Source organism: Lactuca sativa, chromosome 8 (genome assembly GCF_002870075.4).
Source record: "Lactuca sativa cultivar Salinas chromosome 8, Lsat_Salinas_v11, whole genome shotgun sequence".
NCBI classification, from domain to species: Eukaryota; Viridiplantae; Streptophyta; class Magnoliopsida; order Asterales; family Asteraceae; genus Lactuca; species Lactuca sativa.
Genome location: NC_056630.2, coordinates 83,235,381 through 83,307,469, shown reverse-complemented (window position 1 = coordinate 83,307,469; position 72,089 = coordinate 83,235,381). Strand labels below are relative to the sequence as shown.

At 36.2% G+C, this 72,089-nt stretch overlaps 4 protein-coding genes across 4 annotated transcripts; 2 read left to right on the top strand and 2 right to left on the bottom strand.

The window, feature by feature from the left end:
• Positions 1-21,180: 21,180 nt before the first annotated feature.
• Positions 21,181-23,072, bottom strand: LOC111897871 (50S ribosomal protein HLP, mitochondrial). The gene is made up of 4 exons (XM_023893814.3): positions 22,940-23,072; positions 21,953-21,998; positions 21,804-21,883; positions 21,181-21,733 (listed from the first exon to the last, which is right to left on the bottom strand). Exons 2-4 carry the CDS (start codon positions 21,984-21,986, stop codon positions 21,359-21,361), a joined length of 489 nt encoding a protein of 162 aa, XP_023749582.1. The 5' UTR covers positions 21,987-21,998; positions 22,940-23,072; the 3' UTR covers positions 21,181-21,358.
• Positions 23,073-42,767: 19,695 nt separating this feature from the next.
• LOC111897872 (piezo-type mechanosensitive ion channel homolog) lies at positions 42,768-52,940 on the top strand. Its single transcript, XM_023893815.3, has 19 exons — positions 42,768-43,262; positions 43,600-43,680; positions 43,785-43,941; positions 44,027-44,184; positions 44,427-44,583; positions 44,666-44,852; positions 44,948-45,063; positions 45,222-45,306; positions 45,400-45,615; positions 45,690-45,867; positions 46,004-46,132; positions 46,218-46,391; positions 46,474-46,704; positions 46,883-51,153; positions 51,251-51,409; positions 51,489-51,992; positions 52,112-52,253; positions 52,340-52,484; positions 52,548-52,940. The coding sequence occupies exons 1-19, from the start codon at positions 43,214-43,216 to the stop codon at positions 52,681-52,683; spliced, it is 7,275 nt and encodes a 2,424-aa protein (XP_023749583.2). The 5' UTR covers positions 42,768-43,213; the 3' UTR covers positions 52,684-52,940.
• A 4,164-nt stretch (positions 52,941-57,104) lies between these two features.
• On the top strand, positions 57,105-58,840 carry LOC111897858 (uncharacterized). Its single transcript, XM_023893798.1, has 4 exons — positions 57,105-57,114; positions 57,915-58,005; positions 58,101-58,206; positions 58,346-58,840. The coding sequence occupies exons 1-4, from the start codon at positions 57,105-57,107 to the stop codon at positions 58,838-58,840; spliced, it is 702 nt and encodes a 233-aa protein (XP_023749566.1).
• A 10,934-nt stretch (positions 58,841-69,774) lies between these two features.
• Positions 69,775-71,338, bottom strand: LOC111897868 (methyl-CpG-binding domain-containing protein 4). The gene is made up of 2 exons (XM_023893808.3): positions 71,166-71,338; positions 69,775-70,556 (listed from the first exon to the last, which is right to left on the bottom strand). Exons 1-2 carry the CDS (start codon positions 71,226-71,228, stop codon positions 70,065-70,067), a joined length of 555 nt encoding a protein of 184 aa, XP_023749576.1. The 5' UTR covers positions 71,229-71,338; the 3' UTR covers positions 69,775-70,064.
• Between the last annotated feature and the right edge of the window lie 751 nt (positions 71,339-72,089).

The window sequence follows — 72,089 nt, the reverse complement described above, 5'->3', positions numbered from 1 at the left end:
TATTTCATAATCCCATGCATATTTATATACGTGAAAGTCTGCTACTGAGTTTTGATGAATAAAAGTGGTGGCAATGTGTTAAATAGAGAAAAATAAATGACCAAATAACCATTGTGTGCAAAGCAGATGAACAGACTTAATGGATTTGAATTCATGGTGTGAGTGAGAGTAATCAAAACTGAATGAAACTTGAAAAAGGACAAAAAAAGGACCAAAACCAAAGAAAATTAAGTAATCACAGGGACCAAAAAATACAGTTTACTCTTCTTCTTTTCTTCTTGCCTTAAGATTAAATTTTAGTTTATCACTCTTAAGTTACTGAAATTGGTCATTTTATAAAATCATAGGCCTCATTATGCTGTAATTTGGGCTATGATCCATTGGAGGTAAATCCTGAAGATATGGTTCGTTTTGCAATGGAAAAACCACATGTATACATTTGTAGAAATAATTTTATTTCTATGGTACATATTTAATTATTTAGAATGATTCTTATATGTTCCATTTTTTGGAAGAAAAAAACTTGGCTTATTTCAGATGATGGCTTCATATTTAGTATCTGATATTGTGTCTACATACTACTTGTATATGACTTATTTTCATCCCTTCATTTTCTCCCTTGCAACTATAATACCAATGCCTCCTGATGAAGTCTTGCGTAAAGGAAGTGGGACCCTCTATGATATGCTTCTTATGGTCGAGTCGTCGAGGTATGTGGTTTAGATGTGTATTATTTAAAGGATAAATTGCAAGAAATATTTTTAATTATGTTTTGTATGATTTAAAATATTTTTGGTATGACTTATGATCGTTATTAAATTGATTTTTAAATTATTTTAGTATATTTGTTAATGTGTAGTATTTATGGTATGATATCAATTTGTTAATGTTAGTATTTCTAGTCTTGTATTATCTTAATTAAAATATTATAATAATGTAATTAATTTTGGTATACCCCCTCATTATCTTCGGTTAAAAACTGGGTGCCCAGTAATACTTTTGCGAAATATCGATCCCTCAAATGGGCTATGTAATGGCACCAGATTGATATGTTGAGCTTTCCAACAAAATGTCATTGATGTAGAGATAGTTGTTGGTCAACATGTTGAAAAAAGAGTGTTTTTACCAAAACTTCCTCTATGTTCGTCTGACGATGAGATGTTCTCATTCAAACTAAAGAGAAATCAATTTCCAATTCAGCTTAGTTTCTCTATGACAATCAAGAAAGCTCAAGGACAAACAATTCCAAACGTAGGTGTTTATCTACCAGAATCGGTATTCTCATATGGCCAACTTTATATGGCGTTGTCCAGAGGAATATCGCATGTAAATACCAAGGTATTAGTAAAGCCGGAAAAAACGTTTGATAATGATGGAATCTACACATTAAACGTTATGTACAAAGAAGTTTTATGTTATTAACAAGGTACAAGCAACAACTTATTATTATTTTATAATTTCTTCAAATATGTATCTTAGATGCTCATTTGATGTTTAATGCATGGCTAGCAGATGAAGTAACATGATTGCAGATTGGTGTAGTTTATATTGGACATGTTATAAATGTACAAAACTAGATGATTGTTGATTGTTGTAATTTATATATTGTAAAATCAAGTATGAACTATTAGATGAAATTCCAAATGTATACTCAACTTCTGCCGTATTGTATGACTATACACCAAGCTAGAAACTATCCGATGAAATGAACTATTCGACACAAAATGGTTTATCAAAAGGCTGCAATGAATAGCTCACGTCTAACACATCACACAATCATCACACTAAACTAACTTCCGAAAGAAACTCTTTGCCGCCCGACGCTTGGCGCGGGTAAACAGCTAATATGTGTGTGTGTGTGTCTATATATATATATATATATATATATATATATATATATATATATATATATATATATATATATATTAAAATCGGACAAAGCTTAGGAACAGTGAACTTACTTGGTTTTTGGCAGTTTTGATCCTTTATTTATGGATGTGCTTACAATTATTTTTGGTTTTTATACGGGAACATTTTCTGTCATCATGTGTATTCTTTTGTGGACACGTGTTATTTTTATTTTGCTTCACCGTTTCTTTGCCCAATCAGCTTTTGATTTATGTATACACACGCCGCATTCGTTTAACATTAGATAACACCTCCATTTTCTTCCTTACTTTAGATCAGCCCATTCGCTTTCGATCAGAAGCCACTGTCACCCTCCAACTTCTACTCTGCTTCTTTGATAAAACCACCACCCCCTTTGTGTCCATGTAATGCCCATCGCCCTTCTCTCTCCACCGCTATATCATAGATTATAGTCTCCGATTCATCTCCACTCTCCGTTGTCTGATATTCCCTATTTTCGTCACTTCAACATCAAACGAACCCACCACCGCCTCCTACCACTCCCCACCAATAGAAGAGGTAAATATCACCACCTCTACCACTCTACCTCATTTTGTTTCATTTATTGTTTCATTTGTAAACCCTTGATTTTCTGTCTCCCCCTCTTTCTACCAGTTTTTTGAACTCGACTTCTCCAATACCGACGGCTCCACCACCATCAGACCATTCTTGTGTTCCAATTATCGACAACCACGTCGATTTTGCATCTTATCCGTGTTTTCCATTGAATCGAGAATGGAAAGGGGGAAAACAAATATTTATGTTTGTCTGTGAGAGAGAGAGAAGGTGAGAGAAGAAATCATGGGAGAGAGAAGGTGAGATCAGAAATCATGGACTTTCGATTCCTCGATTTTACGTCTCCTCGAGCTTCATACGATACGTCTGTCTTCTTCTCTATTCGATTAATTGATTTCCTTTGCTCCATATGGTTTTGTTCACACAAATGCTTTGCTTTTTGCTGATTAAATCCTTGAATTTTCCTCTTTCCCATCTATTCCACACAGAGATGATATCAAGGCATCAAAAAAAATTAACAATCGGGTAAAAAAACTTCTAATCTTTCGAATTTTGAGTGATTAATTTAGGGCTCTTTTTCCTCTTCATCTTCTATTGGTTTCATTTATGTTCATTGTATCCTGATTCTCTAGCTCCGCCATCATCAATCCATCTAAAGTCAAACAAGTTTCATGGAGACCCAGGCCTCTTTGATTTAATTACTTTCACAGTTTCACCCAGTTACTTATACAAATCTTTAAACTTTTTCATTAATTTATAATCACTAGCTTAGTTTATTTGTTTTTTTTTTGTGATTTGATTTGTCTAGGGGTTTCGTGTTGTTCTCATGATCAGGTATGTTTCTATTTTATGACTATAATTGTCACACCCCCAAACTAGAATGGCGGAAACATTCGGGGGTGGATGATGTGACAACCCGAAATTTCCATTATGTACCAACAATATCACTTCAATAGAAGTTATAACAGTCACAGTAAATTTTCAGGCTTTTTCATGTAAGTTTAAGTAATTCAGGGTTACACTTCAGGAAATATCAGGAGAGTGGATGCACTATGGTTTTGTGCAACACTGTTATTCCAACACTCTATTATATTAGAGATCATTTCAGGAATAAAATATTTTCTGCCAAAAATCTCAGGACTATAAATAGAATTCTGAAACAATTTCATTCATTATTTACATTTACAACTAGAGAAAAGCCATTTTCTCTCTCACGGATCTTCGGGTTTTCATCCCAAATCGTGAGTACCTCTCTCTAGTAGTGTTATATAGCTTATAATGTGTTCATAACATAGATTACATAGCTAAACAACTAGATCTAGGAGTTTACTCCCCAAGGTGTTCTTGGGCGGTAAACTCCCGAAACGATGCCTAGCCTTTCCCCCGTGATATGTAACGAACTTAGGCTTGTATATAGGTTTAATTAAGACAAGAAAACATCAAAGAAACACCAAAGTTTAGGTGTTCACGGCCCAAGAAGATCTTGGACCGTGAACTCCAAAAACATGGACCAAAGAGTGCTTTTAACACTCCTAAAGCTTTGGACAATTACCTAGGTTTACTCCTACATAAATTAAGAACTTTAGCACATCAAAAACCCCTCTCAAAGAGAGATTGCGGCCCTAAGAGGGTGCTTGGGCCGTGAACATCAAATTAAGGCACCAAAGTGTGCCTAAGGCCTTCATTTGCTTTAGGTAAAAGTATAGAACCTATCCTACATGTGTATGAGACTTGAATGCATCAAAAACACCCTTCCATAAGAGTTTACGGCAGTAAACTCAAAGGGATTTGGCATTTGGGCCGTAAACTCCTCAAAGGAGTGTATCTATGCCCTAAGCCCTTCCAAGAATTAAACCACCAAGTTGGAATACTTCTAGGGGTCATTTAGAACTTCAAAACACAAAATAACACCAAGTTTAGGAGTTCACGGCCGTAAACACAAGGGTTTACGACCGTAAACTCCTTGTGTGATGGTTATGAGAGAGTAAACTCATGTATAGGGTCCTTTGGAACCCTAAATCCATTTGCCTTGTCCCACAACAACTTAGATGCAATCCTTAGGGCTTATAACACTTATATAAAGTGTTTATTATGCTCTAGGATGTCTTAACATTTACAATTAGTAGTTTAAAACTAATTGGGTGCATATATGTGTGATTATATGTTCTTTAGGATCATAGTGTGTGTACAAATTCTCACTTGACACCTAACAATCCTACACCGTTCAGTTCATCCAAACCACCATCTACAGGTGAGTTCATACCCCTTAATCAATGTTTTAAATGATTTTAAATGCTTTAATGGGGGGGATACAAGTAGAAAACAGTATGTTATTAAATCACTCTTATGTATTTTATAACTGTGTTTTCATCCAGTAGATTTCACATGCTTCAAAATGTGATACATGAAATGGTTTTCTATCTTAAAATACATTGATAACAAAAGTATTAGTTTTGAAATGTTTATTAAAATGATATCAAGTCACTCTTAATTATTATTCAAAACTCTTAGATATCTTGCAAAACCATTACTTTTACCTTCTTGAACAACCAATTACCTTTCAGTTAATTATCATAGGGATAGTTAGAAGAAATAAAACATTATTCCTATTACAAGGAATCACACAATAGTCAGTTCATTCATGAGTCAATACCAGTACATTACCTGATACATGAGTACATTTACATATGATTACATGATACATGAGTACGTTTACATATGCTTACATGATACATGAATACATTACATGAGTACCTTTACGTAGATACATTTACCTGTGTATATTTACATGAATACTTGTATCTCGAATTGCGAGGATGATTTATTAGTACCTTATGTGTAAATCTTCCTGCCTATCCCTAGTACCTCGGGATATCTAGATGGGACCCTATCCCTAGTACCTCGGGATATATGGACGGGACTAACCATTCCGGAACCCAGCTGTTAGCACCAGTGGGTGATGAACATCTACGGATGCCTAAGGTTATTACTTTTATTAGGAGTCAATTACGGGAGTAACCCTTCCTCCGCCCTGCTGCTGCTACAGAGGACAATTGGACAATCTTCGGATGTTCATTAGGTTATATATGTCGTGTTAGCCCTAGTACCTTGGGATAACACTTACTTTAGTATATTTTCCTATTTACTTTATTTTGTGATAAGTTATACATTTCGCTTTACGCGATGGCGTGTTAACGCTAGTACCTCGGGATAACACTTACATTAATACTTTTTCCTATTTACTTTATTTTGTGATATATTCACATGAACGATGAGTTTAGACTAATTACCGTTTGTAATAGTCAGAAAGAAGGAAAAACTATCATTTTACTTACAAAACATTCGGGTCTTGGTAGAAGACTACATTTCATACTAGTAGGAAATAAGGGATTTTCTAGAGTTTTTCATACTTATATCAACCGTTTCCATTTAAAGAGTTACATAGCATACATAACAGATTTCCAAAACAAGACAAAGACATCTAAACACTTATGAATTCACCAGCTTTAGGCTGACACTCTCTTTCAAAATAACTTATATTCTCAGGTTACCAGTAGACAGATACGATGGTCAGGTTTTGAGAAGACGGAGCACAGACAAGTGTCGTCTTTTATTTTGATTATATATATTTTTGGTGTCTTATTACAATTAAAGAACACACATGTATTAAAACTTTACTTATAATGCAATGGATGATGTTGTTGCTTATTGACTACTTTACACTATTGTGATACTGTACATGACGTCCTCCACCCCGGAACGTTTCCGCCGTTCTTGGTTTTGGGGTGTGACAGATGACTTCACGTAGTATCATAACTATTGAATATCGTAAAGAAAGTAACACAACCATCGTATATATAATAAAAACGTACATTGTTGCGTTATACATGTTTCCAAAAGAATATTACAATATGATGATTTAAAATGTTTGATAATATTTGCCTTAGCGTTCCTCCTTCAAAAGCTGGTAGTTACCTGTATTATTGATTCCTTGAGAAATACAAGTGGTTTTGAAAAAGTATCAACAATAAAGTTGGTAAATTCATAAGTGTTTTTGTACTGAAAAAGTATGTCTTTTTGGAAGAAAAATAGATGAACGTAGTTTCCAGAAAATCCAATATTTTCCACATGTAGTTTGAAGAGTTCCCAACGTTGGAGGCGTTAGTATCTTTCGTACTTAAATGATAAAGATGAATTTTGTATTCAAAATAAGGTAAATACTGAATGCATATATGAGTCTCGTAAATCAAGCTTGTTTTTATACTTTCGTGTGAGTCTTATAACCATACTATTGACACAGACTGCCTGTAACAACATTCTTCAGGTGTTGTAGTGTTATGACATTTGTCACCCCAGACCTACCGGTCTAACTGTAGCTAACAGTTTAGGTGCAGAGTTTTCAATCCCGTATAGATCTATACACAAATATCACGCTCTCCATTCAAGAGATTATGGCTTATAGTACAGGACTTGAAATGCATACTTAAGAGTACGTTGAAGTTGAATATCTCACATCACTTAGTATAAATAGATTTACGATAAGAAAGTCTTTATTTCACTTTAGATGAAAGTATTTTGTTTTTCAAGATGTATACGTAAGAATGTATGAAATACTCGCAAACAATACCCATTATGGTCTTTCAGAAAGTATGTTCCATTTGGTGAAAATAACTTGGTGAAATATTAAACTTTATACGTAAAGTAAGATGTGGGTATCGAATAATAATAAGATAGATGTTGTATTTATATAAAACGATATGTTTTCTTGTATTGTACTTGTATCCCCCCCTAAAACACGAAAAGACTCGAAAAGTAGGGGTATGAACTCACCTGTTCGGTTTGAAGAGAGTGAGACTAGAGTCGAGCAGAACTTCAACTGCGGAAAGTTGCGTCTTCGAGCTTCTCGGGGATCTCGGTAGCGTAAAACCTCCATCGGGGGCTCGGGTGTGGAATCGAGGGTGTCGGGATGGCCTCTGGTGCTTGCAAGTGTGTGAAAGTGTAACAACGTAAAATCCCAATTAAATTTTTACTTTTTAAAACCACAAAATGTATATCACATCATAATTTCAAATCCGAAACAACAATGTTTTCAAAACAAATTCCCAAGATCTCTCAAAAGTGAACTCCATCGGTGTGAGTGTGTACGAGTCAAGCCGCCGCCTTCCCACAATCCTTGCTGGTACCTAAGACATCAAACACAACAACTATAAGCATAATGCTTAGTGAGTTCCCCAATATACCACATACCACAAATACGCCTCTCGAGGCTAACCCGACCCTCCGGTCAAGATGTCTCAACAGGACCCTCCAGCCCCGCAGCTCGTTGGACCCTCCGGTCCGGTCATAGCTCATTGGGCCCTCTGGCCTGGTCTGAATCATTGGACCCTCCGATCCGATCTATATAGTCATACAGCATACAAATAACACATAATATAAAATCTCAACTATAACACATATCTCATACATAGCACATAAGACCCTCTGGTCAACACAGAATACCACTCAAAGTACATATAGTGAGAAGACTCACCTCGTGAAAAGTCTAAGATCTCGCGTACTCGCTATCTCCCAAAATCCAACGATGACTCTACCTCGCCTAATCATAAAAATATCATATTAATACTCAAAGACTTTCATAACAACACTTTTACCCCCTTAACACCAATCCTCAGAGGTTAAAAGACCATTTTACCCCTCCTTGACCCAAAGTCCTCATGTTGACCAAAACCCTAAGAAGTCAACAAAATTCAACCCTATGAGTACGCGGGGCGTACTGCTTGATGTACGCGGGGCGTACACCGCCAACCCATGGATCGGGGCCTCCACCCAGTACGCTGCGCGTACTGGAAGTAACGCCCAGCGTAACCATCAGACTTTAGCATTCCTCATTTCTGGTCTTAATCGGTTAAGCCATTACTCCAACTTCTAGATCCGGCTCTGTTTATGCGTCTATACCCATAAAGTCGAGACCTTTAAGCCTTGGCATGGCTGTAAAGGCTCCAACACTTCATAACATCACTTTATTCCAACTCAAGGTCCTAGATCTCATGCATGGTGCAATGTTCACGACCAAGATTGCATTTTTATGAGTCTACAACTCAAAATAGACCAGAAATACGAGGGATCTAAGCTTATGGAGACAATTTGCTCAAAAGTCTCCACCTTTGGGACTAAAACCCTAGAAAATGGTACATGAAGCATATTACAAGAACTATAGGACAAGATCCGAGCTTTTTACCTTGAAATGAAGCCTCAACCTTTGCTAAGCTCAGATCTACACTTGAATACCACTTCTAGCCTTCCCCAATGAGCTCCTCTTCTCCTTTGCTACCTTGAAATGGCACCACCAAGCTTAGAATACTCACAAATGGCCTAAGAACGGTTGCACACTCTCTTTAGGGTTTCTCTCTGAGGGATGGTGGCTGAGAAGTCGAGCCACACATTCCTTTTATAGCCCTCCAAAAGAATTAGGGTTTTAGGTCTGGACCAGTTACGCCCCGCGTAACCTTGGGTACGCCCAGCGTATCTGAGGGTGAACGAGTACGCGCAGCGTACACCTTGTACGCCCAGCGTACTCGCTAATCATGCAAACCTAAAAGAGAACATAATAAGGATGAAGGGATAAATAGAAGGGTGCCTGGTTTTCGGGCTGTTACAGAAAGTGAGTGAGAGTTTGAGGAAAGTGTGTCAAAATCCGGAGTTCATGCCCCCTATTTATAGGGTTGAAGGCGTAAGTATGCTGGGCGTACTTCGGTTACGCTGGGTGTAACTTTGCGTCATGGCTTACGACTCGAGTCTAGCTAGGCATAGAGCTTGCAGCCGATGGGACTTGACTCTGCACCTGAGTACGCTGGGCGTACTCTTGAATTACGTTGGGTGTAATTCCGGCTTCAATCTTCTAAATTCCGTAACTTTCGTGTACGAGCTCCGTTTTTCACGTTCTTTATATCCATGTGTAGGTGAGACTATGCTCTACAACTTTCATTTAGGCTCCGTCGGCTAATTTTGACTTTATTTTTAATACTATGTTTTTAATAGGCCGGTATTGCTAAAGTCCGTTAAAAATTCATAACTTCTTTATCTGACGTCTGTTTTCGTTTGTCTTTTTATCATCTTGCTCATATTGTGGAGACCTTCAACTCTTGTTTAGGTTGCGTTAGCCAAATATCGTTCGATCTTTGATTCGAGTTTTTAACTCTCTACCGCTGTTACGAAACTTAGAAAATTCGTAACTTCTTCATACGAGGTCTAATTCGGGCGATCTTTTATGTATGTTTACGGCTTAACGAACTCTACGACTTTTGTTTAGATACTTAAGGCTAAAATGCATTTTATTGGAATTTCACTTTTTACGTTAAATAATGTTTTACCGGGTGTGTCGTGAATATTTGAGTGGTCATAGTTTTCTTCATTATAATCCAGTTTCGAATGTTCTTTATGTTTTTGGAAACCTTGGCACGATATCTAACATTTGATGTATCCCAATTTAGATTTTTGAACACTTTATTTTTTAGGCTAATTTCGTTGATTCCAAATAGTTTCGTTGTATTTGACTTTTGAGTGTTATATTGCTTTGGAAAAATATAGGGTTGTCACATCATCCCCCCGTTAGAGGAATTTCGTCCTGAAATTTAATCTAGGACAGATTTTACGGTTTAGGAAAAAGATACGGGTACTTTTGTTTCATCTGATCCTCGCGTTCCCAAGTGTATTCAGGTCCTCGCTTGGCGTTCCATCGGACCTTTACAATAGGTATACGGCTTTGCTTAGTTCTTTTAATTTCCCCATCTCTACTGGTTCTTCTACAAATTGGAGATTCTCATTTATTGCAATTTCGTCCAGAAGGACGACAAGGGTCTCATCGGACAAGCACTTATTTAGGTTTGATACGTGAAAGGTAGGGTGTACGTTGTGGAGTTCCTGAGGTAATTGAAGTTTGTAAGCCACCGGACCGATCCTAGCAAGGATCTCGAATGGTCCAATGTACCTTGGGTTCAGTTTCCCACGTTTTCCAAAACGTATTAATCCTTTCCAGGGCGAGACTTTTAGTAGGACACGGTCTCCAACCTGGAATTCCAAGGGTTTCCGTCTTTTATCCGCATAACTCTTTTGTCTGTCTCTGGATGCCTTCAGTCGTTCCCGGATCTGAACAATCTTCTTTGTAGTTTCCCTTATGATTTCTGGCCAAGTGAGTGTGTTGTATGTTGCTTGTCCTCTTGCTAGCTGTGTGTCACCCACTTCAGCCCAACACAGAGGTGATCTACACTTACGACCGTAGAGGGCTTCGAACGGGGCAGCCTTGATGCTAGTGTGGTAGCTATTGTTGTACGAAAACTCGACCAATGTTAAATGAGTGTCCCATGCCTTGCCAAAATCGATTACGGAAGCCCTCAGCATATCTTCTAGGGTTTGTGTGGTTCTCTCACTCTGACCGTCAGTTTGTGGGTGATACGCAGTACTCATGTCCAGTCTCGTTCCTAGAGATCTTTGCAGCGACTGCCAGAATCTTGAGGTGAATCTACTATCTCGGTCCGATATAATGGATATTGGCACATCATGCAGCCGTACAATCTCCCTGAGGTATGTTCTAGTTAGCTTCTCCAATTTATCCGTTTCTTTGATTGGTAGGAAGTGCGCGGATTTAGTTAACCTGTCGACAATCACCCAGATGGTGTCGAGTCCGCTTGCCGTCTTGGGTAATTTAGTTATGAAATCCATGGTTATCCGCTCCCACTTCCATTCGGGTATTTCTGGTTGTTGTAACATTCCCGAGGGCTTTTGGTATTCTACCTTGATTTTGGTGCATGTCAGACATTTGCTCACGTATGTAGCAATTTCGGCTTTCATATTCGGCCACCAGTATAATTTCTTGAGGTCCAAATACATCTTATCGGAGCCGGGATGTATGGAGTATCATGTCCTATGGGCTTCGTTCATGACGACTTCTCTGAATCCGCCCAACTTCAGTGTCCAGATTCGATCCATGAAGTAACAAACTCCATCATTCTTGACTTCAAGCTTCGTATCCATTCCCCTTAAGGCTTCCCCTATCACATTTTCATATTTTAAGGTTTCTATTTGGGCTTCCTTGATTTGCGTGAACAGGTGTGAATAGATTGTCATAGTTAGAGACTTCACTCGGCGGCCCGAGTATTCCTTTCGGCTAAGTGCATCAGCCACCACATTAGCCTTTCCGGGATGATATCGAATTTCGCATGCGTAATCATTTAGTAGTTCTACCCACCGTCTTTGTCTCATGTTGAGTTCTTTCTGGTTGAGGATATGCTGGAGGCTTTTATGATCGGTGAAGATTGTACATTTTGTGCCGTAGAGATAGTGTCTCCATATCTTTAGAGTGAAAATGACTGCTCCTAGATCGAGATCGTGCGTCGTGTAGTTTACTTCGTGCGTCTTTAGTTGTCTTGAGGCGTAGGCGATGACCTTCCCTCGTTGCATCAGAACACACCCAAGTCCTTGGTTTGACGCATCACAATAGACCACGAAGTCCTCCGTTCCTTCTAGTAAGGTTAGGATGGGCGCGCTACATAACGCTCGCTTTAGTGTTTGAAACGCGATGTCTTGTTTTTCTCCCCAGTCGAAGGTCACACTCTTCTGAGTTAAGGTGGTAAGTGGCTTAGCAATCTTTGAAAAGTTTTGTATGAACCTTCGGTAATACCCGGCGAGTCCCAAAAATTGTCGGATTTCTGTTGGGGTTCTCGGAGTCATCCAATTCTCTATTGCTTTGATCTTGGAAGGATCCACGTGTGTCCCTTCTTTGCTTACTACGTGACCTAGGAAATCTACTTTTCGAATCCAAAACTCGCACTTTGAAAATTTTGCGTATAGCTTTTCTGCCCTCAATGTTTCCAAGACTTGGCGGAGGTGTCGGCTGTGTTCTTCCTTGCTTCTTGAATAGATGAGTATATCATCTATGAACACGATCATGAATTTATCCAGGAAGGGATGACATACTCGGTTCATCAAGTCCATGAACACCGCCGGTGCATTTGTCAATCCAAAGGGAATCACTATAAACTTGTAGTGACCATAGTGTGTTCGGAATGTCGTTTTGGGGATGTCTCCTTCCAGCACTCGCAGTTGGTGATAACCAGATCTTAGATCGATCTTTGAGAAGTAGCTTGCTCCCTGTAGTTGGTCGAACAAATCGTTTATGCGCGGTAGGGGATATCGATTCTTGATCATGAGTTTGTTCAGCTCCCGGTAATCGATGCACATGTGAAAAGATCCGTCCTTCTTCTTCACGAATAGGACCGGTGCTCCCCATGGTGAGAAGTTCGGTCTGATGAAGCCTTTGCTCAGTAGTTCGTTCGATTGACTGGACAGTTCCTGCATCTCGGCTGGGGCTAGACGGTAAGGCGATTTTGCTACTGGAGTAGCTCTGGGAATTAAGTCGATTCTGAACTCGACTTGGCATTCTGGTGGGATCCCTGGAAGATCTACTGGGAAGATGTCTGGGAAGTTGCAGACTTCCAGAATGTCCTTAATGTTCTTCGATTCTTGTTTCTTGTCTACTACGTTGGCTAGAAAGGCATGATATTCCCTGCGAAGATATTTTTATGCTTTAACATAGGAGATGATTTGTAAATTTGTACTAGGTTTGTCACCATAAATGACAAGAGTTTCGCCGTTTGGCAGATTGAGGCGAACGGCCCTTTCGTGACAAAGTATATCGGCATGGTGAAGGCTTAACCAGTCCATACCGATGATGACATCAAAAATTCTTATTGAAATGGGCATAAGATCGATTTGAAACAACTGTTCGTTTAAATTTAATGTGCACCCTACGTACATATCGCTTGCGCTTTCCGTTTTACCGTTTGCCATTTCTACAGTGAATATTTTATTGAGTAGTTGGTGTTTTTGATTAAGTAGGTGTTTGAATTTATGACTCACAAAACTTCTCTCCACACTGCAGTCAAAGAGTATGCATGCATAAATGTTGTCGAGGAGAAACGTACCCGTAACCACCGAGGGGTCAGCTATTGCTTCATTTTGTCCTATCGCTAGCACTCTTCCAACACCGCCAGCATTCTTTGCCTTGGGGCAATCCCTCTTGAACTGCCCAGTTTCTCCAAACCCATAACATGCCTGGCTTATTCCAATACCAGGAACTTGAGTGATTGGTCGCGCCGGTGCCTTATAGAAACGGGCAGTGTGCCCTTTCTTGTCGCAGTTTTTACAGTGCATCTCGCGGCAATTACCGTGGTGATAGTAATTGCATTTGTTGCACTTTGGCAGGTTCCCAGCATATTATTTCGTTGGCGCAGGGGTAGCAGGAGTTGTAGTGGGGGCAGTAGCGGCATGGACCGCCACCATTTTTTTCTTTGAAGGTTCTTGCGAAGTTTGTCCTTTTCTCTTGTTCCAGAACTTCTTCTTCTTGTTGTTGTTGGCATTGTTTCCGTTGTTGTTGCTTCCTTTGGTTGGTTCAGCGACGACGGTCGTGATGCTTTGACAGACACCATGATCAACGATAGATTGCACTAGTTCCTTGGCGCTTTCGAACGTCGTGGGTTTGGAGGCTAACACACTCCCTCGAAGTTGGGGTGATAGTCCCCAGATATACCTTTCCACCTTTTGGCTTTCCAGGATCATCATTCCCGGGCAAAGTATTATCAAGTCACTGAATCTGTTGGTATAGCCTGCGATGTCCGAGCCTACCATCGTATGGCCCTACAGTTCCTGTTCGAGTTTCTGAATCTTGCCTCTTGGGCAGTACTCTCGTAGGAGCATTTGTTTCAGGTTTTCCCAACCCATGGAGTTCGCCACTACTAGGTTTAGTGCCTTGACGTGGCCGTTCCACCACGTTAGGGCTCGTTTGGAGAAAGTATAGGCGGTGAATTTCACTTTGCTTTCTTCTGGGCACGCGCAAATTTCGAACACAGCTTCCGTTTTCTCTATCCATTGGGATAGAGCCATCACTCCCTCAGTCCCACTAAAGGGAATAGGTTTGCCATTGGTGAAGTCTTTGTAAGTACATTCCCTGGAACGGCCTTGGCTTTGGCCATTTGTAAAGTTGTTTATTCCGCCTCCTAACCCGTTGTTACTCATTTGTTCCATCGATGCGGTTACAGCGGCTGTTACAGCAGATTGGAACATAGTTGCATCCATAGTTGGAGGGGGTGGTGGAGGTGGTGTTGGAGCTGAGTTTCTGCGTGATGATCTATGAGGAGGCATGTTCTGGTAGAGAAATAATAATGAAGACTATAAGTTTCTAATGATTTGACAATCGTGCACTAGAGGGTTAGTTTCGAGAGGTATGTAAAGAAATACTTCATATATATGTCACACATACGATGCGTTACATTATGCTTCGTGTTTAGGAAAATTTGACCAAACTAGAGGTCTCCAATTACAAGTTCAAAGAAAGTAAGAAAAACTTTATCCGAGGTCCTATTCTATATCAAAATTGTTGGAGTTGGGCAAGTCCTACTTGCTGCGTGTTGTGCGTTTGGAGCTAGACTCGGCATCCGATTGTTTGACTCCCATTAAACGCCTCTCAAGAACCGCTTGTTGTTCTTTCATCTCTCTTATTTCTGCAAGTGTTGTCACCATTTGGCTTTGAAGCGTCCCTGTGTGGAGTTGGGTACCTTCGTGTAGTCCGTCCAGACGACGGATGTCTGCGACGTTACCCTGTGTAGCAGCATTGATCTCACGAATTCTGGCCGCTTGCATGTCTGAATGGTAGTTCTGGGTGGCCATTGTGCCCACAATAATGGGAAGCGCTCGATCAGCTGAGCCTCCCCCACTGACATTGTAAAACTCCCGACACATGCCGAAGGGAGGGCATACACCTAGTTGACGGCTCCAATGGTAGAGATGGCTTCCCCAAATGGGAATGGGTCTTTGGTAACCCATTCTAACTTCGGGAGGACGAGGAGTGGGAGGGTTGATTACTTCCGGCTCGGAGTCTGTTCCATCCATAACTTCCTCTTCCTCCTCTATAGGCTCTTCTTCCTCTTCGATTTCCTCATCGACTTCGAATTCCTCTCCGACTTCCTCTTCGACTTCCTCTTCGATTTCCTCTGGGTCTTCTTCCGGATCTTCTTCTATCCATCCACCGTTACCTTGGTTTGGGTAGTAGGGATCTCCTGGTATGTGGAATCTGGCCATTGTGTCTGTACTAGGATAGAGGTATAAGAATTTTATAAGAAAAGAAATATCTATTTAACGGCATCCTAAGTTTAACTATATCTTGTGGTGTGCAGGTTTTTCATTGTCCTTATATTTTATGACAATACTCCTATAGTATTTCGAATTTGCAAGTCTAGAAATTTTATTTGGTAAGTTTTTGACTTGTTGTCCACTACGACCATTCCTCGATGTACGTTGGTCAAATCCAGGATAAATATAATTGATCAGGCTATATTTATTCTCGATTTGATTACATACCTCGAGGCCCAATCGTAGTGTCGCAACTTGCCTTAATACTTTTTAGAAAACTTTGTTATGATACGAGACCGATGCATGCGTGTAAAAATGTATATTTTTAAAAGAAAATATATTGTTTATGAAAACATTTTGTCAAAGGGTTTTTGGTCCCCTTTGCATTTATAGTTTGTATATCTTATGTGGTTCGATATACTTAGTTCACTATAAACAATGCTCTGATACCAATCTGTCACACCCCCAAACCAGAATGGCGGAAACATTCGGGGGTGGATGACTTCACATAGTATCATAACAATTGAATATCGTAAAGAAAGTAACACAACCATCATATATATAATAAAAACGTACATTGTTGCGTTATACATGTTTCCAAAAGAATATTACAATATGATGATTTAAAATGTTTGATAATATTTGCCTTAGCGTTCCTCCTTCAAAAGCTGGTAGTTACCTGTATTACTGATTCCCTGAGAAATACAAGTGGTTTCGAAAAGGGTCAACAATAAAGTTGGTGAGTTCATAAGTGTTTTTGTCCTGAAAAAGTATGTCTTTTTGGAAGAAAAATAGATGAACGTAGTTTTCAGAAAATCCAATATTTTCCACATATAGTTTGAAAAGTTCCCAAAGTTGGAGGCATTAGTATCTTTCGTACTTAAATGATAAAGATGAATTTTGTATTCAAAATAATGTAAATATTGAATGCATATATGAGTCTCGTAAATCAAGCTTGTTTTTATACTTTCGTGTGAGTCTTATAACCATACTATTGACACAGACTGCCTGTAACAACATTCTTCAGGTGTTGTAGTGTTATGACATTTGTCACCCCAGACCTGCCGGTCTAACTGTAGCTAACAGTTTAGGTGCAGGGTTGTCAATCCCGTATAGATCTATACACAAGAGATTATGGCTTATAATACAGGACTTGAAATGCATACTTAAGAGTACGTTGAAGTTGAATATCTCACATCACTTAGTATAAATAGATTTACGATAAGAAAGTCTTTATTTCACTTTAGATGAAAGTATTTCGTTTTTCAAGATGTATACGTAAGAATGTATGAAATACTCGCAAACTATACCCATTATGGTCTTTCAAAAAGTATGTTCCATTTGGTGAAAATAACTTGGTGAAATACTAAATTTTATACGTAAAGTAAGATGTTGGTATCGAATAATAATAAGATAGATGTTGTATTTATATAAAATGATACGTTTTCTTGTATTGTACTTGTATTCCCCCCCCCCCCCCCTAAAACATGAAAAGACTTGAAAAGTAGGGGTATGAACTCACTTGTTCGGTTTGAAGAGAGTGAGACTAGAGTCGAGCAGAACTTCAACTGCGGAAAGTTGCGTCTTCGAGCTTCTCGGGGATCTCGGTAGCCTAAAACCTTCGTCGGGGGCTCGGGTGTGGAATAGAGGGTGTTGGGACGGTCTCTGGTGCTTGCAAGTGTGTGAAAGTGAGTGAGAGTTTGAGGAAAGTGTGCCAAAATCCGGAGTTCATGCCCTCTATTTATAAGGTTGAAGGCGTGAGTACGCTGGGCGTACCATCGGAGTACGCTGGGCGTACTTCGGTTACGCTGGGTGTAAATTTGCGTCATAGCTTACGACTCGGGTCTAGCTAAGCGTAGAGCTTGCAGCCTATGGGAGTTGACTCTGCACCTGAGTACGCTGGGCGTACTCTTGAATTACGTTGGGCGTAATTCCGGCTTCAATCTTCTAAATTCCGTAACTTTCGCGTACGAGCTCCGTTTTTCGCGTTCTTTATATCCACGCGTAGGTGAGACTATGCTCTACAACTTTCATTTAGGCTCCGTCGGCTAGTTTTGACTTTATTTTTAATACTATGTTTTTAATAGGTCGGGACTTCTAAAGTCCGTTAAAAATTCATAACTTCTTTATCCGATGTCTGTTTTCGTTTGTCTTTTTATCATCTTGCTCCTATTGTGGAGACCTTCAACTCTTTTTTAGGTTGCGTTAGCCAAATATCGTTTGATCTTTGATTCGAGTTTTTAGCTCTCTACCGTTGTTACGAAACTTAGAAAATTCGTAACTTCTTCATACGAGGTCCAATTTGAGCGATCTTTTTATGTACGTTTACGGTTTAACAAATTCTACGACTTTTGTTTAGATACTTAAGGCTAAAATTCATTTTATTGGAATTTCACTTTTTACGTTAAATAATGTTTTACCGGGTGTGTCGTGAATATTTGAGTGGTCATAGTTTCTTCAGTATAACCTGGTTTTGAATGTTCTTTATGTTTTTGAAAACCTAGCTTGGCACGATATCTAACATTTGATGTATCCCAATTTAGATTTTTGAACACTTTATTTTTTAGGCTAATTTCGTTGATTCCAAATAATTTCGTTGTATTTGACTTTTGAGTGTTACATTGCTTTGGAAAAATATAGGGTTGTCACAATAATAATGAATCGGTTCTAAATATTTTATGTAACCATTATATTATTCCTTCCATCTTAATGTTAGTTTTTCATTTAATACATGTGACTATTTGACATAACATGCTTTTGATGTTGACTGACATTGATGCAACATGAGTACATGACTACAGGTTAATACATCTGGATGAACAACTCTTTTCATATCTTATATGAGTAAAAGTTAAAGATGAAACCAGATACCAATGACATGTCGGGGGCACAAAGGGAAAGAAAGTTCCAGGGTCAAGCTCCAAACTAGATTCTTATAGTGGGTAGTGCTTTATTATGTACAATATCAGTTCGTCTTGGTTACAGGCTTAAACAGACCCTGGACTCCAAGTAGCCAGAAAATTCTAAAAATGGGCTAAAGGGTAATGTAAGCCATGAATGGATGGAATTGTCCATTGTTGTTTGATTTTCATCATGGAATGGAATGGATAGAATAGAATAAAAAACTATACCTTGTATTTATGTATATTATAAAATAATCCATGGATAAAATAAAATTAATCTATAACATCCATAGAAATTCGCAAAATTTTAAAACTTTTTCAATCATCCCAAAAACCATCAAGTAATACAAAATTGTTTTCAAAATAGTTTTAAACATCAGAGTATCCCAGAAAATCAAAATCATAACATGTGAGGAAGTGTACGGTTACACCTTCGCCTTCCCGTGATCATCTGAAGTACCCGAAACAATAATCGATAAATGTAAGCTCGAAGGCTTAGCGAGTTACCCCCAATATACCCATACATAACGCATAGCACATATACAATAATAACAGTAACAGCATGTAATGGGTCCATAGCTCTACAGACTGGATTACCCCTAAGCCTACAGTATGTGTCTGGCATGCCCTCCTCGGCCCTCAGCACATATCTGGATTGCTCTTAAGCCCACAACATAAGTCTAGATTGTCCTTGGCCCACAACTTATGTATGACTTGCTCCTTCGGTCCTCGGACTAGAATATAAATGATTGGCCCTCAGTACGAGTCTGACATGCTCTGCCCGGCCCTCAGCTCGTATCTGGAATGCATATGAGTCCTCAGTATGAGTCTGGCATGCCCTCCCTGGCCATTCAACTAATATCTGGCATACTTTAGGGTTTGTTGGCCACCGTACGGAGTAGTGCAACATCAACCCAACCACACAACATGTCGAATCGAATACAATTGATTAGCCCTCAGTATGAGTCTGGCATGCTCTGTCTGGCCCTCAGCTCGTATCTGGAATGCATATGAGTCCTTAGTATGAGTCTGGTATGCCCTCCTGGCCCTCAGCTCATATATGGAATACTCCAGGATTTGTTGGCCACCGCACAGAGCAGTGCAACCTCAACCCAACCACACAACATGTCAACATGTAACAGATAAAATGTGCATACAGATAATTAGATAATATCATAGGTAGTCCTACAAACCTACCAGACTAGCATATCAAAACTAACATGTATATCTAACTCATACTCAGCATAACAACAACTACTAGGATATCAATCCACTGGGGAGACCTAGGTGCCTTAGACCCCTTAGTATAGTGAGGAGAACTCACCTCACACTGTTGAAGTCCCGCAGATAAACTCTAGCCGCTAGATGACATATTCTCGAACTGTCAACATCAAAACGATACCCAGTTAATAATTGGGTTCCAACACATAACCATAAATCCATGCTTGGGGTAAAAGACTATTTTACCCCCAACCTAGTTTGATTCAAGCCCAAGGCCCAAGCTCACACTCCAAAGGCCCAAAAGTCAAACAATAGACCAAAGCCCAACATATGGCTCAATTTTCCAAATTGGGCCCACCCTTACATGGTCTTACCTTAAGGCCCAACCATTAATTCTAGTCCAAAAACTTGGCATTCCAATGGTCCAATATCTCATAATCATCAAGGCCCAATTATGGCCTAATTTTCCAAATTAGGCCCAAGCCTTTCCAATGGGCCTTATCCTAAAGCTCATCCAAATATTCTAGTCTATATACTTGTTCTTGGATAACCCATCAATAGCCCAATCACCAAAGCCCAACAGAAAGGCCCAAATCAAGGCCCAAACAAAATTAGAGTTTTCACATAAAATGACGATTAGGGTTAATTGTTCTTACTTAACCCATTAAGGACTTAATCTATTAAGTCCATCATTTTACTAGGTAAATCATACGGTGCGATCGAGTGTAATTCATAATTCAATTCCAATGGCCCAAAACACGGGTCCCAATAAGTCCAAACCAACAGATCCAAAAATAGTTGCAATCACCAATGGCAATAGGCATTGTTTCATGTTTGTTTCATGTTTTCCACTGTTACTTTCTCTTCTCTTCCATTTTGTATACCATTATCGCTGACTTTTCACTTGATAGGATTTTGAAGTACTCAGATTAGCACCCTCTTTAATTTTCTTGTATATTCCAAGGTTAATACACTCTTTTCTTACCGATTGATTGTGTCCATATATTTGCAAAATTTATGTGAGTGTAATGCTTATAATGTTTTGACAGGTATGTTTAGTTAATCGTAAGTCATAATACTGATTACTAAACTTTAGAAATTATGGAGTGGAAGAAAATTGCAATGGCACAAGTTTTCTTGTAGGAAAAACTTCCTGTTTTGCTAGAATATTACCTGTTACTTTCTTTATTAGAGAATATTGCATGTGATTTCAGAAATTGTTTTAGAAAACTGTACTTCAAGATCCTTGTCTCTTAGTTGTTGTGTTGCTTTTATGAAACATTGTTACTATAAGAAACATGTCATCAGAAAAAATATGGAGAAGGTATGAAGCATAAAGCTAGTTAAACAATCATAACCTAGATTTGGAAACAGAACTTGCTGCCATTTTATCAATTAAAAAAAGAAACAGATGTTTTAAGTATTCGAGTATGTAAGATTTGAATCGATGTTTAATTTGAAGAGTCTATGATGCATGTTGTTTTAGATAATGTTAAGAAGTAACAAACACAAGAATCATTTTCAAAAAACAGAATACACTGATTAAATCAGATAAATACTAACATCATATAATACCATAACTTTTCGTTCCAAAAAACATAAAATCTTATTCTAAAAAAAACAAAGCTTCAAGCAATATGTTGTGCAAGACTCAATATCTTAACATGCTTTTTCTTCCTCAACTCATGTGGGACAGGTCCAAAGACACGTGTCCCAATAGGCTCACCTTGTTTATTCACAAGCACAACAGCATTATCATCAAACTTCACTTCACTTCCATCACACCTCCCCTTTTGCATAGCTGCCCTAACAACCACACCATAAACAACCTGCCCTTTCTTCACTTTCCCCCCTGGTTGTGCTTCCTTCACTGATGCAACTATCGTGTCCCCTAATCTTGCCCCTTTCTTCCCCTTTAAAGCCTGTATGCACATTACCCGTTTTGCCCCTGAGTTGTCTACAACTTTCAGATTCGTCCTCATCTGTATGAATCTCCTTATTTGCTGTTCGAAAGTACAAAAAGATTCAAGATTTTGTAAAAAGAATCAAACTTTATACATTAAAAGAACAGACCTGAGTCAAGAGATTGTTGCAGGTGGCTTCTTGTGATAATGATGAACTTTGGATACTGGAAGACAACAAAGAATGACCCACTGTACAAAATAGGTCAGAAAGAATCATGAAATGGAAAAGTTTGTTAACAGAAAGGATTCCAAACTTACCACGAAAACATTTGGAAACAGAACTTGCTGCCATTTTTTGAGCTACCTGTTAATGTCAGATGAAACTTTGGGTGTTAGTTTCATGTTTTTTTTTTTGGTTGAGACATTTCATCAAACACCTCATGGGCATAACTTTGTTAGCTAATGTTGATCCTTCCTAGGGCTTTTCACAAGACAGATATACTAATATATTAACGTGTTCAAACAAATTCACAATTTACAAATCCAAAAACTCCAAATCGATTGAAGTTGAGTTAACGAGTTGTGCTCCATTTGATCTCACACCATTATATCAAATTAAAAAGCGATATCAATTAACAGAAAACTATCAAAACGACCAAGAAAATGGATGGTACTTTTGAGGTGGCTGTCTGCTTTTTTTAGGGAGTTTCAATTTTCCGGTGGTTGTTTCTCCTCTTACGCTTTCGATTGCGACCACCGGCCTCTTGAGCCATCGTTCTCTCTTTTTTTACTATATTTACATCCATAATATTTAATAAAAAATCTTTAACATTGTTGGTGTCCATAACCTAAATTGCATTCCATATAAGCATCTAAAGAATTTCATTGATAATTGAAGCACAAACATATACACAATTGGCCTTATAGAGGGTGTTTAGCAAGGTTCATAACAGATACATTCACATTCACATTCAAAGTTCTGATTTCATATCGGATAGAGTAATCAATTATCATTTCAAAGTTCTGATTTCACTTTCACATTCAAAGTTCTGATTTCATATCACATTGAAAGTTCTGATTTCTTAACCAAAAAATCAACAATGCAAATAGACAGCAAATTCATATCAGATGCAGAAGATGGAAAAATCGACAGCTCCAATTCAAATCAAAAAATCGACGCAACACAAATTCGGATAACCAAAAAATCGACACGGTATATGGTTTTGATGCTGGGGAAATCGACAGCAGCACAAACACGAAGGAAAGCAGAAAGAGAGGAACAGATGGCGATTCACGGTAGCTTACCTGTGGCTGCGACAATATCCGTCCGGTGGGAAGGAGAAGACTAACGGCTGCGAGCAGCGATGAACAGATGCGATGGAGAACAGACGAGCGATGTTTTGTCGATGTTAACGTTAGGTTAAAGGGGTATATTAGTCAATTTGTTATAGGGTATCAAATGTAGAACTTCTAGAGTAATGATTATAGAACGAGAGAAAATGAAAAAAATAGCCAAATATACTAAATATTTTGTGGAAAATAATCAAAAAAAAAATAGGAATTACAAATTTGGCCACATAAATCGTAGATGTGAATGGTACATCTGCGATTTTGACACCCCATCTGCGAATATACAAGTAGCTAAAGCACAGTTGTGCTTTAGTCACTTGTATATTCGTAGGTGGGTTTTTCTTTTATATATATATTTTTTGTGTATATATAGGGGTTTACCAGGCTTAAATCGTAGATAGACACAGTTCATCTGCGATTTCCTCTCTATTTCATCTGCGAAATTATGTTTTTTTTAAATATGAAATATGTATGTCCACAGGGAGGTATTTCTGAATTCGCTTTGATATTTTCTGAGTATATTATTTATAGTGAATTTGTATCTTTCGTGAGAAGCAAAATTGGTTTGTTAGACAAATATATAATTAGTCTTCGTTTCCATCATCCTAAATTGAAATATTATATAGCTATAGTTGAAGATACGGATGTTAGAATGTTGACAAATGTAATCAAATGTAGCGGAGGAAAGGCTGTGAAAGTGTTTGTGGTGGTTGATGAAGGAGATGAGGTTAATGAGGCTGGTCATAGTTGAAATCAGCCGGTTGGTAATCTATGCAGCTATAAAGGGAGCAACGATCCGATAGGTACTTTCAATACTCCCAGTATACATCAATTTCACAATGTTGCTGAAAATATTAATGTTAGTTATTCACTTATTCACTGTTTGGATCCAGAGAATTACAAGTATGTTGGTGATGATGATGTTGGTACATATCTTAATGACGTTGGTGATCGTTGTGTTGATGTTCCCGAACAAGAAGTTAAAGTTATGAATAAGCGTGTAGTAGATAAAAGTAAAAAGAAAAAAATATATATACGTCAAAAAGATGAAAAAAACATGTTTACGGGGATTATGTTGATGTTGCTGATGTAGGTTTAGATATAACCGACTTAAAAAGCAATTCAGATGGAGATGAGTTGGGTGATGAAGTTAAAGCTAAGTTTCCCGATAACCTTTTTTACGGTATGTCCCCTCTACCAACATGTCCAATTGATATTAATGAAGGTATCCCAAAACAGATGGTAGACATTAATCTTCAAAAAATTGAATGTGAGAATATATTTAAGAACAAAGAACTTTTAAAGCGGTGTATTGGTAAAAAAATGTCTTCGAGAAGGTTTTCAAACGACGACAAGTAGATCCACCAAATCAAGGTATGAGGTTGTGTGTGTTTCGAAAAATAGTTCTTGGTTACTAAGAGCAAAAACAATTAAAAATTCTTATGGACTTTTCCAAGTGAATAAATTTGTTGATGTACACACATGTTCTTCAACAATTTTGCAACCTAATCATCAACAACAAACAAATATGTTTTTGGTGAATATTTTGCTGATGTTTTGGTTGAAGATCATAATATAGTTTATCGGGGAAAAGATATTATTAATGATATGAATGCTCAATTGAATATCAATATCTCATACCATCAGGCATGGCGTGCGAAACAATATGCATTGTTGTCGTTAAGAGGTACGAAAGAGGATTCTTTTACCAAACTTTCGACTTATTTCCACAATTTGGTCAAACATAATCCGGGTACATTGACACATATTAAAACAAATGGTGATGATCACTTTGAGTTTTTGTACGTCGCACTTGGTTGCTCGGTTAGTATTTTAATATTTTATTATTTTTTTCATTTTTTTGGTGTATTTGAATAGATATACATTGTATTGTAGGTACGCGTTTTTGTCAAATTTTGTAAACCGACCCTTGTAGTAGATGGAGCCCACCTAAAGGGCGAGTTCAAAGGTACCATGTTACTTGCAGTTACTAAGAACAGACAAAACCAAATATTACCGGTTGCATATGGTATATGCAAAAATGAGTGTACAGATTCTTGGACATGGTTTTTTCAAAAACTACGTGATTGCATAGGCAATATGCAGGAGCTTACAATTATATCTGATAGGTCTCCATCTATAGCAACATCCGTTGCCAACATTTTTCTTCACGCTCATTATGGAATATGTGGTGTCCATTTGTATTTCAACATAGTATCTAGATTCGGAAAGAGTAACACAGTTAAAGGAATTTTTTGGGAGGCTTGTAGGGCGTACATAGTTGATACTTTTAACGCTGACATGGATGTTATGAAAAAGACAAAAGAACCAGTATGGGAGTAATTAAAAAGTATAAATCCAGAAAATTGGTCAAGGGCACATTTTAAAGGGAACCGATACAATCTAATGTTGTCCAACAGTGCGGAGTCTATAAATGCATTATCTAGACACGCACGTAAGGTGCCGATACTTATGTTGATCGATTTTTTTCGTGCAACAGTGGTGGTTTCAAAGACGTAACTTTGCAGGTATTAAGTTAAATTTTAATATTAATGTTTTATTAATTAAATGTTATTGATCTTAACTTCTTCATTTTGCCTGTTTTTTTAGCGGAAGCAACAACAACACTCACCCCTTGGGCCAATGATATTGTAAAAGAAAACAAAAAAAAACTTTTAGTAAGTGGGATGTTCGCATGATCTCAAATACGAAATGCAGGTCAAAAAGGGGGCACAAAACGTGATTGTTGATTTCCAACATATGACATGTACATGTAGGGGTCACCATACAAACGTCTTGCCATCCAATTATAAGACTTGTTGATACGTTTTTGAACCTTATTCTCAACATAAAGGGTCACCCCACCAGACAACCTCCCTGCAAAATTTGTTAATTTTAAAATAAAAATAATGTTGATACGTTTTTTAACCTTATTCTCAACATAAGGGGTCACCCCACCAGGCAACCTCCCTGCAAAATTTGTTAATTTTAAAATAATAATACAAGAAAAAACTAAATTTAACAATCTCGTTTACCCGTCACTTCAGCCCGTTCAGCATACTTTGATTGTATCGACGTATTAATTAACTCAATTATCGTTGTTATAGGAAACTCACGTGTGGACGTGGATATAATTTGCAACAGTTCAGGGACATCAATTGATTTAACATCGTAACGTACTTTTGGGAAAAATGCTCGTGTCCATTTTGAAATTGCTATATCGTCAAGCTAGAAAATTGGACTCATAAGCATGGTGCAGAAAGGTGGTTTCCTATAGGCACATTGCAACCTTTCCAGACACATGTAAAAATCATGAACACTATATGCATTGCATGACTTCCAAAACAACGTTTCGACTTCCATATTATTATGTCCGACAGAGTCACTTATTTTTCGAGCTATATCTTTAGGACAATATCCATGATACGTATCCGAGTAGACACTCTGAACAACAAAGTATATTTTATCACATAGGTTGCTTATGAAACCAACCTTTGTATCCTCACCTAAACACTTTTTTAACTTCATCATGAACCATCTCCATGATTCTTCACACTCTAAGGTTCCCTAACCAATTGCTAAAAGTAGGGGTTCATGGTTTCCATCCAAATCCACTACAAAGTACATTGTTGTCAGATAGCTCCCAAGAAGGGGTAAATAACCCACATATAATAACGGTGTCATGCACCTAAGGAAGGTACAAATCTGCATAAAAAAACAAACATAAATTAGTGACAAATAAAGAGTAAATGAGATACATTACCAAGAAATATTAATTAACTCAATAAAACAAATATGTTATATCACGCAACCTAAAGCCACAAAACAAAATTAAAAGCGGTTGGTATCCATTTTCTTGATGGCTATGAAGGTATTAGGATTTTTTCTTTGTAGATTATGCAAGAATATTGGTAGCTGAGAAAAGCTTCTTTCGGTGTAAGTACTCATTCTGAACAGCAATGAAAGTGTTTTACCAAAATCACACACATACAATTATAATTATATACAAAGTGGTGTTTCTCAAAAGTTCATACTTCATAGTTCAAGTTTTTTAATTCATAGTCAAACCAATTCATTTCATAGTCAAACATAACTGACCGACAAGACAAGACAATGTACTTGTATGCAGTTCATAGTTCAACTTTTTTAATTCATAGTCAAACATCATTGGCCGACAAGACGAGACAATGTACTTGTATGCAGTTCATAGTTCAAATTTTTAAATTCATAGTCAAACCAATTCATTTCATAGTCAAACATCACTGACCGACAAGACAAGACAATGTACTTGTATGCAGTTTATAGTTCAACTTTTTAAATTCATAGTCAAACCAATTCATTTCATAGTCAAACATATTTGTCTGTAATTAAATTTCTTCTATAAATGGTTGTAAAGTAACTCCATGAAATTTATCTGTGAAAGTAATTCATATTTGATAGAATAAAAAAGGTGAATGACATACTGTAATTGCGGAGGTGAATGTATCATTAGGATTTCGGGTACATCTAAAATCCTAGGAAGATTATTTTACGCTTGCCCATATATGGTATCATGTTCTTAACTTCATTCATATTTACACCCTCATCATTATATGGCAACAATTCTTATTGTCAACGTTTAAATTTACAAGGACCAAAATGCGGGTTTATCAGTTGGGTTGACGAAGAGATGGACCATTCATCTATGGTAATAGCAAAAATAGCTAATTGTAATAAGCACTTTCAATCAGAAAAATAAGAAGTTAAAGATAACCTTGGTTTGTAGTTGGGTGTTGTTTTTGACAATTATTGTTTACAAGTTGTAAGCTTTTTAATATTGTTTTGATAGTTTTGAAGTTGTTACGTCAATAAATTGTTGTAGTTGTTGTTATGTTTATAGCAGTGTACTTGTTACTTTAAAACAAATGGTGGTGTCGTTGTTATGTTGTAAGTATTGAAGTTATTAGTAAGTCATTAAATCCAACATTCAATTACATATAGAAACATATAATCCAACTACATAGGACCAAGACTCGACCCTTAAATAATTTTTGTCATCCGTTGGCGAAACTCTAAAGTTGCGTTCCTTGGGTCAATAAGTTCACGTATTGGTTGGCATGAAACTAATTGTTCCATAAACATACAAACAAAAACACCGCAAACTCCCAAATGACTACTTTGTTGGGGAACATTTGTTTCGAAAATGAATTGCGTATTTAATGGAATCCTTAGGATGTTCCTTCGGGCCCAATAGTTAATCTTGTCTAAATAATCTGCCACCTGAGCTTCAAATTTGGTAAAGGTTCCATTAGAGTTGAATTTTTCATAAGCCCCTCTACCGAGACTGTCATAAATATGGACTTCCATTGACGCCAATCGTAGTTCCCCAAATAACCAGTGATTATGGGATGAATGAATCGACAATAGAACCTCTATAAGGATCAAAAAATAAAATTATGTTTACATATCAGAATACAAAAACATAACGAAAATATTTTCAAAATAAACAATTCAGTTTACCGTATCGACATCTCACCAAGCAACCATGAAGTTGAGGTACGTTGCAATGTCAGCCATAAACGCCCTCTAATCGTGCCCTTCCTCCAGAGCATGGCAAACAAAAAATTTGGAGGCATTATTGTATGTCGGTCGCTATCAAAACGTCTCTCCATCAGTAGTCTATACCAAATGGTGATATGCTGCACAGAATTATGATACTTTTTTTATTAACTAAAAAACAAAATACTTTTAAAATAACAAATTAACAATTATTTTACCGATGACTCCAACCATCCGTCATGTGTATGCCTAAACAAGGCGCTCCAAAAATCTCTATCTAACTCCAAATTAAACAAACGATGCTGGACATCATATGAATGAAATAAATAATTATGGATCACAACCTCACCGCTTGCTACGTAAGGTTGCAGGCACAACACAGAGAAGTTGTGAACAACAGCAAAAGCTGGAAAAGGAACGGGGCTTGTTGATTTGATATCAACTTTCTTTTTTGGTCTTCTTTTTTGCTTCGGTGTCGTGTGAAACTAAAAAAATATTCAAATGTTTAAATCTCTATCTTTCAAATAACTCACATAAAAATAAAATTCTATTATTACGATATAAGTTTATAAATTAAAGGAATACCTCGGTGTAAGGAGGACACAAATACTTTGATGGATTTCGAGCCCTTGGTCTATCGGGTGTAACTTCTTTGTCATCAAAATCATAAACATCATAATAATTTACAATTTCCGTAATTATTATTTCATCTTCCTCCGACACCTAAATTAATAAGCAATAATCTCTAATTAAAAAAATGTTTCAATCTACTAAAAAAAATTAAAATAAATGTATGTATAACAACCTCTTTAGCTTCATTATAATCATTTACATCAAACACATCATCATCAAATTTGTTCCTACTACAACCCGCATTGTCATTCCTCTCCTCCAACTCCTACATTAAAAATAACACATTATAGTTATTAACGAAAGACACCTTAAAATTTAATTATTAAAATCGTAACTGTAATATATATAATAACCTTGTCGTCTTCAATATTACCAAAAACATTTTCATTTGTATTATTTTTATTCATCCCTTCATCATCTACAATCTACATTTTCAAATATAAAATATGAAAACAAATTTTCAAATATGTTAATAATTTTTTTTTAAAAAATGTAGCATGTAACTAACCGGTTCATCAAAATTTGTTTGGAAGACTGCAGGCTCCTCAAAACTGATGTTATTACATAGATCTTCATTATTCACTTCTTCAACAAACACCTCTGTAGGTTCTCGGTTCATAAACATTTGTTGTTTCAGTACATGTAGTCGTTTCAACACCTCCTCTAAGTTGGGTTTCCCACTACGCCCACCTCTACCGTGAGAGCGACCACTAGACGACATACTAGACGAAGATTCATCTTGTCTCCTAAAATAGTCTCGTACTGGGGATGGAACTGATTTCCGTTCACCATATACATACTCTTGAAATGACATATAATAACAAGATTTCATCTCATCATCACTCGGTGACATTCTATTTCTTGGTGGTTGTCCCTCCTAAAAAATTGAACATATTAAAAATGCATATAAAAGTATAATAATGACTTTTATTAAAAATAAAAAAAAAAATTATAAACCTGTGTCTTTGAAAAAATTTTGTTCACATCAACCCATTTCAATTTTTTTGTGTCACTCCATCGTTTCATTCGAACCATGTCTCTATTTTTTCTCAATACAAATCCACATGCAAGAATAGCCGGAAGCATCTCATATACAACAATTTTTACAATTATAGTAATAAAAGTTAAAATTAAAATGACTAACATAACAATAAAATCATTTAAATATAAATAAATTTTTATACCCTAGCTCTTTCAAAAAAAAAATTATACCCTAAATGGAGCCGTAAATCTTGAGATGGAGTATTTTAAAGTTTGATGACGTTCAGGCAATGATAAATATTTATTTATTTTGTTTATCCTCAATGTCCTCATAGGTAAAATTCCATAAGTAGCTACCCCAAGCAAAACTAATAAAACAAATAAATATTAGTTATAATATAAATTAACATTAATAATATGAAACTTTCAAAGTAAACAAAAAATTAACTGTTCCAGACATCCAAATTCTCAGCAAAAAAAAAACCAATTTTGCAGCACCCAATCATTTATTTCTTTTCCCAAAAAACATTCACATAAAATATATATCAAACATACTCTAATTGCATCAGCGTCGCCAACTTCTAAGAATGGTTGATTTAAAATAAAACTTTTCAGGTCACCGATTTTCACCAAACTATTTGTATAGTTCGGAAATAGTCGTTCACACAATAAACATCTTTTTTTACTACTAACTATTTTTTCTAACACTTTTTTTCCCGATATTTTTTGGATAATCCCCAAAATTCAACCCGGTTATCAAACAAAACTCTTCCGGGTCATATACCATTTTCGTATCACGCACTCTAAAATATAACCGTTTAAACTTCAAGTTTACTAATAAATAATATTAAAACTATCAAGTACAACAAAACTACTCAATCACAAACAATATAATTTCATTTTTTTTACACTAACTAATACAATAAATAATAAAATAATAAAGACATATACTAAATAAATGTTAATTAAAACATAAAAAGAGTTAAAATCTAACCATATTTTCGTGATTGTTGAAAAAATCGTCCATTTTCTTCAAGAAATCGTCACAGGGAATCGCAGGGAATTGCTGAGAGTGAGAGTTTTTCTATCTTGAAGAGTGAAAAATGAAGAAAAAAAATATTTTTGTATTTTTTTCCAGAAAAATTGCAGATAGACTATTCCATCTGCGAATATACAAGTGCCTAAAGCAAAGCTGTGTTTTAGGCGCTTATACATTCGCAGATGGAAGGGGCTAAATCGCAGATTGGTCTTTTCCATCTACGATTTTCGTGGTTATTTTTGCAATTTTCATTTTTTTTGGCTAAATTTGTAAAGTAATTAGTGTATTTGACTAATTTTGAAATTTTCTCTTATACAATGGTAGAACTTCTAGAGTATGAGGTTCTTATGACTAAACTCGTGTTTATGAGTGCTTTTCGATCTTACTTATTAATTTTTTGGAAAAACCAAAAATTTATGATTTTTTTAAAAAAGTCATTTTTTCATTAAAAAGTTAGTATTTACCAAATATTTTTTAGCTTATTAAGTTTTTAGAAAAAACAATAAATTAATAAATCATTTTGAAAAAGCACTTTCAAAGACTCTAATTATAAAAAAAAAAAAAGAGCCATAGATAGAAGAGAATACCTAAAAAAAAAGCACCGAGTACAAATAAAGAGGAGCATCGTACAACACCAACTTTTGGTGGTGTTTGTTTTGCGATGATAGTTTTCAAGTATATAAGAGTAGTATATCTGTCAGGAAGAATAGTTTCTATTTGAAAACATGTTTAAAAGAATACATATTATATATTTATTAATGGAGAGTGGTTAAAAACCATCCCTCCATTCACAACCATTAGATCAACAACTATTTCACATAGCCATTTAAAGTCATTATTTACCGTTCTCTTCTTCAGTTTACATGCACGCCTCCGTCGTTAGCTCTCCCACAACTCCATCTTCCCCTCCTTCTTCTCCGCTTCCATGATGTTTCTTCTCCCCCCCACAAATCCTATCTTTGCCTTTAATTTCCTATTGTTGTCTCTCATGTTCCCTTAACTCCCTGTTCCTTCAAATGATCTTCATCACCAATATTTATACCAACAAGTTACAGAGTGAAAGCGAGATAGAATTAACATTACACTATCGTTGTTGTATCAATTTAGGAACCAAGAAGTAGTAAAATCGGATTATCACACCATTAGAGGAAAATACGAGACAATGACTCTAGATATTGGATAAGACGATGAGATATTAAAGATTGTGGATTTAATTTTTCACATAGTCTCTCTCTCTCTGAATTTCTATCACATTATCTATGAACCTTGGAGAAGACGATGAATATAGATATTGGAGAAGATGATGACTCATGTTTTTTTTTGGGAAAAATCATATGCTCTTATATGATCGATAATAGCTAGGTACAGGGTCATTCTTGATTCTTTTTCCTTGGTTCATACATCATTATGTATGACTTACGAGATAGATTTTTTATTACTCTACTTTCTTAAAAGTTTTGAATTATCATGTACATGAAGCTTGAGCATAAGATGACTTAAAAGTTTACATACATTGTTTTAATTTAAATCTATGCACATCAAAAACAAAATAAGGAGGAAGAGGCAACTAACATTGATCTTTTGTTGTAGAGGTATTTCCAGCCATTCCCTTATTTTTCTTATTACTTTTATTGATAAGTTGGTCCATGACAATTTACCTTCAATTTGCTAAACATATAACAACGCTTGAAATATAGCTTCAATATTATGCTTGTAACGTACCAAAACTCAGAACCAAAATTTTCGTTTTTATATTAATTAAACCATCAACCAAACATATTTGTTGAAAACCATAAAGTAATAATAGTGTATTAAAAAACATCCCAAAGTACATCAGAGTCAAATAAACGGAAAATCATGGTGTGTACAATGCGATCATCCCAAACTCTTCCCCTTCGAACCGGGCGTACCCGAACATTAAATTGAAAACTGTAAGCACAAAGCTTAGTGATTTCCCCAAAATACCACATACCATACATATACGTCAGCTCAAGGCTGTACCGAGTTTATTTCACCCCAAGTCTGTTTCAACTCATATGTCAGCATAAGGCTGTACCTGGTCTATTTCACCCCTAAGTCTATTTCAACTCATATGTCACTATGTCAGTATAAGGTTGTACCAGGTCTATTTCATTCCACATACATATAGAAAACAGACACACATGCATACAACACATACATTAGGAGTCACAAAGACTACGAGCACATACAATCCCTAGTGTCCTACACTATAGTGAGCAAACTCAAATCAGTCTACTGAAAATCAAATAAATGCTCAGGTTGTTGAATCGGAGAATCCCCGCACTAACCAATCAAATTCAACCCTAATTAATAATTGGGTTATAAACCATAATCGAGACTTAATCAACTAATCTCAATTCCCAGGATCAAAGACCATTTTACCCTTCCCTCATTTGGCCCAAAAAGTCATGGCCCAAACCTAATGGCACAAAATCCCAATAGTGGCCCACATCTTATGTAACACTCGGTTTCGGATTTGCTTCTTTTTCGAGCCTGCGGTCCAATCTTCAGTGGTCATGAGGCTTAGGGCCTTTGGAAAGGAAGAATTCGGCCCTTCTCGGGTGTGGGTGTTGTGGTTTAAGTGATCCAAGTGTTCAATAGTGTCTTTGGAGGTCAAGGGTATGATCGTAATTTGATGACACGGTCTTTTATGGATTTTGGGTTTTGATTGGGAGGTTTTAAGGTTTGGGTGTGTTGTTAGAAGCGTAGGGCTTCTCGCCACCTTTCCATGGATTTAAAGTTCGTCGGAAAAGGATCTAAGATGAGGAAGTTATTACATTCTAAAGATATTGACATAATTGGCCCCTAATGGAATTTTTTGGCAAGTTGGTGTTGGTCCTATGCATGCGAGGTGGTATGCGTCTGTCTGGCTGGGTACGCCCAACATAAGTTAGGGTTTAGGCACTATTTATACACCATTATAACCTCGAGACTCTCTCATTTATCAGCCCTCATTGCTCTAAAACCCTAGCTTCCTCCAAGAGTGTTTTGAGCTTATTGTGTGTATCTTTGGTGGGCTTTGGTGATTATTCAAGAGGTGGAAGCTTGGTGCAAGGAAGTGGTTCAAGGGAAGGCTTGCGGATCTCGACTCTCTACTCTATTTTCAGCTCATTAGATGTATAAAGCTCTAACCTTTCTAATTAGAAGCTTAGATCTAGCATTATGTGAGTTTTGGTCCCATTTTGGTCTCATGGGTGAGATCTAGTGATTTGACAACACCCCAGGAGCTTAGAGTTGATATTCTTTGTATTTATGAGGTTATTAGTTCATAAAGGTGCTTGCTTGATGCTTAAGGATGGATCATGCATGTGCTAAGGTGGTTATTGTGGATCTTGAAGGATTATTTTGGAAGTTGGGTCCTATATAGACATGCAAACTAATAAAGTTGGCAACTTTATCAATTAAGAGCTTATTATGAAGGTTCCATGAGGCTTTGGGGCTAAGTGCTTAAGGGATTAAGTCACGGGTTGATTTTTGGGAAGGATCGAGGTTACGCCCAGGGTAACCGCGTATACGGCCCACGTACTGAGGATTTCAGGGGTACGCCTAGAGTAAATGGACCAGTTCCATTTTGGGCTCGTTTGACATCTTTGGACTTTGGGCCTTGGATCTGGGTATTGGGCTTTGAGAGTTAGACTTCTTGGACTATGGAGTTGTCATTGGTATTGGACTCCTTCTTGGACTATGTTTTCAGCTTTCTTTGTTGGGCCTTGTAGGCCCAATGGGCTTGGGCCTCGTGATGTCTTTTGGGCCTTTTGGGCCCATCTGAGATTTATTATTGGATAAGGAGTTATTAGGCTTTAGGATAAGGCCCATATGGGTTGGGCTCAATTTGGAAAATTAGGCCATTAGTGGGATTATGGACTTTGTAGTTTTGGGCCTTTTGGTTTTGGGCTTGGGTCTCAGTTTTGATTCATGTTGGGTCAGGGGTAAAATAGTTATTTCACCCCAAGTATGGTTTATAGATCATAGTTTGGAACCCAATTTCTAATCGGGTGTTAATTTGGTATTGATAGCTCAGGAAGCCGTCAGAGCAGTAGTTAGGGATTTCCTTCAGTGAGCTTCTGCATTCGAGGTGAGTCTCCTCACTGTTTTATGGGTCGAAGGAACTAATGTCGACCCATTTGGTTTATGTATTCTTGAAAACCCGAGGGTTAGCCCTTGGCATTATGTATGAAAGACTATGAGGCAGCTCCTGGAAAACTGTATGCAAGACCAGAGTCTGAACTCTAGCAATTATTGGTCAAGCAGTTGTAGATTGTATGCTAGTTGTCTTTGTGATGCTTGCATGGAAGACCCGGATGTGGCTGCTAGCACTTGTCTCTAAGGCCCAGGGTTTTGGCCTCCGTCCTAGCAAGGAAGACCATAAGGCGGCTCGTGGCATAATGACAAGACTATGGTTGGCACATAACACTTTTATTGACGGATAGGATATGTATGATATGTATGGATCGTTTGATATGTTTGGTATGTGGTATTTGGGGAACTCACTAAGCTTCGTGCTTAGAGTTTGTGGTTTATGGTTTCAGGTACTTCTGGATCGAAAGGGAAGGGCCCGACTTGATCGCAGCGCACACACCCGTGATTTCCGTAATATATGATTTTGGGGATGAACTCTGATAAATTTTTTATTTTGAAATGCTTTTACATGGTTGGATGAAGTTACATTTGTGTTTTGATTCTAATGAAAATGAAATTTTTACCATTGGTTTTCAGGATGTTACAAGTTGGTATCAGAGTATTGGTTTAAGGGATTCAGGTATACTCTCGGGTGTTGCTGGACTCAAACTGAGGTTTTGGTGAAAATTTTATAAAATAAACATTTAAATAAAAAGAAATTTCTAATCAAGAATGGGGTGTGATGCGTGCAATCGGCCGATCTGAAGTAAGTGGTTCCCATAATACCAATACATGTTTATTATGATATAGGCTATGATTATGTGAATTGCATCCGGGATTAGGGCTAAGGATCTGGTCGGTAATATATAATAAGAGAGATGCCTTTATATGTCTGATTGTATGAGCTTTAGAAATACACGCTAGTATGAATTTCTGATAAGTGGATAGAATGGCTTAATTAGTGTATGTGGTTAGATTTTTCGTTTCTTGAATGTTGTTTGCTTTGTGCTTTGTGGGACTCTTAGTGATGTGGATCGGCGACTAAGTAAATATGTTAATTCACATGTGGCACAAGTTAAATAATCTTAGAGTGATGGATTTGACCTTATTGTGCAACTCTTATTTGAGTCTAACTGTTCTAGGGTTGTGTCTTTTACTCAAAGGATTACTTGATCTTTTTTGCATGTGACTATATTCATGAGGGAGCTAGTTGACATCAGTGGGAGTCCTTCAGTAGCTGAGGGTTGGGTGAGATCGGGAACCTAGGATAGCCTAGGATATGTTTTATTTTGGTGCATTGGTTTGAGGAAGTGACTTAGAGGATTTGGGATAATTGCTGAGGAAAGTATGGATATGTGTGGAAGGTAGTATTGGGCCCGTACTACTGAAAGCACAAGATCCATACTCGAATCAATGAAAGTCTTGGAGAATCTAAGAAGCTTATGGGAGGAGGATTCTTGGGAATGTTTTGATATTTGGCATGTCGAATTTCAGTTTGGAGATGAGCACTCAGGGTGGTGGTTTTGGTTTTGGTTCTAGTTTTGGTTCGGGTTTCGGCTCAGGTGCAAGTGCTAAGCCGATTAGCGAGCAAATATGGGAGTTCATCTCATCATAGATTTCTCGCAGCATTTCAGAGATCTTGGATGAACGCTTGGGCGCGTTCCGTGCAGAGATTATGGCTATCATTAGAGCTCGCGCTCTTTCTTTCCGGGAGTTCCGTGTGTAACGTTGTTAGGTGTGTCAAACCCAAAAAATAAAGGGGTATAAATGACTCCAAAAACACTACTACTTTGCACTAAAAATGTAATAGGTAAGTATGGTCGATCCACAGAGACACGAGACAAGTGCTTATACCCTTTTTGCGTAAGGTACAAATAGGATCATAAAAGAAGGGGGTTTATATGCAATGATTCAAATAAAGGACTGAAGTAATGAGTAAGCAATTGATTAAATAAAGTAAATTCAAGATTTGCAAATACTCCAGCTCCATGCAAGACTAATTAGCAATGTGATTCCAAGTATGAAATGATATTTGTTTAATTCTATCTAAGTTGGTATTTACAAATGCTAACAAGTTCTAGCAATTTCCATTCACCACATTGTCAAATTCAAAACAAGCTCTTTGAAAATAACCTAACCTTCTAATTTAAGTCTAAACAAGCTCTTAGATAGAAATTAAAAGGTTTCAATGATATTTATGTGATTGTTCCCAACAACACTCAATACTCCTCATAAGCTCGCGAGCGTAAGAACGTGTGAATAAGATTTACACTAAATTCATTCAATAGAAATCAATTTAGTACTTGTTACCTAGTCCAATTTACAAAACAATTACGGATTTTGCAATTAGATAACTTGAATAACCTAACCCTAATTCAAATGACCAATAAGAATCAAACATTTGATTGAAACAAAATCAAATTCACTAGATTAAAACTGAAAGCAAACATCAAGTCACATGATTGAAATCAAAACAAAGAAGTCAAGACAAAGTTGGAGAAACTAGGTTTCTAGCCACACATGACTAGAACAAAGCACAAACCTAGAAATTGAAATTAAAGTCTTACAAATTGAAATCCAAACGAGATCCAAGTGTTTCCAAGTATTAATTGTCTTCCAATTCCTCCAGAAAATCGCCCTAAGAACTCCTAAAATCGACTTAACTTCTAATGGAACCGGTTGCCCTTTTTAAGAAAGAAAGAAAACTGTTTTTAACTCACGACAACGTTTACATGGCCCTTGTAAACTAACACTATCATTTACACGGCCCGTGTAAATACAAAACTACACAACGTAAATTGGTCAGGCCTTCAAAGTACAATGCTCGAGAGTCTTCGTTTACACAATCCGTGTAACACACAAGGCTTCCATTTACACGGCCGTTTAAATCTCTGAAAAGCCAAAATCTTCATTTCTTTGATATCTTTCTCCTCGTTGCTCTGCGAGTCCCGAAACTTCATCTACATCTCTTATTTATCTCATCAAGCAAGATATTGCCTCCAAAAGTCCCTGAAATATCACAAAAGTGTGTGAATGAAATAGCCTCAGGAAAAATCTCAAAAAACATGCAAAATGCATGAGTTTAAGCCTATATGCAATGCACTTTTATGGAGTAAAACTATAAAATGGATGCATGAAATGTACCTAACAAACGCCCTGTTTCAAATTGTTTCCCATTGTGAGGTGAGGATCAAGGAGTGGGTATTAGCAGACCTAGAACCCTTATAAAATAAATAAAAATAATGGTTATGTTATACCAATTGTGTATTGTTTAATGTATTCAATAAATGTGTACTGTCATCATAACGTTGCACAACCTGGCGATTCCGACGCCGGTCGAGGGTGTGAACCCACTCAACAGTTTTTAAGTCAAAGGTTTTTTAAAAAACAAACAGATGTGAAAGACCAAGCGATGAGCGTGTTCTGCGCGATGCAACCAAAAGTGGTTTAAAAAAAAGCCCTTTAGACATTGAGAAGAAAAATATTGATCATCGTACTTTATGTATTTATCATGTCATTTAGTTGGTAACTATTTTTTTGTGTTTGGTAATTTAAATTAAATAATAATGCAATGCTAAAAGAGCTTGTTAACTATCCCATAACTACATGACTATTAATGATAAAAATTAGACATAAAAAATATAATGTGATTATTATGGATCAAACTATTTTTAACATGTAAAATATTTCTAATGGTGAAAACATGAAAGCTTAAATTATATTCCAAAACATTAGTTGGAGCACGAAAACAATTTTTTTGTTTGATGCTAAAAACAATCTAAGATGAGATCTACACAATTCTTTACTTGATAATATCTCTGGTCATCATATAAATAGATTTCGATATTCATTTTTCTAGCAAGAATTGGACATTACAACCTTATTATTATTTTTTTTTTAAAAACAAATGTTTCCTTTGGATTTTAGTATTGAAAACCATCAGTAACACTAAACAAAAAACAATAAGAAAACGGAGAATAGTTTGTCAAAACGAAAAAAACATATTACAAACGAAAAAGTTTGTTAAATGTAAGGGTTTTTTGGAAAAAAAAAAGTTGAGAGCTTTTCCTATTATTTTTTGTGTAAACTTGAAGATTACCGGTAAATCTATTAAAAGAGTTAACTGAAAAAAATAGAAAAATACAGATGTTTTTTTAATATATTTTTTATTTTAAACAAAAAAAATCAAAAAATATAAAATCTTTTATATAATTAACCTAACATTTAAACCAAAAAGTTAAAAGGCCAATTTCAACAAATAAAAATATAAAACAATAATATTAAAAATAATATAAAAGTAGACATTGAAATGATACAATAAATAATACATTTCGCAAAAAAATGATACATAAAAAAGGATTTAAAGCTATGGAGTATGTAAGGGTCTTCACACGTAGAAGTTGATATGGATAAGGTTTTCCATCGATGAACACCACCCCCGAGCCTAGTAGTCGTATTGTGGAGTGACTTGCATCACAGATGAAGACGGATGCTATTATTGGCTTAGCAAAAGATGGAGTCTCCCTTTGCCTAAGTAAAATGTTTATTGTGGAGTGGCTTGCATCATCGATGAACCACCAAGAGTCTCGACCATCGTTGCTGCCTTCGAACACCGAAACCTCTCTCTCTCTCTCTCTCTCTCTCTCCCTCTCCAATTTGCTTTCTTTCTTTGCCAAATCTGTTTCATTCCAGTGGACCTGTAACGCCCGCAGATTCATGCTAGTTAATTTAGAGACAATGAGCATCAAAAATGAGTTTTTGATGGAATATTATTTAAAAGGAATAATCTTAACCAGGTGATAGTATATATTACAAGGGTTCCTTACATATAAAGAACGTCGGAATCCGAGTTATAACGAAGGAGTTATGACATGTCGAAGTTTCGCGACGGAACCGGCACGACACCGGGAAGCGTAAATAGTGAATCTATGATAGAACGACTTTTAGCCTTAGTGATCTAAACGAAAGTCGTAAAATAAGTTAAACCGAGAGCGTCCATAAAAAAACGCTCAAATCTAACTTCGTATGAGGAAGTTATGATTTTTCGAAGTTTCGGCTTAGCAGTGTACAACCCATAGTTCGAATATTAAGCCGAACGGTTTTTAGCTGACACAACCTAAACAAGAATCGAAGATCTCGTTAATAGCAGCGTAACGATAAAAAGACAGACGGAAATAGATGTCGGATGAAGAAGTTATAAATTTTTTTTAGATAACATCTTCATAACTTATTTCATTAAATTCAAATAAAAAACAACCATGTTTATATGTGGTTAAACGTAAACCACATTTTTCAAATGGAAAACACCAATATTTCGTAGAATGAAATTTAAAAAATAGTTAAGTTAAAATTTATATCTAACTTGTTTGTTAGTTTATCGTTTTGTAAAACAACACAATCAAATCAAACTCTTGAGAATACCGAATACATGAATGACTATGAACATGTTCATCAGTGATGTAACCAATCTTTAGTGAGCCACATATCTCTGCTTGTAGGCTTCTCAAAGTCTATCTAAACTCAATAATTAGAATCGAAATTACTCAAAATTTAGATACATGATTTTTTTATATGAATTTGGATAGTGATTTTCCAAAAAAAGATATTTAAATTATCGAAAATCCATATAGAATATTTTTATATATTTGTTATACAAGTCTTCAATTTTTTGGATGAAACAATTGAAGAAATATAAGGGAGTTCATTCACTACGGTTCTTTATTTATTTATTTATTATTTATTATTTTTTTATTTTTTGTATTCAACTATTAAATAAATGGACATTTGTTATATGATCTTACATGCGATATTAAATAAATAAAGAATAACTATTTAATGAGATTGTTTAAAAGATAATAATATGTAAGTTGAAATTTTGGTATCTATATCAAATTTTTTGAGTATTTGAGATTTCGAATATGAATATGAATCAAAATATCAAAATACAGTATCCAAAATTCAGATATATGGGATTTTGAACCTGTTGCCATTGTCATAAGGATTTTGCATTTTCATGTTCGATGTCATATGTGTGAACAAACACATGGTCCACAAATTTCCTTCTGAATAAAGTAGACAAAGAAACGAAATGTTCCATGATACCTTCGTGGTACTCTAGATATGAAAATGCCCCATGATACCCTCATGGTATTTAAAAAAAAAATAGTTGGTACCAACAATATGAGTCAAGAATTTATGTTTCATGTGAATGAAGTTTAATGTTTTTTTTCTCTGCAATTAGGTACTTAAATACTTGGTCTTGTCATCCAAAAACTTAATGTTGTCGGAATTAATGGGGTTGTTTGCGGCATCACAAAGAGACGAGTCTTCCTGCTTGATAGATCTTTTAATGTAAAATATTTAATAAGAAACAAAAGTTAAAAATGCAATATTATAATTAGGTATATGGCAAAATCAAATGCATTAAAAAATAAATAAATCATAAAGAACAATAAATAAAGAAAACAAATAATAATAGGATACTATGATTTGTTATTAAACAAGTGATATTATTTATTATATATAACATTACCTCTTTATGTGGAAAATACAATAAAAATAGTTTTTTCCACTCTAGATTTTTTACATTTTATATGGACTTGTAAGATTAGAAAGAATGTATTTCCACAGCATTGTTTTATATGCAACTCACTTTTGGGTGTGTTCGGCAAAACTAGTTGGTAGCGGGTAACTTGTAGCGGTTAGCGGGTGGTTTGTAGCTTGTAGCGTTTTGTTAAACGCTACATGAAGTAACATTTAGATTTGGAGCGTTTTGTTTAAACTAAACGCTAGAGGCTTGTAGTGCCAAACGAGACTTTCTGTTCAAAATTAAGTATTTTGTCAAACGCTAGAAGTTAGAAGCTCTCAAACGCTACGTGCCAAACACACCCTTTATCTTCAACTTGCGTTGCAAGTCAAACTCTTATTTGCTATTATTTCAGTTTTTGGTTTTGTTTTTTATACTTTTTTAATAGAAAAAAGAGTTGTAGTTTTTTGCTTTACAACGATAAATGTGGTTTTTGCATTGAACATTATATTCTCATTTCTAGCAAAGTAGAAGTAAAATAAATTCTTTTGAAAAAACAGAAGGTGTTTGAAATTTGTACGAAAGAGTATGGCTTTTGTCGACTACAAAAACGTTAAAAATAAATTTATAACTTATAATTCTTATTTATAAAATCTTTCCTAAAGAGATAATATTTTATCAATTGTTTAATACAAATTACAATAACATCTTTTGAGATATCTACCAAATTTTTTAAAAACAAAAAAATTTAATTAAAAAAAATGGAAACATAATACTACAGTTTAATATATTTTAGAAAATACCCGTACTAAAAAAAATTAAAAATATAATATTCTAATAAAAATGAGATGTTTATATTTCAAAAGAAAACCACAAGAAAATATCTTCCAATCAAAAACCTTTTCCTTCAAATATCAAACAAGCCAGGACTTTGGTCCTACAAGGCTACAACACCCAACAAACCAAGTGCAGCAATCTAACGAATACATGCGTTCAAATCTTGAACCCTATTCTCAATAGATTGCTACATATCCGCTTTCCCTCTTCAAATCTCCACAGATCAACTTAACTCTATCCCTCAACTCTGTACACCCACCAATAAATAATTACCCCACAGTTGAATTCAAGATCCGATAGTATCTTGACTTTCAGTTTCTCACCCGTTACTTCAGGAAAACCCAATCAAATACCCAAAACAAAGCCTTCTTCTCTGTGAGTTTAGTTTGTCGATGAAAATTTCAGCTTACGAAGCTAACCTGATTGGGTTTTCTGTAATTTCATCTGAAAACCAGATTAAGTTTGAAGTCCGGGTGATTTGATTGACCTGAACATGGTATGAACCGATCCTCTTTTGAATCTACCAGCGCGAATTATGGGGAGATTTCTTGGTGGGTTTGTTTTGCCTGTACTGCTCTTAACAGGTATCTTCTTTCATCCCACTTATGATTTAGAGCTTCAAACCTAGATAATTTCTAACATATATTTTGTTTTTAACCCCAAAATATCTGTAAATTTTGGTACTTCAGATAGTTTAATGTAGCTTTGAAGTTTGCTTTTTTTATCCAAAGGAAGTAGTTCTTGTCAATTTTGAAGTTGAAAACGATTCAGTAAACCTTCCTAAATGTTCAATTGTGAACTGCAATGGAGGTCTTCTATTTAGCAGTTGCTATTTGATGATCTTTTTTAGAGCAGGAGCAACGTTCCTAATTATTTTGTAATTTATTGTCTTATACATTTTCATTCTTTATCCTCTTGCAGCCGCTTTACTCAACTGGAGTTTGATCTCTCTTGGAAATTTGCTAGCGGCTCTACTTATTCTCTTCACTCCTCCTAAACGAGGTAAAGAATTTCAACTAGTCTTCTATATTCTCGATTAAACTTTTAACCTAACAAATATCTCTTTCCTTGTGTATTTTGCAAATCATAATCATTATGTTTTGTAGGATTTCAATCCAGAGGGAGAACACTACTATGGATTATCATACTCTTCTCATTTCTTGTAATCCTTTCACAAACAACATTTCTAATCACATGGGCCATTGAGTGTGGAGGCTGCAATGCAGAAGAACCTTGGTGGGCAAAGCTCATAGGATTTATGATGTGAGATTTTGAATCCAATTTTCAGTCATTTATTGTGATTATTATATTATGCAGACTCATGAGGTATGTTTTTTTGTTTTTTCAGAGTTACAACATGGAGATCACCCATAGTGATTTATCTTTTGATTGTTCAACTATTAGTTGCATTCACTGCTTTTATTGAACTCCATGAAAGCAGATTAGGTTTGTTTATACACACCACTTCTTTTTTCGGGAGTTCATCATCAGCTTTTGACCGATTAGGTTAGTAACAACTTGATTTAGCTCTTCAGTTTTAGAATAGGGTTAAATACAAGAAATACTTTCATTTCTTTGCTTATTACTTTCCATTACAACATTGTACTTTGAAATATCTTTCCAATTATAGCAATGCCATCCAAATACAAACTTGGGTAGATTTTTTGAAGTACAAAATATCTTGCTTTTTGCCTGTTTACTTGAAAACTTCAACAACTTATGAAGCTTTGATGATATGGAAATGGAAGGTTCACATTTGAAGGTTGCTTTCTGCTTGCTGTTGCCTGCTGTTCAACTGGTTGTTGGAATCAGCAATTCTTCTTGGATTTCTTTGCCCTTTTTTGTTTGTAGCTGTGTGGGCCTTGTGGATTGGTCCTTAACAAGCAACTTTCATGGCCTCTTTAGGTAATCTTAAGGATAGTTTGGTAATTTTACATGTTACATTAACATTCCTAGTTGTTGACAGTTTGTTTACATGATGATGAAGGTGGTGGAGATATCTCTGGTTTTATGCGGGGTTAAATATTTTGTTGCTATACATCTATCAACTTCCCCTAGACTTCCCAAACTTCATTGCTACAATAGCTGATTTCATAGGCCTCTACAAAATCTCTACAACCTCTGAGTGGACACAGTTTTGTTCTGCTGCTTCACTAATCATATATTGCTTCATGGTATCGTGTGTCTTTTCTTATTATTATGTAACCTTTTACTTCTGTTATTTCTAAAACTCATAGTTAATTTTTCATTCACTTTTGGTGATTTACAGTTATCTTTTGTCAAACATGATTTGGAAGAAATGGATTCCATCATGTCCACAAGTGAAGGCAACATAACTGAGCATCTTCTGCCCTTAAAGGACTCTTTTTTTGTTCGTGAATCAAGGTAATTATTAAGGCCCTTTTTTTGCAAAAGAGATATTTAATTAGAAGTAAATGTAAATCACATTTTTGGTCCCTGAGTATAGCTGATTTTAGCAATGTTGACCCCTGTTCCAAAAAATGTAGTTTACTCTGTGTAATTAAATGTGATGTTATTTGCAGATCTGGTGTAAGACACACAAATCTTTTAGTGAGAGGTGCTGTTTTTAGGACATTCAGTATCAACTTCTTCACATATGGAGTTCCGGTGAATACCCTTGAACTACACTTATGTGTTAGGTTGAAAGCAGTTATATTTGTTTGGGCTTATTTGTTAAATTTTCAGTGATGAAATTGACAGGTGTCCTTGTTTGCACTTTCTTTATGGAGCTTCTATTTTGCAAGTGTATGTGCGTTTGGGTTACTTGTATATGTGGGTTACATTATATTTGCTTTCCCATCATTATTCCAATTGCACCGATTAAATGGGCTGCTTCTTATCTTCATTCTCTTATGGGCTGTTAGCACATATATCTTCAATGTTGCATTTGCATACCTCAACTTTGAACTTGGAAAGGTAAACAATATTTATTATTCATTTTGTTTCTTTTTATTTATTTAATGTTTTTGACTTTAAATTTGGTTAAATAGGATATGGAGATTTGGGAAATGGTGGGATTGTGGCATTATCCGATTCCAGGGTTCTTTATTCTTGCTCAGTTTTGTCTTGGGGTTTTGGTTGCCCTTGGGAATCTTGTCAACAACTCTGTTTTTCTTTACATTTCTGATGAGGATCATGAGGCCTCAAATGGAGATGCAAATCATGAAGGTCAGTAGGTGATTATGTTTGGCTAAATCTACTTGATTTCGCCAATGGATCTTGCAAAATACCTATTTTTCCAAGAACAACTTATTTTTCTTGCAGTTAAAACAAATGAATGAACACAAGTTGCTATTTCTTGCAGTTAAAGAAGAAACAAAAGTGCTGATTGTGGCTACAATTGCTTGGGGACTACGAAAATGCTCGCGTGCTATTATGCTGGTGCTCATATTTCTCATTGCAATGAAACCCGGTTTTATCCATGCTATATACAGTACGTTTTAATTTCGATTTTAATCTTTTTATTAATCCAATTTCACAACAAGGTCTCTAATATAAAACCCTAATTTATGATCCAGTGATATTCTTTTTCCTTTATCTTTTGAGCCACAACATCAGCAACAAAGTACGCCATGTCTTACTTCTTTTATGCGAGCTTCATTTTGCTTTGTTGTATTCTCTTCAAATAACTCTCGTCTCTCAAGCATTGGAGAAAAGTGGCTCAATAACTATGGAAGTTTTATCTCAATTGGGTATGTCTAATGGTTCTTTTAGACTATTTTTTTATAATGTTGCATTTTTCTTTTTTTAAATATCTGACCAAATTTGCCACAGGTCTTCGTGAACATGGTAGCTCATGGGATTTTCTTGAAATAGCTTTGCTTGCGTGCTTTTGTGCCATTGATAAACACGGGTATAAAATGCTGTTTTCATTCTCAGCAATTGTACAGCATACACCATATCCTCCTGTTGGGTTCAGTATCTTGAAAGCTGGTTTGAATAAATCGGTTTTGTTGTCTGTTTATGCATCGGGAACAAGAATCAACGATGATACACCATCTCAAGGTCTTTACTTTTGTCATACATTAAATTTTATCATGTCTTAATGGGTGTTTGGATGCATGTTCAATTCAAACTGATCAGTTTCAAAACACGCATCCAAACACTCCCTTACACCGTATCAAGATTTACTAATAGTGAATATTCACCTGTTTTTTTTTTTTTTTTTTAAATTTTCTTTCAGAGAGAAAAGTGGCTTCATATCTAAGTGCAATCGGGCAGAAATTTCTATCTTTATACAGGTCATTTGGCACATACATTGCGTTCATAACAATACTCGTCACAGTCTACATGGCAAGCCCAAATTTTGTATCATTCGGGTTCATTTTCCTTCTTCTCTTCTGGATTACGGGCCGACAACTTGTTCAGAAAACAAAACGCCGATTATGGTTCCCATTAAAAGCATACGCCATCACCATGTTCATTCTCATCTACAGTTTAAGCATCTTTCCATCTTTCGAGATCTGGGTATCCGAAAACATTGATCTCTACACAATCCTTGGATACAATCCTCAAGCTTCATTGTTGAAAAATGTCTCAGAGCCATTAGCAATCACCATTGTTATGCAACTTTATAGCTATGAGAGAAGACAAAGCAGGTTTCGAACAGTTGAAGATCCGAATCGAATACAGTTTGGTATAATTGGGTTTATCAGAAGGCTTTTGATTTGGCATAGTCAAAAGATTTTATTTGTCGCGATGTTTTATGCTGCTTTATCACCAATAAGCGCGTTTGGGTTCGTGTATCTTCTTGGCATTGTGCTCTGTTCACTTTTACCTAAAGCTTCGCGGGTCCCATCGAAATCGTTTCTGGCATACACGGGGTTTCTTGTTACAATCGAGTATTTGTTTCAAATGTTGGGCAAACGGATCCAGATGTTCCCGGGTCAAAAATATTATGATGTATCTGTTTTTCTTGGGTTGAAAGTGTACGAACCCGGGTTTTGGGGAGTGGAAGCCGGATTGCGGGCTAAAGTTTTAGTGGTTGCAGCTTGTACGCTTCAATACAATGTCTTTCATTGGCTCGAAATGATGCCTAGCTGGCTCTCGGGTGTCGGTCAATGGGAAGAACCCTGCCCGTTGTTTTTTTCAGAAGAAGACGTGCTGCCCGTTGTCTCGGATGTGTCTGCCCGAAATTTAGAAAAAACCAAGATCAAAACGAGTAATTCATGGCCCGGAGTCGATGATTCCGGTAAAAAAACCGGGATTCCGGAAAGTAGCAGCAAACGGAATCTTCTCGGGTATCTTTGGGGGAGTAACGAGAGCCATAAATGGAATAAAAAACGGGTTCTCGCATTGAGAAAAGAAAGATTCGAAATGCAAAAAACTTCATTGAAAGTCTACTTGAAATTCTGGATGGAAAACATGTTTATTCTCTTCGGGCTTGAAATCACAATGATCGTGTTGCTTCTTACAAGTTTTGCACTTTTAAACATCGTGTCCATGCTGTACATCGCATCACTTGCTGCATGTGTGCTTTTAGGTCGCCAGTTTATACGCAAAGCATGGCCATTATTTGTCTTTATGTTTGCCACTGTACTTGTACTCGAATACTTCGCCACCTGGCGCAACACCATCCCGGAAACCGCCACGCGCTGCCACGACTGCTGGCGGAGCTCCGATTTGTACTTCAGCTACTGTCTTGACTGCTGGCTCGGGTTAACCGTGGACGACCCGCGGGTCTTGAGCAGTTACTTTCTGGTGTTCATGTTCGCGTGTTTTAAATTACGGGCGGATCGGTTCGGAAGTTTTTCAGGGTCGTTTACTTATCGACAAATGTTATCGCAAAGGAAAAATGCGTTTGTGTGGCGGGACCTCTCGTTTGAAACAAAGTCAATGTGGACTTTTCTTGACTATCTTCGGTTATACTGTTATTGCCATTTGTTGGATCTTGTTCTCGCGTTGGTTTTAATAACTGGAACACTTGAATACGATATTTTACACCTTGGATATCTTGCGTTCGCGTTGATTTTCTTTCGAATGAGGCTCACGATTTTGAAAAAGAAGAACAAGATCTTTAGATGGTTGCGGATATATAACTTTTTGGTGATCGTGCTTTCATTGACTTATCAATCGCCATTTATCGGTTCTTTTAACGAAGGGAAATGCGATACGGTTGATTATATTTATGAAGTTATCGGGTTTTATAAGTATGATTACGGGTTCAAAATCACGTCACGTTCTGCATTGGTTGAAATCATAATTTTTATATTGGTGTCTTTGCAATCGTATATGTTTGCTTCTGAAGAATTCGATTATGTTTTCCGGTATTTGGAAGCCGAGCAAATTGGTGCGATTGTACGCGAACAGGAGAAAAAGGCGGCTTGGAAAACCGCACAGTTGCAGTACATTCGTGAAGCTGAAGAGAAGAAAAGACAGAGGAATTTGCAAGTTGAAAAGATGAAATCTGAGATGCTCAATTTACAGATTCAGCTTCATAGTACGGAACCACCTTCAGTACCGGTACCGGTGGCGGGTGGTGGTGGTGATGGGTCGCCGCACTGGGAAGGGTTAAGGAGGCGGAGAAGTATTGACCGTGAACATTCCGGTGACCCGATGTTTCCTTTTGAGAGTTTATCGGCGATGCAATCTCCGAGAAAAATATCGCTTTCTGAAATCACTGAAGAGGATATTCCGGAAATCGAAAAGAAAAACAAGGGGAAAAAGGAAAGGTCTTTGATTTCTGCTGTACAGTTGATTGGAGACGGTGTTTCGCAGGTGCAATCGATCGGGAATCAGGCGGTTACGAATCTAGCAAACTACTTCAACATTCCTCCTCAAGATTCCGGTTCCGGTTCTGATTCCGATGTTCCAGTTCCGGTTCCGGTTATACATGAGGCCGAACCCCAAGACGAAGATTTCACGGGTTTCGATCGATCTGGTTCTGTGGAATCGGAGAGAAGTAGAATGAGTTCCGAGTCACCAAGCATCCAAATTGGTCAAATCTTTCGACATATTTGGGCACAAATGCGATCAAACAATGATATTGTCTGCTATTGTTGTTTCCTTCTCGTCTATCTTTGGAACTTTAGCCTGCTTTCAATGGTGTATCTTGCAGCTCTGTTTTTGTACGCACTGTGTGTCAATACGGGACCAAGTTACACTTTCTGGGTGGTAATGCTGATGTACACAGAGTTCTACATCTTGATTCAATACATGTATCAGATCATCATCCAACACTGCGGTTTCACAATCCAATCGGCTTTTCTGACGGAATGGGGTTTTCCGGCGAAAAAAATAACCGCATCTTTTGTAATCAGTTTGTTTCCTCTGTTTCTGGTGTACCTATTCACGCTGATTCAAAGCTCGATAACCGCAAAAGACAGCGGATTGGTTTCATCAACGGAATTCAGCAGTCTTACTACAGGAATCGTAAACCAAAACGAGTTTCTTTCGAGTTCAAATTGGAAAGAGAAGGCTCGAAAGATTGTCCTACCCGCGAAAAACTTGGCAATATTGATAATCAGAAACTGTACTCGATACTGGAAATCTTTAACACAAGAAGCGGAATCGCCACCTTACTTTATCCAGTTATCAATGGATGTTTGTTTGCGTCCGGAAGACGGGATTCAACCCGCGAGAATCGAATCGGGTCTAAACCAAGCTCTTAGAATTGTTCATGATGCAAGATGTAAAGAACCCAACCCGGAAACTTGCCCGTGTCCCAGTGTTCTTCAAGTTCAAAGCATCGAAAGGAGTACAGAAGACTCCAACATTGCCATGGCTGTTTTCGAGGTCGTATACGCATCACCACGTGACGAATGCACGTTGACCGAAAGGTACAAGTCGTTGACTCCCGCAGCAGATGTAGCCAAGGAGATAATCGAAGCACAGAGTAAAGATATTTTCAAACTGGTCGGGTTTCCATACCCAATAATTTCAGTAATCGGTGGAGGAAAAAGAGAAATCGATCTTTACGCGTATACATTCGGTGCAGATTTAGTCGTTTTCTTCTTGATTGCAATCTTCTACCAATCCGTTATCAAAAACAAAAGCGAATTACTCGATGTTTATCAACTCGAAGACCAGTTCCCGAAAGAGTTTGTTTTCATTTTAATGGCAGTCTTCTTCTTGATCGTGCTTGATCGAATCATCTACCTCTGTTCATTCGCCACCGGAAAAGTGATATTTTACATTTGTAACCTCCTTCTTTTCACCATCTGTGTCACAAACTACGCCTGGAACACAAAGCCATCACAGCAAAATGCAGCAGGGTTTGCCCTTCGTGCGATATTTGTAACGAAAGCGATTTCTCTCGCCTTTCAAGCCATGCAAATTCGATCAGGGGTCCCACATAAAAGCACATTGTACAGACAGTTCTTGACCAGCAGTGTAACCAGGGTTAACTATTTAGGGTACAGACTCTATCGGGCCCTACCATTCCTATACGAGTTAAGATGTGTGCTTGATTGGTCATGCACCACCACAACGTTGACCATGTATGACTGGCTCAAGGTTAGTATAGTATCCTGTTCTCTGTCTCCCGCCCTTTTTCATCGTCATTTTCCCGCCCTTTTTGGTCTAATAGTCTTTTGTTACCTGTCCTGTGTAGTTGGAGGACATAAATGCAAGCTTGTACCTCGTGAAATGTGACACTGATTTAAACAGGGCGGGTCATAAACAAGGAGACAAGCAAACAAAAGTGACGAAGTTCTGCAACGGGATATGCTTATTCTTCATATTAATATGCGTCATCTGGGCTCCTATGCTTGTAAGAAATCCATCAAATTTTTTTTTCCCATTTTATTTCAAAGATTTTGAGATTAATTTGAAGTTTATTTACTTGACAGATGTATAGCAGCGGGAACCCGACAAACATTGCGAACCCTATCAACGATGCGAGCATTCAATTCGACATAAAAACAGAGGGCGGAAGGATAATGTTATACCAAACGACTCTATGTGCAATCACTCCATGGACGAATGTCAGTTCTTCTGAAAATCTTGACCCTCATGGTTACTTAGAATCATATAATGAGAATGATATTCAAGTGATTTGCTGTCAAGGAGATGCGACAGATCTATGGCTTGTTCCAGAAGTTGTTCAGACAAGATTCAGTCAATCGCTTGCTAAGGGCATGGATATGAAGTTTAATTGGATATTGAATCGAGAAAGGCCTAAAAATAAAGAAGTTGTCATGTTTGGGCAAACTTTAGATCAATCGGATCTTCCTGACCCATCACAAGTTAAACGGGTTCTTGATGGTTTTAGCAACAGTTTTAGGGTAAACAACACGTATCCGAGGTATTTTCGTGTTACGGGTTCTGGGGACGTCAGACCCTTTGACCAGGAGGTATATAATGACAAAACTACCCTTCCTTTTCTTTTAAATAATGACACGTTCAACTACAGTGGAAGGGTGTAACTGTAAATGTATTTGCTTAGAGCTTTGTGAATGTTGATGTTGTGCAGGCTAATGGTGTGGATGGGATGCTTGTTTTGAACCGTGGGGAGTCTGAATGGTGGTCTTTTTTTGATATAAGTCTGTTGAATTCAAGTGTGTGTGGGGATTTGATGGGTCCCATGGCGATTGTTGTTTCAGAAGAAACGCCACGTAAGTGTCGTTTTGCGGATTTGTTAGTTTTGTGTGATGAATTAATGACACTGATATTTTGATTTTTTTTTTGTTTTAAATTTCAGAGGGATTTCTTGGAGAGACACTGAGTAAATTCAGTATATGGGGTCTGTATATTACATTTGTGCTAGCAGTTGGTAGATTCATAAGGCTTCAGTGCTCTGATCTGAGAATGAGAATCCCATATGAGAATCTTCCTTCTTGTGACAGGTATATTAATATTATGGTACATTTATTGGTGTAATGGTAAATGAACCTTTTTGTTGGATGCAGATTGATTGCGATTTGTGAGGATATTTATGCTGCAAGGGCAGAGGGGGAGCTTGGAGTGGAGGAGGTGCTGTATTGGACATTAGTGAAAATATACAGATCACCCCACATGCTGCTAGAGTACACCAGCCTTGACTAGCTTCATAGGAAGTCAAAGTCAAAGTCAAAGATACACCGGTAGTAGGGGAGAAAACTGGCTAACGATACAGATGCTAACATTAGGGTAAGTGTCAAGCTTCAATTTTTTTGTGGGGAAGAGAGAGTGTATCAATCCATTCATTAATCTTGTAACATTGTTTGTGTATATATGAATTAATAGGGAGATTGCATTGAGTTCCTTCTTTGTAAACATATATACATACAAATACAATATAAACACAATTCTCTTGTTGTTCATACTTTAACTGAAAGGGTATTTTAGACATACACACACACACATCTTGTATTGTAACACTGGTATTTGTGGCTTGGGAATACGTGTTTGGAGTTGCTCATGGGAATTTATATAATTCAGTTAGTTAATTATGAGTTGTGGTTACTGTTGTTATTATACTATCCTTTTAATTTACAGAAAATCGCCTAATTATGCTTTTGGTCCTTAGTTTTTAGTTTAACAATTTACACTTTTGGTCCCTGTAGTTCTAAACTCTAAAAGGAAATTTATTAATTACAGTTCTGCTCCCTGTTGTTTACAATAGATTAACTAACTATTTTTTTTGGTCCCAGTAGTTTTTAATTTAGGAAATTGCACTTTTGGTACCTGTAGTTTTTTAATTCTAAAATTACATAAGGAAATAATGATTCAATTACAGTTTTGATCCCTGTGGCTTGCATTTTTCCGCACTTTAGGTGCAAGTTTTGAAATTTTTACATGTATGATCATTATGGTTGGCAAAAATTGTATGGTTGGTCCTTCACACTATAATTGTCAAGCATCCTCTGTTAAATCTCTCAAAAATGAACATTTTAGCCTATTTTTATTTTAGTTTTTATTATATAATTTATTATTACTTGTTGTGGCCATGGAGGTTCGCCTGCAGTGACTCCAGGGCATGAGGCAAAACCTCATGTTTGCAGTGGGGGATTAGTCGGTGCGCGAAAGCTGGCCCGGAAACCCTCATTAGGGAAGTTCCCTTTCCAAAAAAAAAAAAAAACTTTTAATAAATAAGTACTCTATTCCTTTGGGTTACTTTTTTTAAAATTATTTTTCTATGTATGTAATTCATATATAAAAATTATGTAAGAAAACTTACATATCAACCTTTTGTATTATTTATTTAGTTGAAAATATAGAATTAATAAACATGATACAACATACCCACCATCACCACATTGGATTTAAAAGTTAGGTCTGACAATTCTCGATACGATCTGTGATCCGACACAAAGATATACGAGTTTGGGTTGAGTTTTTCAACCCGTCAATCTGCCAACCCGTTTATTAAACGGGTCATATATGGGTTTGCTAAAAAACATACGAGTTGATCCGCTAACCCGTTTAAGATTTTAATAAAAAAAGTTATACACTTTATAACTATATTAAGTATCATTCTATTAAATATGATCTAATATGTTGTCTTCCTTAAGGTTATTAAACGGTGACCCTTAACCTGTTAACCATTTTCACCACGTTTGTTCTAAATAATCTCATAAAGACAAAATCGAATAAGCTTTTGCCCTTTAGCCTTGTACGCATATGACGATACATTAATGAACGACTTAATTTATCTTTGTTTGTATTAATGTTCTAGTTTGAACATGTTTGCATGAATGTTTTAAATTTTCATTTGGATGTTTAAGACTTAAGTTTTCTAAAATTATGATATGTTCGCATCTTTTTAAATTTATGGAATTTATTTATGTTTAATTATCAATTTTGTTATGGAATTTGACCCACGAACCCGAATCTGACCGATGAACCCACCAACCCAAATCCAAATTCGAATCTGACCCATGAACCTGAATCCGACCCGCCAACCCGTGAACCCGTATAAATAAACGAGTTGATGGGTCGTATATGGATTTATGTCCCAAACCTGCCAACCCGTGACTTGTATAATTAAATGAGTCGTGTTTTGGGTTGGTGTATTTTGACATGCTAACACGCTAACCCAAACACGACACGATTGCTAGACCTATTAAAAATATAGAGGGTTTGATTAAGAGTGACTGTGATTGGTGGTTGATTGATATTATAGTAATACTAACAAAACGACTGAGTATTTCATAGATCGACTTTTATAGAAAAGTGACATTTGTTTTAAGAGATATTGTGTATTTTTGGGTTTAACCAAAACAAAATATTGGGAAATATACTATTATAGAATAAAATGGTCCATTAAAGTCATTAAGTTGGCAGGGTTAAGAAGTTTAGGATCATTGGTGGCAAATTCCCCTCACACACATACACCATTACAATTTGGAAACACACACCGAGTGATATTTGAGAGAAAAACTCAAACTGACAGAGCATGTTTGCCGAGGCCAATCCTCGGAAAGGATATCATCAATCTAAAATGGTGTAAAAATCGAATGTTTCATTTGAGGCAAATGTTGGGGAAATTTGTGATTGGAATTGTTGTATATCAAAACGAATTACTTGAATATTGATTAAATCATGTTTAACATGTATCATTAACTTGTCACTCTTGAATATTTTTTCCACCTCTAAATTCAATAAAAGTTTTGTGGCGTTGCCGCAAAACCCTATGGGTCTAATGCCACATTTGGGGCTAAGGTCGTTTGGAGTACCGACAACTAAGGGGCTCGTGGTCTACATGGCCACAAGCGTTGTCCGTGCACACTAGCCCAAACCTTTGTTGTCGGGCGTGGTTGTGGTGATTTGTGGAAGGGAGGACGAAGGACAACATTAATTGTTTTCTTCTTCTCTCTCATTCTTTTTTTTTCTCTCTCTCTCTCTTCTTTCTTTCTCTTTGTTCTCAATGGAGAATACTTCGGTTGTGGTGGGGTGGTTCGTGGTTGCTCAAGGTGGTTGATCTGGAACCTTTCCACGACCGTTGTTGTGGAGAGTATTGCAGATGGTCTAATGTGTTAAAGTGTTTGTAACGTCCCAAAACTCAGACCCAATTTTTTTGTTTTTATAATAAATAAACCATCAATCAAACATGTTTTTCAAAACCAAAAAGTGTTCATAGTAAATCAAATTCACATCCCAAAAGTACATCAGAGTTAATAAGCAGAAAAGTCATGGTGTGTGCAATGCGATCATCCCAAGCTCTTCCCCTTCGATTCGGAAGTACCTGAAACATAAACTGAAAATCATAAGCACAAAGCTTAGTGAGTTCCCCAAAGTACCTCATACCATACACACAATGGGCCTTGCCCGACAACCATCAGGCCCCACCCGACATCGGGCCCTGCCCGGAACAGATTTGTTAGTAACATGCAATGGGCCCACCCAACACACTCATCAGGCCCCGTCCGGTATATATACAAAAACTTACAACACATGCAAGCGTCACATAGATAGTTAATAGATAAATAACAATAATCCATGGGCCGACATTGGTGCCTTCGACCCGCCAAACACTGGGATGAGATTCACCTCAATCTACTGAAAATAAAGTGTAACTTATATTTATATTCATAGTCGTTATTATGAATCTATAAATAAGGTTTATCAATGCTTCCATGTAATAATATTGATCGATCTACTTATGAGGGTAATGTCTAGACTAGATTTAGTGAGGTGTTTAAAATGAGATTTTCAAACAGTATACTCCGTATACCAAACTGAACCTACCTCCAATATGATCTTACCTGGTTGCCCCTTATCAACTATAGATCAGTAGACATTGGGATTGTTGAGAAATTTAGACTATCATCAGTCATGAAGAATATAAGATAAAGACTTAGTGATAGTTAAACCTAGGTCACATCAAAGGAAAATCCAATGTGTTAGGCAGAGCGCTACCGGAATCACCAGTGATCCACTTTAACAAGTGAGTGCATAATTACTTTCAAACTTGCACATAGATACAAGTATTCTAATTGCTTAAATGCTATGTGTGTTGTTTAGCTATGTTAAATATATTTGTGCAACATGATATAGTTATTATTTGATTAAACTATATATATTTTATCATACTTAAAATATGATTGGATAGTGAAGGGTTGTGTGAGACAAATAAATAAGAGGTTGTGATAGGATAGTGAAGGGTTGTGTGAAATAATAAACGAGGGGTTGTGATAAGCTAGTAAAGGGTTGTACTAAACAATAAGTTGTGACCAAAGTACTATCGTACTGTTGTGCTCATCCAAAGTACTATCGTACTGTTGTGCTCACCCAAAGTACTATTGTATTGATGTGTCTAGTTATCTAGGAAAGTATTAGTTAGTAAAAAGGCTATGAAAAATTATAAGTTGTGACCTGCTGTGATGTGACCAAAGTACTATCGTACTGTTGTGTTGTGCCTAAAGTATTATTGTACTGTTGTGCCTAGATGTTTGAGGAACAATAGATGACAATCGTTTTTGATAAAAGATCCTTTAGGAGAGATCCATTGAGATCATTATTTAAGGATTAGGAAAGTGAGAATAATGAAAATAGGTAAGTGGGTTATTTGTTTGCCATGAAATATATAATTAAAATATTATAATGTTGTGAGTTATGTACTCACCAGGTCTCCCAACCTGGCCCACCTAGTCTCTTTATATCACAGGTAGCGGTATGAAGGAATATGATGTTTGGATCTGATGAGAGATTCGAGGAAATATATGCTATTAGATGTTGTAAGGCCAATAGTGAGTATGTTTATGCTTAATGTTTCTTGTATCAGTTATGACATCCCCTGTTTTTAATAAATCAATGAAAAACATTTCTTTGGAAATACTTTTATGGGACAAATTCTGCAGTTATAAATAAAACCTGGTTTAAAATAAGCATAAATAAAAATGTATTTTCTGACCATGAAAATAGGGATGTCACAATGTATATGATTTAAGTTGGATAGCCTAAAAACTCTTGGTCTGAAGCCTATTTCATGGTTTTTGTTTGATTTATTGCTCTCGGCTAGGAACATATGTTTGACTGTCTATCTGACTCCTGACCACATATGATTATGTATTCATGAGGCGGTTGTCAGTATTAGCACTGGCCCCGATTTGGATATGGAAATGAATGGAATGAAAGACTAGGATGTAGCCTGGAAAGATGTGCAGTGGCAAAAGTGCCAGTGGATGATACATATGATGATTATGTGTGTTGTATGCATGTTGAAAGAAGAGGTGACATATCAGCGTTGTAACCGAGAACTCTGCTTGTATGAATTATATATATGGTGGATTATGTGCTATATTGAGGAGCTCATTAAGATTTACGCATACAATTGTGGATTAAATGTTTTGCAGGTTGTTTATGTGAAGAGCTCGACTGGACTGCACACTCACATCCAAGATTTTGGTTTCTGCTGTTTTGCAAATCAACTCTGTTAATCTTATGGTTTTCAAACAAATAAATCTCACTTAATGATTCTTAGTAAACAGTTTTAATTTGGTTAATCTAATTTAAATGAAAAATCTTTGTTGTTATTTTAGGGACATTACAGTTCTCGCCAATCGGATTGCTTGGGTAATTGGGTCAATTGTTAATACAGAGCAATCCGCTTTTGTAAAGGGTCATCAAATTCTTGACGGGCCATTGGTAAATGAGGTTTAAAAAGAAGAGAAAGAAACTGATGGTGTTTAATATTGATTTTGAAAAGGCTTACGACTCATTAAATTTGGATTATCTGATGCAAATTTTACAGTTTGTGGCTTTTGGTTTTAAATGGAAAGAGTAGATTCAGGCATGCTTGAACTTGGCTAAAGCATCCATGCTAGTTATTGAGAGCCTGTATCAGGAGTTCTGTATCAAGAGAGGTCTTGGACAGTGTGACCCACTCTCATCGTATTTGTTCATTATTGTTATGGAAGGATTACATGTGGCTCTTGAAGATGTAAATTTTGCAGATCTTTTGAGTGGAGTAGTGGTGGGGCCGAATAATCTTATCTTGTCATACCTCTTTTATGTGGATGATGTGTTATTGTTGGGTGAATGGTCTAAGAGAAATACAAAAAACATGATTATGATGCTTAACTATTTTTACCTTGTGTCAAGGTTAAAGATGAACCTTCATAAATCAAATTTGTATGGTGTGGGGGTTCAACCTGACGAAGTGGTCGAGATGGCAACGATTACTGGTTGTGCCTCAGGTAAGCTTCTGTTTCTTTATCTAGGGCTTCTAGTGATTGAAAATATGGCTCGAGTTCGGAGTAGGCAGAGGCTTTTTGATTGATTTAAGAAGAAGATTTCTTCTTAGAAAGTGAAAATGTTCTCTATAGGGGGTCGGTCTATGATGCTTTCATCCTTCCTTGGATCATTGGGAATTTAATTAATGTCCTTGTTTTTTATGCCGAATCAAGTAAAAAAGATGTTGGAATAATTTACACCCCGTTCCCGAGTTCAACTTAACGAGAGAAAGGAAAAGAAATGGGTGGAAATGAGAAGAAAATAACAGAAAATGGTGTTCCCGAGTTTCATTAAAGGAAGGAAGTGGAGGGAAATGTGAGGATCACTGTCCCTCCTAACATTCCTTCCAATTTGGGAGAATTTGGAAAGAAAGAACAAAATGATTCATTTTCCTTCCACTTCTCTCCAACTTGGGAACACAAAAGAAAATTTTATTTTCCTTTCCTTTCTCTTCTTTTCTCTCATGACTTTCTTTTATCTTCTCTTCTTTTCTTTTGTTAAACTCGGAAACGAGGCGTTAGGGCTCACATTTTTGGGGTTCTAAAGATAGTCCGCAAGATACATTGGGTAGCTTGGGATTTAGTGATTGCTTCAAAGGATCAGGGTGGTGTGGGGATCAGAAGTCCAGAATGTTGTAATTACTCCTTGTTACAAAAATGAAGATGGTGATTTCTTACAGAACGTGATGCACTATGGGTAAAAGTTATAAAAGTTTTGCATGTGAGTTGTTTTTTCTTGAATTTGGTGTTACTAACCTCGGGGATGGGGTGGGGAATCGTATTTTGAAGTCTTTGTGTGTTGTGCATGAAAATGGTGATTCATTTTCTATGGATTTTCGAAAAGTGGGAGATGACGTTACTACATGTTTTTGGATGGATACGTGGTATGGTGGAATCCCTTGGCCTTTTGGTTTCAAACTCTCTTCCAACTTGAAAGAAACCCTTTTTTTAGTGAGGGATCAATGTAGTGAAGATCAATGTGCTTGGGATTAGTCTCGTGAGCATGTTGTTGGATTTGAGACTTCTCAATTTAGTATGCTCATTTATCTTATAGCGGGATATCGGTTGGGAATGAGTGTTCATAGATGGTGGTGGGACTTGGTTGATGATGATAAGTTTCCAGTCAAATGTACTAGAAGGCATGTGGAACAATGAATGTTGTTGGATGTTAAGAGTAACATGATTTGGAATGTTTACCTTCCTAGGAAGGTTATAATTTTTACATGGTGTTTACTTATGGTTCGTCTTCCGCTTAGAACGAACCTTCCTACTAGAGGTGTTGAGGTTGGATTAGTGTCTAAGTCCATAACTATTTTGGTATGTACTTGACCCGATGGTGCATGGTCCTTTTGGGTTGCCTTCACCAAAGCAACTTGATAGGATGAATTATGGAGAGAAAGGATTAAATATGATTTATTAATATAAGGAGAAATCATATTGTTTAATTAATATTAGTCAAGAATTAATTGGTAATTAGTTTTGTGACTAAAAGAGATTAATTAAACTTAAGGGACTGGAATTGTAATTATAAGATAATTGCAATTTGGGCCATGGATTGTCTTAAATCAAGAGGTGGACGAATTCTTATGGGAAGCCCATAAGGAAATCGTCCAAGGGCTTGATTAAAGGAGTCTATGGGTTGCTTAGGGCTTAAGCAACCAAATTAGGGTTTCCTTGTTAGATAACCCTAATAGCCTCACTATATATAGAACCCTTAAGGCTCAAAAACGTGGAGAACTTCTTTTCTAGGGTTAGAACACGTTTTGGGCAGCCTCTATCCTCTCTCCTCTTCATCCTCTTGCTTATGGTGTTTGTGAACCATTAGAGGAGTGACACTTGTGACTCTAAGCCTTCCAAAGTCAATCCAAGGAGGAATTGGGATTGTTATTGCTACATAACAATCAAGGTAATATCTTAAACCTAATTATATGTTAATATTGATTTCCATATGCTAGAATTAGGGTTTATAGTCTTGGATTCAAAGCATGTACAATAGAGAAACCTAGATCCAAGCATTAGGGTTTGTATGAGCACATAGGATGTCTTATGACTAAAACCCATCAGTGGTATCAGAGCCTAGCTTGGTTTCAATTGTATTGATGCATTGTATAACTGGAAAATTCGTTTTTTGGGTTTTTGGAGGTTGGACTCGCCGATTCCATGGCTGAACTCGCCGAGTCCATGCAGACTGGCCGAGTCCAAGCCTGACTCGCCGAGTTAGCTCGTCAGATGGAGGGTACTTCGGGATTTCTTGCTGTTTTTGCTTATGGATAGTTACCTTATCATGTTAGATCAACATTAATATGATTATATGATATATTTGACTATATTTTTGATCTAATTGAAGATATTTATCAATTAATAAGATAATTGTTTCCTTATGTGATAATTGTTTAAATTATTTTGATTAAATTGATAAATTGTTTTGCAAGAAATCATTAAATAAATCAAATATGGATAATTATGTGATTAAATGTTAATTTGAATTATTTGTTATTTAATCCTTGTTGTTATGAAAAGTTTCATATTTTGCCCTTAAGGTTTTATAGTTTAAATTTGAACCCAAAAGTTTTGTTGTTTTGAAATTTAAATAGTTGAAACCCTAATATTTTGAAAAAGGTTTCAAAACTTGCCCTCAAGTTTTGGAATTTAAATTTTGATTAAATGGTTTAATTTTGATGTATATTTAAATTCTAAACCCTAATGTGTTGAAATGTTTCAAAACTTGCCCTCAAGTTTTGGAATTTAAAAGTTGATTAAAAGTTTAATTAGGAATGTTAAATTCTAAAACCCTAACATAGTTTTGAAAAAGTTCAAATCACACCCTTATGACTTTATTAATTAATTAAGGTGTATAATTAAAAGAGGTTTAATAAATCCATAAAGTTTTTGGTTTAATTGAATTAAAAGTATAATTGTTAAATTTAACCGCCTAATATTTTAAAAGTGTAAAATACACCCTATACTATATATAACATTAAAAGTCTAACATTATATATATATATATATATATATATATATATATATATATATATATATATATATATATATATATATGTATGAGTAAAAGTCAGTCTTACCGTTAGTAGGTCTCATTCACGAAGCTGGTCTATAAGGGGTGTTTAAGGAAATTGCCTATAAAATGGCGATTGAATGGGTATCCACTCTTACCCACCGCACTCTTGACTAGTGGATGGTCGTTAGCCGAACGGGTAGGATATGACAAAACCTTCCATTATAAGTATAATGAAGTATAAAAGTAACTAAATGTTTTCATAAAATTCCCAATCTTAGTTACTTAGGCAAAAGTGAATTGATGCAATTCCATGAAATTACACTTTGTGCTCTTGCGAAGACGTTAGTGGAGCGTGTGTGGTTTACCGGCACACTAAATGGTTCTAAGCAAAGGTAGCAAAGGATGACTCAATGTTTGTTATAGTTCGGTGGAGCGTGTGTGGTTTACCGGCACATCAAATAGGTGACTGTAACATGTGAGGGCACCATGTAAGTTTGCATGGTTATTCACACCCGCTTTGTGATCCTCGGCATCCCAGTCACAAACTAGAGGGGCATATCGAGATTTAAACATGCCATTGAAAGTTCAATGAATCTCAAAGGATCTAGGAGTTTTCATAGATTTAAAACTTAATTTTTTTTTTTTGTTTTTCATGGTGGAAATTAGTGAATCGTCATTCACTTACCTTCAAATGTTCTGCAATTTGGGTTACGGCATCCCTCTCCCGAGTTGTAGAATATTGTGTTGGGTCCTAGCCTTAGTATCTCATTTGGGTGATTTACTAAGGACTCAATCTATCAACTAACTTGAATTCGTTTTTCTCCCGTCTTGTAGATGTCAAAGTTTGACAACTATGGTCTTCCCGAATCCCGTGGAACAAGCATTCCACATGAAGATGATATTCCACGATTCGATCGAGGAACAAGAAATCATACTTCACTTCCTCCTCCTCCTCCAATTATTCTCCCTAACCCACAAGTTCAAAGGCTTGAAAAGTTCAAGATCACTCAAGCCCTTTTGGCAAGTAAATATAAAGAAGGAAAGCCGGTGTGTGCACACGTCCTAGGGATGAAGTCACACATTGATAGGTTAAGAATGTTGGGATCCGTTGTCTGTGAGGAAATGGATGTTGATTGGGTTCTTCAGTCACTTCCTAACTCGTATAGTGAGTTCGTAAGAGAGTACTATACGATGAATCGCGACGTGACCCTTATAGATCTCACCTATATGCTTATTGTTGCTGAATCAACAATGGTTTGGCGCAATAGAAAAGCAAAGTTGATTGGTGAATCTGCCTTCAAGACCTCTATGGATATAGACAATGGCAACGAAAGACATGATATGATCGAAAAGTTTGATCATAAGAGAAAGGCAATGTCTGAAGTAGTTCCATGTTCTATTCCAAAAGAGTCAATTTGCTTTTATTGCCAAGAGAAGGGGCATTGGAGACGAAGCTGCCCTATTTACCTAAGAGATCTAAGAGATGGGAGAGTCAAAACGTATGGCTTTGCTTTAGGTAAAATCCATTGACTAACTCTTTTAAGCTTCTATTCTAGATTCTTAATACATAATGTGATAAGATTACAATTGATGTTTTGTAGGATCGAAGAAAAGAAAGGAAGCTTAAGGGAAGAAGTGAGCAAAATCTAACCGTGAAGGAATGGATTTCGATCGCATTTCTCGAAGATTAGATTCTTGAGCTACTACTTAGAGTTAGAATTAGATTGCTAAGAAAGATGTATTATCATAAGTTTTTCAATGAGTTGCATTGTAAGGACAAATTTTTCCGCAATAAAATAAATTTTGATTTTAAATTTTATTTATTTATCCTTACAATTGCGTGTATGAAAAAAATTGATGTTAAAATGGTTCTATTATTAGCAATAATGGATTTGGTTCTTATTATGTTATTTATGGAAAGTCGAGAATTTACCAAATAGGGAGAGTTTCTCATCGCCCAAGTTTCAATTGGACAGAAACTTGGAATCATGCAACTTGATTGCACGATGAATGAGAAATTTCATATTTGGAAATTTAGACTAATTCATTGACAAAGTGTCAAGTAAAGGACTTGGAGATCGAATGCGCAAAGTTGCGTGTTGATCAAGTCCACCATAAGAGTAACAAAGATATTCGTCATGATTTACTAAAGGTTTAGTAAATATGATTATACTTACAAGATTAGGTGTAATTCTGAATTGATTAAAGGGTTAAGATCAATAGCAGAACGAATAAGAAGAATCAAGTAGGCAGAAAGATAAAAGTTTCTCCATTCTAAGAAGAAGGGAGAGTAGCTTTTATGCTTTATGATAGGTCTTAATGATTAAGAACCATATCTCAATTGATCCTCTAAGTGAGTCTTAGTACAATTGTATGTTTAAGAAGAGGAATCAAGGATTGAAAAAATGGTTAAATCAAAAAGTCAATCATACTTCGTTCCAATAACAAGTCTTAAAGTTAAGATTGTGACAATGAGTGAAAAGTATTAAGAAGGTTTATAACATTCATCAATTGTGGAAAGTTGTGATGTCTTGGATAAGACAAAGACCAACTAGGACCAAAGTTATGAAGTGTTTTGTCTTGATAAAAGCTACACTAACTCTTGAATATTTATTTGTCAAGAAATGTTTTGACAAGAGAATTTTATATGTCAAGGAGTCAGTGGGAGTCTTAATGGTCTTGAAAGGTTTCAAGAACAAATCAAATAAACCTTATCGATCATCACTAGCACACGAGTTGAGGTTTACAACCTATCGTGATGACATTATTTTGGTTTTGTGCCAATCCAATCGAGTTAATTATGCATGAGAGTTCTATGAGTTCTCATTTTGAACGCATAAAAGGCAAAACACCTTAATCAATGAAAGGTACATTGATAGGAAAATGTGAGCTGCTTAACTACTTGGAAGACATGGTGGGCAGCTGTGCTACCATAAGGCAAGAAATCAAGATTAAGAAAGTTCGATCCATATGAGTTTGAATTTGCCGTAAACTTTGGTTTTAACAAATTCACATGAATAGGAACACATACACCGTTTTAAATCTAAGTGTCATAAGATTTCCTCCTTCATGAAAATGATTGTGAGGAAATGCTTTCCCTAAGAAAGATTTTAAGAAGATAGTAAAATTGCATTCTCGAATTTAATCATGGTTACGGTATCCCTTTCCATAATTTGAATTGTGAGGTTTGGCAATTGTTTACACACACATATGAACTATCTAAGGAAAATGTGTATAAGTTCAAGAAACCTTGATAAAAGATTATCAAAGCACTAAGTATTAGAAACATGAACTTAAGAAATTCAATAAGCATTGTTTTTCTGAAAGTTAAGATGTTTATGAATACATGTTGAAGCTAGTGGGAGCATAAGTGTTATGTTTTATAATAATCATCATGATAGTGGGAGCATAAATGTTATGATTGTATGATTATTAAGGCACGTATTGCAAGTTGGCAATATTAATTATAGAAAAACAAGATTCATACTTTGCAAAGTTGTACGAGTTGAAAGGTTGTTTTGCTATAATTAAGGGAGAGAATATTATGCTTCATTTCAAATCTAAAGGCTTAGGTTGTGGAATGTTAATAAAATTTAGTCAAGGGTACATAGTGTGTTCTTAAAATTTCAATTATGATTACGACATTTCTCTTCACAATTCGAATTTTGAGAACATAGCAAATAAAACATTATGCGTCGTGTCCCATACGCTTTGGGTATAAGATCGATTGCAAATGCTTTAATGTTTGACCATTCTAAAATTTTCCAAATGTCTAGCGCATTTAGAGAGAAAAAGGACTAGAATTGGTTTTGACTAAAATAATTAAACAACTATCAAAGGACAATCCAAAGTTTGACGAGGATTGGTCGCTTGTGAGTAGTTGGAAGCATGGTATTGGATGGACCATATCGACATTATTATGAATAGAAAAGATTCTATTAAGAATGAGTTTTCATATGGAAATTATGGAAATGTTTCCATATTGGATGGACCATATCGACATCATTTCGAATAGATAAGATTCTATTAAGAATGAGTTGTCATATGGAAAATATGGAAGCGTGTCCATATTGGGAATTGAATATTGAAAATCTATGTCTAGATTAGAAACTTTTATGCAAAAGGATGTTCAAAGGAATGTAGTTTGAGTGAGAGACATCATATCTAAGGAATTGTCTTGTAACAATCTCCGATAGAGGACTTTGTAATATCATTGGCAATAGTCTTTGTGATTTTGGTGCAGTGACATTACGAAAGGATCATTGCATAAAATGTTAGAATCTAGCATATTCTATAAGTAGCAAGAATTTGATATTCTTAAACTTAAGAAAAACGGATTTGGAGTTGTGAAATGAGAATGATTGGAAATGTGTTCAATGTGATCTATTTCAAAAAGTAAGAACCATAGGTAAACATTGTGTGCATGCTAGGAGCATGGGACAAGTGTTGGAATTCAAGTAAGAAGTTGATTACCCGAAACGACAAATAATGAGTAATCAATATGGTGATAAATAAAAGGCGTTTTATTTATACTCAAAGGTTTGAGGCCATATGGGATTAGTATTATTCTTGTGTTTCACATTTGCATGTTTTGACTTCCAGAATAATTGAGTTTATTAAGAATAATCGAATTATTCGAACGGGCCACAGTCGTTCATATATTGGAAGTAGATTTGAATGAAGACTGTCATGAATTGGTGTGTGGATTGTCTAGAAAAGTATTAGACATAAGCAAATGTTCGCTGCAACGTTCATGAGTGCTTACGAATATGATTTGAGCATTGGATTAAACCCACGCTCGCTTGGATCACTCCATGAATTGTATCACGAGTGATTGGTAAGACGATAACATCTTATATTCTTGAAACTGAGATGTGTGAGTTGTATCTTGCAAATCGGTTGCACATTGTTAATATGTAAACGCACTAGTAACTTGGTGTTATAAAACATATTGTTGTGTGTGATTCGGTGCGTGAGTGCAAGCAAGCATTGTATCAAAGTTTATCCATTCCTTTTATTCAAAGTAGGATAAAAGCGATATCTTTGGGCCCCTCGATGGTTTAGTGATGACAAACGTAAATGCTCGGCCGGGCTAGGGCTAATTTGATTTGTTCAATTAGTCTGTCGTCATAAATCAGAAATCGAGATATAGTACAAAGAGAATGATTTGAAATCATTTCTCATATGATATCTAGAATGGAGGAATATATGATCCCTTATCTAAGGACACGCGTATTTGATATGATCAGAGTTGACAGTGGCTTTGGAAAGCTACGATTGCAGATCAGGATCTGAAGTCATACGCAGAATAGTTGTTAGACTTATCCAAGTGGGAGACTGTTGGATTAGTGTCTAAGTCCATAACTATTTTGGTATGTACTTGACCCGATGGTGCATGGTCCTTTTGGGTTGCTTTCACCAAAGCAACTTGATAGGATGAATTATGAAGAGAAAGGATTAAATATGATTTATTAATATAAGGAGAAATCATATTGTTTAATTAATATTAGTCAAGAATTAATTGGTAATTAGTTTTGTGACTAAAAGAGATTAATTAAACTTAAGGGACTGGAATTGTAATTATAAGATAATTGCAATTTGGGCCATGGATTGTCTTAAATCAAGAGGTGGACGAATTCATATGGGAAGCCCATAAGGAAATCGTCCAAGGGCTTGATTAAAGGAGTCTATGGGTTGCTTAGGGCTTAAGCAACCAAATTAGGGTTTCCTTGTTAGATAACCCTAATAGCCTCACTATATATAGAACCCTTAAGGCTCAAAAACGTGGAGAACTTCTTTTCTAGGGTTAGAACATGTTTTGGGCAGCCTCTATCCTCTCTCCTCTTCATCCTCTTGCTTATGGTGTTTGTGAACCATTAGATGAGTGACACTTGTGACTCTAAGCCTTCCAAAGTCAATCCAAGGAGGAATTGAGATTGTTATTGCTACATAACAATCAAGGTAATATCTTAAACCTAATTATATGTTAATATTGATTTCCATATGCTAGAATTAGGGTTTATAGTCTTGGATTCAAAACATGTACAATAGAGAAACCTAGATCCAAGCATTAGGGTTTGTATGAGCACATAGGATGTCTTATGACTAAAACCCATCAGTTGATGTTACGATAATTCTATGTCCAGTTTGCCAGTTGGAGACAGAAAACTTACAACACTTGTTTAGGGATTGTGAGATAGTGGCACGTACTTGGGCTGTTGTTGCTAGGTGGTTGGATGTCCAGTTACCTTTGCAGTTATCCCATTCGGGGCTTTTGCCTTAGCAAGATTTGTTAGCTATTACCAAAATAAAGAAAATGGTGATTCAAGTGGTTGTCTAAACGACTTGGTGGGTTTTGTGAAGGTATAGGAATGATGTGGTTTTTGGTAACACGTTTTGCCATAAGGAGCTTATCCATCATTTAGTGGTAGATTATTCGTTTCTTTGGTTTTCTTGTAGAAAGAGAAAATCTTATATTTCTTGGACTGGGTGGTTACAAAACCCTTTGCTTTTTATGTAATTTTTTTTTTCTTTTTTCTAGCTTATTACTAGTTCGTTTTTAATAAAATCCAACTATTCAAAAAAAAAAAAAGATCACATTCGTTTTATTTATTTAAATAGATTGATTGGTCTCTTCACTCATTATTTAGAGCTCGCTTTACTTGTAATTTGTAATCTCCAGCTTCTTGCTGGTTTATTGAGAGAATTTCATATATGCCCCTATTAAACTTCAAAATATCATATTTATCCAGCTTAATTTCTCAATATCATATTTACCTTTCATAAACCTTCAAAATATCATATTTGCCCAAATCTTTTTTTATAATGTTTTTAATATTTTATAATCATTTTTTATACCTTAGAATTATTATAATAATTAATATTTTTTAACCATATTATCCTTACATCTAAGATAATGAAATATGAATTTCTAAATTATTGGAATGTCGCTCTCTTGACAAACAAAATGATTCATCTTCAACCCTCTCTATGGAATGTATATTTTGATTGTTTAGTTTTTGTTATTGTTGATTATTATGATATTGTAGATGGATGATATTTTAGATATTACTATTGATATTTTGATGTTTAAAAAATACATATACGTTATTTTGATATTTAAGAAGGGCATATATGATATTTTGATATTTAAAAATGATATATATGACATTTTGAAATTTTATGAAGAGTAAATATGATATTTCAAAATTTTATGAAGGGTAAATATGATATTTAAAAATTAAGTTGGATAAATATGATATTTTGATGTTTAAAAATGACGAAATTCTCCCTCATTTATTTATTGGAATCCTGCCTTTCAATTTTTTTTTTTTTTTTTTTTTTTTCAAGTCTTACTCTGTATTTTTGTGATATACGTCCGGTTGTTGAGGAGATAAAATGGTTATATCAAAGATGTTGTCAGAGTTTCCACACTAGAGCTTTGGAGATCATTATTGTGTGCTTATAGCATGTTGTAGCTTGACTACGATTGAGATTCGGGATTTCCACTCCATTTTAGGCTTGCAAATTGCGATCCTTATTTATGTTTGATATTTTAGTCAATGCTATCTTTGATTTTCAGGGTATTTTATGTATGACTCGTACCTTTATTTTAATCTGAAGGATATTTTAAACATGTTTTGTATGGTTTGAACCGACAAGTCAAGCCAAGCCAAGCCAAACCAAAACTAGCTAATGCGCCCACTTTAGTTTGGCTGAAAATTGTTAACCAAATAGATTGTTCGATATTTAAAAGATGAAATTTTGATATATGTTCAATGAAAAAAGAGTAAAAGTAAAATGAATTCGTTATATGGCCACATTTGCTACACTGGAAATGGACAATAACCAGTTAAGCTTTCTAAGGGGTAAGGAGGTCATTCAAGTCTTCTTTTGCACATTTCACATGAGAGATTGAGAGTGAATCCTTACCCACATCATGTAGCAAATAAAAAAAAAAATCAATGAAACTCAGAAGGCTTAATTATATATCCATAATAATATAATCGCCCCAACATCATCATCATCATCATCATCATCATAATCCACATACTAGACTGCATACAAGATACCATTCCCTGATTCCTACCAAGTCACCAAAAACTACAGACAATTTAAAATTAACATACAATACGATAGAAAGGATACCTTGTTCTATGTCATCATCATCATCATCATCATCATCATCATCATCATCATCAAAATAACCGGCTTAAAACACGCAGAAGCAGAAACATGATCAAGAGAAACATGATTCAACTTGATTTTTTGGGTTTCTTGTTGCTGCCACCTGGACTTTTCTTCTCAATATGTTCAGGAATGGTATCACTCATTACCTTTGGAGATGTGAAGCAGAAATCAGTTGCTGAGATATCACTGTATTCCGGATGTTCTTTAAGATATGTGATGATTCCAGGAGCTGCTCTTATCCTTGTTCCATCAGGTGTCACATACTGCACATCCATTTTAGAGTAATCTCTTCTCAGAATAATTATTCTTTGAAAACCTTTTGGGGTTTTTGGGATGTTGGGTTTATCCATCACCCATGTTCTTGAGGAATCGTATTCAATGTCAGCAGGGCTATCACATTCGATTCCTTCCAGTTTTTTGCACACAAATGGATCTTCACTCTGCTTGCTTCTGTACTCTTCAAACTCTTCTTCTGTTGTCAATGTCCTCCATTTGAAACACTCGTTACATTGCACAGCAAATGTGTCAACAGAACTCTGAGGTGGGCCCCTTACTCTCTGCATAACACCCACATCAATCTTGAAAACAATTCATATACAAAAAAAAAATTCAGATAAAACAAAATCATCTTCAAAACCCTACAAATCCATACATATGAAGAAAGAACCTGATACAAATTTACTTGGCAGATAATGTGTAGTTTCCAGCTGTAGACTCATTACAGAAGCCGTTTAGTAAGTAAGCAGCACAAAGATAACTCTAAAACACTAAGCATTTAGTCCCAACCTGGTGTTTTTCATGTGCAGAATTGACACAAGCTTAATAAAAATCGCATACCAAGCTAATCTATCAGAGTTTCATGTATTCAGCACACAAGATACAGAAAAACAGTCGGACAATTTTTTTTTATTGGTGGTAGGGCCATAGATTGAGCAACGAAGAAGAATTACTTCAAACTGAAAAACAAAATCATAATCTCAATGAGGAAAAACGCAGATCGGGTTTAGGAAAATGTACAACGTGTAACAGGTACACATAAAACCCTAAAATCGCTTGAAAACCCTAAAAAGGAGATGAAAGACGTATTATGCTTCGTGTTTATCAAAATTATAAAACAAGGAAGCCATGATCGAAACAAACTCAAATAAATTGGGGTTTTAGTTAACCTTAGCCGACGATTTCGGACTCTTCTTCACCGCTGACGAGCCATTCGCAGAACCTTTCTCCATGTTTCTCAGAGTAGCTCTCAGTCTCCCGCACGTGTGTCCGTCGTGAAATGGGTCGCATCCGCAGCTCCACCTAAACTTATACTTTATATGGCCGGGGCATCTATCTAATTTCCATTTGGACACAACTCGACTATATTTATTATTTATTAGCCCCAAACCACACCATATTTGTTAAAGTTTTAAAAAATGTTCCTCTTCGAACTTCGAATCTTAATAGTTAACCAGTTGTAATTTATGGATTTATGAACTATGTTTGTTGTGAGCATTCAAGCTCTTAAATCAACCACTAGACCGCTATTTAAGTTAATGACATGAGCCACTTTAATTATTTATAAGTTAGTTGATAAAAGTAACTATTAGGTATGCGCTTTTTTAACATGTTTTAGTACACTCTTTTGCATTATATTCAATAATAAACCATGCATTTACTTGTTTTCGAGACGAATTTTGGCACATTTCATTTCCACATTTTTTATGTCATTTTATGTGGTTTCGGTGGTTGAAGGTGATTTGGAATGGTGAAAAAGGGCCCAAAGTAGATTTTTGAAATTTTCGGAGCGAAAACAAGGAAATTGAGTTTTTTCATCGTATAAGGCCTCACACAGATCATGTGAGTTTGTGCTTCAAAATCCACACATGTCGTCACACTTGACACGAGTCGTGTCAACCCAGCACAATTTGATACGAGGTCGTGTCAATGCATATTTTGGCCATTTTTAGCGACAAACTTTCGAGTCAAAAGATGGCAACATACTTTGAATTCACACGGGATCGTGTCAATATAGCCATATTTGATACAGTGTCGTGTTAGACACGTAACTGCCTTTTGGCAGTTTTCTTTTATGATCTAATTCGAGACTT

Coding starts and splice junctions, on each gene's coding strand:
- LOC111897871 (XM_023893814.3), bottom strand. CDS start 21,986: ATGGCAGCAAGTTCTGTTTCCAAATGTTTTCGTG. Junction 21,884..21,952: donor TGTTTCCAAATGTTTTCGTG/GTAAGTTTGGAA, acceptor TATTTTGTACAG/TGGGTCATTCTTTGTTGTCT. Junction 21,734..21,803: donor GCAACAATCTCTTGACTCAG/GTCTGTTCTTTT, acceptor ACTTTCGAACAG/CAAATAAGGAGATTCATACA.
- LOC111897872 (XM_023893815.3), top strand. CDS start 43,214: ATGGGGAGATTTCTTGGTGGGTTTGTTTTGCCTGTACTGCTCTTAACA. Junction 44,584..44,665: donor AACTTTCATGGCCTCTTTAG/GTAATCTTAAGG, acceptor ATGATGATGAAG/GTGGTGGAGATATCTCTGGT. Junction 52,254..52,339: donor TGTTTCAGAAGAAACGCCAC/GTAAGTGTCGTT, acceptor TTTAAATTTCAG/AGGGATTTCTTGGAGAGACA.
- LOC111897858 (XM_023893798.1), top strand. Junction 58,006..58,100: donor TCAACTCTGTTAATCTTATG/GTTTTCAAACAA, acceptor TTGTTATTTTAG/GGACATTACAGTTCTCGCCA. Junction 58,207..58,345: donor AAATTCTTGACGGGCCATTG/GTAAATGAGGTT, acceptor TGGAAAGAGTAG/ATTCAGGCATGCTTGAACTT.
- LOC111897868 (XM_023893808.3), bottom strand. CDS start 71,228: ATGGAGAAAGGTTCTGCGAATGGCTCGTCAGCGGTGAAGAAGAGTCCG. Junction 70,557..71,165: donor GTCCGAAATCGTCGGCTAAG/GTTAACTAAAAC, acceptor GGTGTTATGCAG/AGAGTAAGGGGCCCACCTCA.